Source organism: Pyxicephalus adspersus, chromosome 11 (assembly GCF_032062135.1).
Source record: "Pyxicephalus adspersus chromosome 11, UCB_Pads_2.0, whole genome shotgun sequence".
Taxonomy (NCBI): Eukaryota; Metazoa; Chordata; class Amphibia; order Anura; family Pyxicephalidae; genus Pyxicephalus; species Pyxicephalus adspersus.
Window position 1 is genome coordinate 23,919,897 of NC_092868.1, and position 64,229 is coordinate 23,984,125.

At 38.7% G+C, this 64,229-nt stretch overlaps 1 protein-coding gene across 4 annotated transcripts; it reads right to left on the reverse strand.

Annotated features, from left to right (window-relative positions):
* Positions 1 to 18,744: 18,744 nt before the first annotated feature.
* FUZ (fuzzy planar cell polarity protein) lies at positions 18,745 to 53,235 on the reverse strand. Of its 4 annotated transcripts, XM_072425464.1 has the most exons (11): positions 53,058 to 53,233; positions 51,368 to 51,489; positions 46,190 to 46,274; positions 40,510 to 40,578; positions 39,140 to 39,244; positions 38,012 to 38,209; positions 33,629 to 33,724; positions 32,061 to 32,167; positions 27,320 to 27,399; positions 21,841 to 21,939; positions 18,745 to 19,622 (listed from the first exon to the last, which is right to left on the reverse strand). In XM_072425464.1, exons 1-11 carry the CDS (start codon positions 53,142 to 53,144, stop codon positions 19,420 to 19,422), a joined length of 1,251 nt encoding a protein of 416 aa, XP_072281565.1. In that variant the 5' UTR covers positions 53,145 to 53,233; the 3' UTR covers positions 18,745 to 19,419. The 4 variants fall into 4 exon arrangements, with proteins under 4 accessions (XP_072281565.1, XP_072281566.1, XP_072281568.1 ...); XM_072425465.1 differs by lacking the exon at positions 40,510 to 40,578 and having other exon boundaries at positions 53,058 to 53,235; XM_072425467.1 differs by lacking the exon at positions 51,368 to 51,489 and having other exon boundaries at positions 53,058 to 53,199.
* Positions 53,236 to 64,229: the final 10,994 nt, after the last annotated feature.

The following is a 64,229-nucleotide window of genomic DNA, read 5'->3' on the forward strand; positions in this document are numbered from 1 at the left end:
GATTTACCATAACATTATATACTGATGATGTCTTATTGACCATCACTAACCCACTTTTCACCCTGCCACATCTTCATAGAGTACTGAATGAGTATGGCCCCCCATCTGGGTACAAAATTAATGTGTCTAAAACAGAAGCCCTCTTTGTAAATTTGCCACTTCCTCCCCAGCAGCAACATCACGCACAATATACGTACCGCTGGCGCTCAGATCATGTTAAATATTTGGGAATTTCTCTTACTGCATCTCTTGGCACTTTATATGCTGCTAATTACCCTCCACTATTTAAGGAGCTCACCTCACTCATACAAAAATGGCATACTTTGCCATTGTCATTCTTTGGCCACATAGCTCTAATTAAAATGTCTACCAACCAAAACTTTTATATTTTTTCGCAACATTACCAATACTGATCCCTCAGTTCTGGAACCTGGAAAATGTTGCTCCCTTCGAGAAAGAGGAGTACCAGATTTCCTTAAATATTATTTGGCGAAGCACTTGCGTCATCTTGCTTCCTGGTCAACCCTGCATTTTTCAAAGACGGATGAAAATCGAAAAATATATGGTTAGCTCCTATACATCCTAATTTCTTTCTTTGGAACTCACATCATGATGCCCCAGTTAGCTTCCTATTGGGTCCTATACATTTCCCAATGAGGAATATGGTCCCTGTAAAGATAAATTCAAATCATTCCTATTTCCCCCCCCCTAATCTCTGATAGTTTGTAGCATCAAATGGTTGAACTATGCAAGCTAATTACCTTTTTCAATTTAATCATATTGTGAACCCTTGCACCAGACATCTACTGTCATTTCATGAGCTACAAGGCAATTTTAAGCTTCCTCATACTTGCGTCCATGGGTACCTTCAAATACGACATTATTCACACTCTATTACTAAAAATATGCAATTTAATCGTATGACGGAATTTGAGAAGCTGTGCACAGGAGGACCCTCTCAGAAAGGGTTGATTTCTGTGATATATTTGATATTAAATACTAAACCAGCATGTTAAACCTAGTTATATGCTTAAATGGGAGCATACCCTAGGCAGAGAATTGCCATTGCAAATCTGGAGAATCATTTCGGATGGTGCCCGTAAGAATTCGATCTGTACTGTATATCAAGAAATGCATATAAAATACTTAGGCAATGGTTTCTTAACCCATGTAAACTGCATGCTATCTTCCTGAATGTTAGTAATGTATGTTGGAGATGTGCTTCAGAGGTTGGCACTATATACCATATTTTCTGGGCAAGTCCACTCATAGAGTTCTATTTGACAAAGATCAATACTCTTCTCTCTGAGACATTGGAAATCCCTGTATCACATCATGTACCGTATTTTTCGCCGTATAAGACGCTCCAGAATATAAGACGCACCCAATTTTAAAGGAGGAAAATCTAGAAAAAAAGATTCTGAAAGATTATTCCCCTTCTGATCACTCATGTGCTATTCATACCGGTATTCCCCTTCTGATCACTCATGTGCCATTCAAATTCCCTTTCTGATCACTCTGTACCTTTTCAAATTCCCTTTCTGATCACTCTGTGTCATTCAAACTCCCCTTCTGATCACTCTGTCATTCAAATTCCCCTTTCTGATCACTCTGTGCTTTTTTTCTATTGTACGGCAGTTAGAACAGGGAACAGCAGGTGGCGCTGTGCCGGCTTCTTTCGCTTTGCTTTACAGACAGGAGAAAACACGATGCTGGCAGAAAAGAGAAGAGAGACACGCTGCAGCCAGAGACACACGCAGGATCCGGGTATCGGGTGAGTATAATATTTTAATTATTTTTTTTAACACATTTGTCGTATAGGACGCACTAACTTTTCCCCCCCAGTTTTGGGGAAGAAAAAGTGCGTCTTATATGGCAAAAAATACGGTAGTTACCCGATGAATCTGTTTAATGACAATGCAACGTCACATTTCTGTGAAATCCTCAAAAGGAGACAAAAGCAGCTGTCATTGGATATGTTCCTTATTAAAGTTACACACAATGAAAAAGATTCCAGAGAGCCAACAGATTACAATGACCCTCACAATAACCCTCATCTTTTCTTGATAATTCTTTTCAAAAGTGCAGGCTAACTTGTTTTACTGTATGTATTTTACGATATACAGTACAGTACTTTGTATTAAACATTTCTCAATAAATGTTTATGGGTTGTGGAAGAAATTTATTATTATTGAGTCTCCATTATTTCTATAGGGTAATTCGCTTTCATATATAGTATGAGTGCTTTGGATTACAAGCATGTTTCCAGAACGAATTATGGCTGCAAATCAAGACACCACCCCATACTTTTTTGAGTTCAGAATAATTTTTGTACATGCTTTAATGCTGCTTGGAGTATTTTTTTTCTAACAGTTTTCATCCATCTATTTATCATTTGATTTAAATACAACAAGAAATGTTTGTGGTCATAAACTGACCGAAAGAACAAAACTTTCAAGTGTATGCCCAGCCACAGAAAATCATTTACTTGATGGAAAGTTTTTAGGTAGTATCCATAAAGTAGAAATAGGCCAAACATACAATAACCATGTCATCATGATCACTTTGGTGAAACTGACCAACCATGCGGTCCCCACATACATTTAGGATGACAACAACAAATTAGGGATAGCTGTAGATCATAGCACTAAAATCCTCAATCTAGCTTCAACCTTTATATTGTCATCTATAGATAAGTTACTTATCCAAAAGACAAATGCATTTTGTTTCTCTGTAACGAGCACATGCTCCCTAGTTGGCATCAACATATTTTTGCTGAATTTGTGACCTATGGGTATCTTAATTGATTGGTTGGGATGACATATTCGCTATCACCTCTCCACCACTGAGCTTGGCAGTTGGTATGAGGTGTTTGTGTTGATATGCTGTGTTTTTGCTAAACAAGGCATTGTAGCCAAACATGTTAAATCGTGCATTGTCATTGTGGCCAAATGTGTTGGGATGTGGTGTTTTATTTTTTGCTATTTCTCTGGGCATTGCACCTTGGGATGAATTTACTGGGATATCGTCTTGGAAAGATTGACAATTGCCTTAAATGTTGTCTACTTGTGAATAATCTCTCACTGTAAAATGATGGACTTCAAATACTTTTGAAATTGTATTTTTAGATTGATGGGCAGCAACAACTGCTTCTCCAAAATCATGCCTAATGACTTTCCTCATTTGCATTGTGTTAACACACACCTAAATGCTCCAGACTAAAACTTTTGCCTTTATAGAGGCCGTCACACCAGCTGAAGATCAGTTAATCAGACACATTTTATTAGCAGCACCTGGCTGCTACGTAACACTGATTCCTTAAATATTGACATGGTGTAATATGTCATATGTTGTTCCTCTGAGTTTATCTTTACCTAATATTAGAAACTATTAAAGATCACATAATCCTTAGAATTAATATTATCCTAATTGGCAAAACTTTAGAAATTAAAGAGGGTGTTCTTTCCTTTTTATTATTCCTTTAACAGGAACAAGCCAGCAATACAAACATTTATACAGTAGGGTAGGGCTAGACTCAAAAGGGCTAGATGACCTGGCTCTTATCTTTTATTTTAAGGTAAATCAAGTTATCACCAGAGCAAAAAGATAAAAGAAATCTAACAGGCAGCCAACAACCAGCAATATGAAAGGTTAAAAATGGAAATAAAATGGAACTTTGGGTGACAAGCTTAAAACCAAAATTCATGTAGGTCTCCCCCCAGATAGGTGCTCAGAAAGGTACTCAGAAAGGCAGAGCATTTCACTGTTAGTCAGATAGCTAGATAGATAGATAGTGAGTCAGTCAGTGTGTTACATACAGGCAGCCAAAGCCAGGGTACCCTGACGGCGTGCACACTATCACATTTGTACTGAGAGACAGTCAGACAGACCCAGTGACGAACGTCACATTTGACTACTGTGCTGCATATTACAAGCGTCACCTCTGAAGGAAAGTGCCACATACAACACATACATAGCACTTGCAATTTTTGGGTCACCCCGCCAAAAAAAAAATAAAATATATTACCTGTAAAAATTTACACTTTGTGAAGCATATTAGCTCCAAAGTATTTTGCAGGGTGTGAAGCCACACAAGCATTTCAACTATGTGCAGCCAAAGAAGAAGGGGCAGCTTTGCCAGGGGTGGCAAGCAAAGCAGTATGGGTTTGTTTTTAACTGCAGACCCAAGAACAAGAAGCCAGCCGGACCTTAGACATTTTAGGGCTGCTGGTGGTGGTGTGCGTCCATTATTAGCGCAACTTGAACAACAGGTAGTAGAGTACATGACCCATGACACATGAAATGGGTCAAGTGATTGCACCCCCTCTTCCTCCCAGTCCCAGACACAGGCCTCACAGGGTTCCCATACAATAGTCCCTGATACACTTGTTCCTCCTACTTCTTCCTCCTTGGCTAGAAAGTCTCGTGTACAAAAGTACGTAGAGGAGTCCCACCGAGGGGTTGGAGAGGCAGAGCAGCACGCATTCCTTGAAGATGTACAGTTGTTTCAGTCAGCTGACGAAGAGAGTCAGTTCACAGGCTTTCCCTCCTCTTAAGCTACGTACACACGGCAGATTTTTATCGCCCGATAATCGGCATCGGCCAATTATCAGGCGGAAATCTTCCGTGTGTACAGTCGGTGTCGTCCATCGTCCGGACGACCGACCTGCCGGATCCACGGACGATGGACGACAGCCGATCGTAATGAAAGGGAAGGGGAAAGCGCGCAGCAGGGTGCCGCTCCGTCGCTCTCCCCCCTCCCCTCTCCATAGAGCATGAACGGTGCTGTATGTACAGCATCGTTCATGCATCTTGCAGCCCCTTGTCGTTGGAAAGGATCGTGAAAGATCCTTTCCAACGACAAAAATTGCAAGTGTGTACGAGGAGCAGGAGGAAGAAGAGGAAGTTACAGAGCCCCCCTCAATGGGGGAGAGGGAGCAAGAGGGTAAAATCTGCCAACACTCTGCAGTCTTCAATTACCAGTATGGCACGATATAGTCGTCCATTGTCAGCAGCTGTCACCACAGCTGTGCCCCAACAACTGCGGACCACCACCACGGGCACCAGCTCCAGAGCACCTTTCGGCCCAGTTCGCAGTTCGCCAGTGTGGGCATTTTTTACTGTCCATAGTGATGACAACACTATGGTCATTTGCAAACTGTGTGCTCAGCACTTAAAACAAGCCAAAAACCCAAAAACAGATGCTGGAGCGCAAATGACCCCAAAACAAAGCTAATCAATGCGTTAATTGCACAGCTGGTTGCCTTTGAGCTCTTCCCTTACCGGCTGGTGGACTCCAATGTGTTCCGTTACGCAGTTCTCTGCGCCAACCCACAGTAAGTTATGCCCAACATCAGTATTTTGCACAAAAATGTGTTCCTGCTTTCCATGAACACGTGCAGAGCAATGTGTCTGTGGCCCTGCAGCACTCGGTTTCTGGCAAGGTGCACCTGACAACTGGCAGTTGGTTGAGTGGGAAGATATATTTCCTACACAGCTCACTGAGTAACTTTGGTGGCAGCAGGGGATAATGCAGCTGCAGTAAGGCCTGCATACCTAGCTCCATCCAGAGCACATCGCCATGCAATATCCTCCTCGACCTCCACTTCCACCTCTCCTTTGACTCATCTGCCTCATCCTCTTCCTCCAGGGACACTTAGTCGTGGAGACCCAGCACCTCCCATTCACCAGCATCTGTTCACTGCCAGCAACAACCTGCAGTTTGCTATTTCGGTGCACAAGTCAGATGTTGCCACGCAGTCCTGAGGTTGCGATGCCTCGGTTCCCTCAGCCACACAGGCTCAACTATTCGAAATGCCCTGCGGGAGCAGGAGTACTTTTGGCTAACTCCACATGGACTACAGCTAGGCAAGGTTGTGTGTGAAAACGGGGCCAATCTGCTGGCAGCCCTGCATTCTGGAAAACTCACACACATACCTTGCTATCTATCAAAAATGGCAGAAATTTTTCTGTATTTCTCTCCAAAAATACAGATATTTAATTCTGAATCAAAATTAAATATCTGTATTTATTGGATAGAAATACAAACAATGTTCTGCCTTTTTTTGATAGATAGCAAAAGGGATCAGAATTAAATATCTGCTTTTTTTTAGATAAATACAGACATTTTTCTGGCTGTTTTGATAGACAGCAAGAGGTATCAGAATTAAATATCTGCATTTTTCTGAGATAAATACAGAAGTTGTTCTGGCTTTTTTGATCGATAGCAAGAGGTTTTAGAATTAAATATTTGTATTTTTTGGAGAGAAATACAGATTTTTGTCTGCCTTTTTTAATGGATAGCAAAAGGTATCAGAATTAAATATCTGTATTTTTTGTAGAGAAATACAGAAATGTTTCTGGCTTTTTTGATCGATAGCAAGTGGTATTAAAGTTAAATATCTATATTTTTTGGAGAGAAATATAGAAAATTTTCTGGCTTTTTTGATAGCAAGAGGTATCAGAATTGAAAATCTGTATTTTTTGGGGATAAATAGACATCTTTCTGCCTTTTTTGATAGATAGCAAGAAGTATCAGCATTAAATATCTGCATTTTTTTGGAAAGAAATACAGAAAAGTTTCTACCTTTTTTGATAGATAGTAGGTGGTATCAGAATTAAATGTTTGTATCTTTTGGAGGGAAATACAGAAATTTTTCTGGCTTTTTTGATAGCAAAAGGTAACAGAAATAAAATAGTTTAAAGAGAAATACAGAATTATTTCTGTGTTTTTTCATAGACAGCAACAGGTATCAGAATTTCTGATACCACTTGCTATCTATCAAAAAATGCAGAAACAAATATGTATTTCTCCCAAAAAAATACAGATATTTAATTCTGATACCAATTGCTATCTATCAAAAAAGGCAGAAAATGTTTTCTATTTCAATCAAAAAAATACAGATATTTATAAATAAATACAGATATATAGCACTTGCTATCTATCATAAAAGGCTGCTGCTGCTGCTGCCGCCTGTCAGTACTCCTTTCACTAAAACAGTACACTTCTGGGTGTCATTGACAATGCAATACACCCAGCTCTAGATGCCAGTTACCAATGATGTCAACGCTCCATCTCAGGGTCCACTGCCTCCTTCTCCTGCTGTTGCTGCTACCACCTGTCAGTACTCATTCACTAAAACTGTACACTTCTGGGTGTTATTGATGATGCACTACACCCAGCTCTAGATGCCAGTTAATAATGCCATCCACACTCTGTCTCAGGGCCCACCGCCTACTCCTCTTGCTGTTACTGCTGCTGCCTGCCCAGTACCCAGCTCTGGATGGCAGTTACCAATGCTGTCCACGCTCCGTTTCAGGGCCCATTGCCCCTTCTTCCTGCTGTTGCTGCTGCCGCCAGCCCACTAACGAGCTCTAGATGGCAGTTACCAATGCGGTCCATTCCGTATTTTACAAAGTTACAGCTAGCAGATAGGAAAAGGCAGTCCCCTACACAGCAATGTCTCCAATAGCTACTACATTCATCAATAGTTGGAGCCTCTACAGCCTTAACCTCTTCATATTCACCAACCTCTCCATTAGCTACGGCCTCTACACTGTCCATGTGAGGGGAAGCCACAGCCTCTTCACATTTACCAATAGTTGGAGACCTCAATAGTTGGAGAACTCACAGTTGCAGACTAGAGTCAAGCTCAACAGGGTCTTCTTTCCCCGCATATTCCGCAAAGCCAGTTGCCTTGGCTGTGGTTTCGCTAAATAGTAGGTAGGAACAGTAGGAATCTCATAACATCCATTCATGTCTCCAATAGCTACAGCTTCCACTGTCCATATAGGTCATGGCCTCAACCTCTAATGCTGTCCTTGCTCCATCTCAGGTCCCACCGCCTCCTCCTGCTGTTCCTGCTGCCGCATGCCCAGTACCCAGCTCTAGATGCCAGTTACCAATGCTGTACATGCTCCGTCTCAGGGCCCACCACCTCCTCCTCCTGCTGTTACTGCTTCCTCCTGCCGAGTACCCAGCTCTAGATGCCAGTTAACAATGCCATCCTCACTCCATCTCAGGGCCCACTGCGTACTCCTCCTGCTGTTACTGCTGTCTGCCCAGTACCCAGCTCTAGATGACCAATGCGGTTCACGCTGCATCTCAGGGCCCACCGCCTCTTCCTCCTGCTGTTGCTTCTGTTGCCTGTCAGTACTCCATTCACTAAAATTGTAGACTTCTGGGTGACATTGATGATGCACTACACCCAGCTCTAGATGCCAGTTAACAATGCGGTCAATGCTCCGTCTCAGGGCCTACCGCCTCCTCCTCCTGCTGTCTGTCAGTACTCCATTCAGAAAAATTGTATTACAGACTTCTAGGTGGCATTGACGATGCACTACACCCAGCCTGATATTCCAGTTAACAATGCGGTCCCCAGTCATGTGAGGCCCTATATAACTTGTAACAGAGCTGTATAACTGGCTAATTTTTTGACTGAAAACTCCCCCTCAGGGCCCTCTGCCTGTACTCAGAAACCTGTGTATGGCTTGTAACGGAGCGGTAAAACCTGACGGTTAATTTTTAGGACCAGAGGAAACCCCTCGGGGCCCTCTCTCCCTCTACTCGGAGGCCTGTATAAAACCTGGCATGTTACTTTGACCGCCCCATAAAATTACCTTGCCAGCAACATAAAAAAGCCTTCCAGATTTTTTCTTGACTTGTACAGTGTTGTGCTGAGGTGTGGGAGTCTTGACATGTCATTTTAAATGTATTTGTAGGCTGTAGAAGCTCTATACAGTCCAGAACCATAACCCAATTTTTCCCCTATTGACTTTAATGGTGTTCGAATTTGACGTTCGATCACCCAAACAATATAGGTCTATTTGAGGGAATAGCTGTCGAATCAAATAGTGTGATATTCAACCAACACTAATCATTACTTCTTTCTGAGTCAGCTCCCTGACCCCTGTATAAAGATAATCCTAATTCACTTTGCAATGTAAAGGTCGAAGATTACTAGGGGAAATTGAAAATGGCAATTTAGGTAGATGAAGTGCTTAAGGCAGACCTATCATCAAAATTATTATTTTTTTCTCATACAGAGCAGGCTACATCCCCCGAGCTTGCATTGCATACCAGGCAACCAGAAGAAAGGAGACAGAGGAAGATGGCAGCTCCCGGCGCTTCCTCTGTGTAGAACGAAGGTTTCCTCCAGGACAGCGTGAGACCCAATTAAGGAAACCTCCAGAGGGATCAAAGGAACTGTAGAAGTGAAAATACGTTTATTTGAAATTAGTTCCACTTTAATTTAATGTATTTGCACCACTTTTTCTGGATGTGCTCTGTGAAAAATGTTTGGAAATAAGAGAACAGGGTACAGAATTACAAAATGATTTACCAGGAACAACAGTAAAAATGTATTTCAAGCTTTAATAATGTTGAATACATTTTTGGGCCTGAGCCAGAAAGTAGCCATGGCTGTCTCAGACACCATTCTGTTTCTGGGGGTTTTAAAGAATCTGCCGCTAAACAAATGTAATTATATTAAACAAGGAACCCTCTTTTCCTACTAGAACTACAAATATTGAATTAAAGACAACATAGTTGTTGGGCCCTCAGTTGTAACATTCTATGTCTACTGATTTGTAGAGATGCCAGTGATATTTTCCTTCTACTTATTCAATAAATTGGTAATGTGTTTCCCTGCTGATCTTCTTATCTTGTGTGTCAAGGGTAAGGCAACAAACAAATGGAAGATTGTCAAAATATTAAGATAAGACACCACTGGGTAATGACACTTCTAGGAAAGTCATTGGGTCACATCAAAAGAAATCATCATACACTAAAAAAAATTAAATAAACAAATCTTTGTTAGCCACTACCCCCTGGACAACCTAAAAGACAAACAATAGACACACTATCAACAATTTTATCTGCTGCGACCAGGTACCATTCATTTTTCAAAATTTACTACTTACTTTATTTGGTCTTTTTTAGGCAAAATGATACTCTTCAAGTCACTATTTATGATACATAATATTAAAAAAAATGTATCATATAAATAGAAAGGAGGGAATACCTTAAAATCTTTATGGTATAAATCTCTTTATCTGAATGCCGAAAAAAACATACAGAACATTCCGACACACACATTGTACAGGGAACTCCACACTCACAGTGCTTCTCTTTCTGGCACTTTGTACATCCCCTCCCTAATATTTTAAATCATCCCTCTGTGCAACATACATTTCCAAATATGGCTTTAGTTTTACAAAGTTACACAGTTGTAAGAAAATTATCCCCATTCACACTTCTGCTTTAGAATAAGTAAATTGCTGGTACATTCTAAAAAAAAATCTGTAAAAAAAAAAAAAAAGAGATAAAAGAAGGGAGAAGTTAATTAGGGAGAATTGAGGCTAACATGGTATTAAAGAGAAACCATTTTCAGTATTGCAATAACTTCTTTTTTTGGGTTTTCATATATTTATTTACTTTTAAGGTTGTTGCAACAATTCAGGGCTTATTGATCTGCAAATAAAATAAAATAACTATTTCTTAAAAAAATTATATATATATATGGTACAGGTTCAAAAATCTGGCAACCTCTGGACCTCAGGTGTGCTGGATTTTCGAAAGCTCTGGATTTTTTATTTTAATAAATTTTTATTAGAATTTTTCAGAACATACATATAACAGACAATGATAAAAAAAAACTATCATTATACATAGAAAAAGAAAATATAAAAAAGCATAAGTAAACAATTCAACAAAAACATAGAAACAAAACAGATACAGGTAACATGGGTATACTCAAAACCTGCAGTAGTGTAGATAAATTGAGAAAAGAAAAAAATAAATACTACAAAGCCAAATTAGGGACAACAAAAATGAATAAACAAAGGGAGGGGGTGGCTGCTTGTCATACATTAAAGAGCCTGCGATCTAAGTCAGGGGTGGTGTGATGGTCCAGCCAAGGTGTCCAAACCTTATAGAAATTAGGCAGAGTCGTTGACAGTAGCGGACATTTTTTCCAGCACCATTGTATCCGACAATCTGGACATTACTGCCTGAAAGTTAAGGGAAGGTTCCTTCCAAGCTGCTGCTGTCACCTGGCATGTGGCCAGAAAGATAAATGATATAAGTTTACGTTTATTCCTAGAAAAAGTAGGGTTCGGCTTATAGAGCAGAGCTGCCCAAGGATCTCTTTGGATAGACTCATGCAGAATCGATCTAATGTAATTAACGATTCTTATCCAAAGCCTTTTAACTACCGGACAATCCCACCATAAATGTCGGAAAGGGCCGGGAACACTGCAAGCTCTGAAACATTGTGGGGTGCTCCCTTTGACAAATTTGGCAATTCTTACTGGGGTTAAATACCACCTAAACAGTGTACCTTGTACGCATTTTCCTGCGCTATCACGTTTGGGGAGCAGCAGGCAATAGCCCGCCATAACTCTTGCCAGTCATCCATATCTAAAGTGGAGTCAAGGTCCGTTTCCCAATTAACCATATATTAAGGGCGGTGGGCATCCATGTGTATTAGTGAAGCATAAAGCAGGGACACCAGGCCAGCAGAACCAGAACTTCCTATACAACAGGATTCAAAACCTTTTAGCCTGAGTGGGGAATCAGCCACATTCTTAAGAACATCCTTCAGATAATGTCTAATTTGTAAATATCTAAAGTTCGCTGTAAGGCAGTTCCCAATGTTCCTGCAAATACGCAAAGGACTTGACTCCAGAAAAGGAAAACAAATCATAATCATATCGGATAGGCCTCGAAGACCACCAGCGAAGGGCATATGCTGGTTTAAAGGAGGGGCAAAATTTCGGTTAAGGGTATATGTTTGGACATCAAACCAGCGGGGCACTTGAGCCTATTCCAAATGCCCAACGCATAAGATAATGTAAAGTCAGCCACAAGGGGATGCTTCAAGGAGGGCATCCAAAAAAGATTGTGTAGTGGCCCGCAAAAATATGAGCCCAGATGGGAAGATCCTGAAGGCAATGCAGAGTCACTGAAAGAGCCAATTGGGCCGCTAGCAAATATTAGTAAAAATTTGGAACAGAAAGTCCCCCGTTCAATTTGGATCGATATAGCACTTTCTCTGGCACCCGTGGTCTACTGGGGTGCCAGATAAACTGCAGAACCCTTCTTTGTTTGGCTTTAAGTGCCTGTGAGGGAACCGGTATTGGGAACGTGCGAAACAGATAGAGTAGTTTCGGGAGATAGGTCATTTTGATCACATGTATCCTGCTCAACCACAACAGTGGGAGATGTTGCCACTTGGAAAGTAAAGTAGAAAGTTCACAAAATAATGGCGGATAGTTGGCTTAATAAATGGAAGACAATCGAGGTGTAATCTTTATAACCCAAATAGGGGATGACTCCCATTTATAGGCAAAGTGGGGTTGCAAGGCTTCGACTACTGAGGGTGGCAAAAAAACATTAAGCACCTTAGATTTTTCATCGTTCACCACTAAACTAGAGATCTCTGAAAACTGAGTAAGCAATTTATGCAGATTAGGCAAAGTTGTAATTGGCGCTGTTAAGGTCAATAATATATCGTCTGCAAAGAGCCTGATCTTATGTTCGATGTCAAATATTTTTATGCCGGCTATGTCTTTATTTGCACGAATGGCAGCTGCTAGCGGCTCAAGGGCTAATATAAATAATATGGGTAAGAAAGGGCAGCCCTGCCTGGTGCCCCGCAATGTCGCGAACAGGGTCGACGTATCATACGAGGTCCATGTATCTTACTAAAGTGGAGGGAGATGCGTACAATGCTGCTATCCAGTGTAGAAAATGAGTGCAAAAACCCTATCTCTTTAAAGCATAGAATAAATATTGCCATGATATAGAATCAATCATTATCTAACGAAAGCATCATACATTCTATTGATTTGGACTGTGCCAAATGCAATAGCTGCATGGCTCTACGGACATTGTCCCCAGCATGATGCCTAGGGACAAAGCCTACTTGGTCACCATGTATTAGGCTACCTAATAGCATGTTCAGCCTGGATGCTAAAATTTTTGCCAATATTTTTACATCTACGTTTAGGAGCGAAATTGGCCGGTAGATGTAGCCCATGATGTATGGTCGGTCGATGGCTTCGGTATCATAGCAATGGATGCTTTCAAAGACTCTGGAGGGAAAGAAACCCCGTTTCAAGTCATTAAAACGAATTTGTAAATGAGCTGTAATGTGAGCTGTGCCACGGGACGCTTCGTTTTGGATGTCTGACCCATCCTAGATGTTCCCTGGGAGTGTGCCAGGAAAGGAGTCCGATTGACACGCTGCTGTGCTTGCTAATAGCCCGAGGTTGAGCGGAGCCTGATCAGGAAGCGTCCATCCATCACATCAGGCTGCGTGCATGCGCCCTCCCTCAAACAATACGGATTTTTTGAAGGTTATATATGCTGTATATAATAAAATGAAATAACACTAAATGAAATGATACTAAGTGAAAAACAAATTAAATTTAAATGTTCACCAATTAAATAAAATAGTTTTACAGAATTTTAGTTCAACTAAACAAATTAGTGCCTCACAATTTTAATCATTACTGTACGCTCGAAAAGAAGCGAAATAGCAGATAGGCTGTCAGGATGATCATCTTCATGACTGACAGTAGCAGCATCCTCAGCAGCAGGAACAGCTTCAATTTGTGGAGGAAAAGCACGACCTAACAGCTGATTCTGGAGTACAGCACTATCAAAACATAAACAAACAGCGCCTCCAGAAAACAGTGTAAATTTGAAAATGCACTCCAAAATCCATGCCAGAAAACTGAAGGATCCAAATTATTGAAGGCCAGATTTTTTGAATGTCAACTGTATATATATATATATATATATATATATATATATATTATATTTATATATATTCTGTGAACACAGAGTTTGATTTACTAATGAAGCTCAGTGTATGGTGATGGATATTCTCAGACTGCCAGGAATATACAAACTCTGTATACATGAGTTACATGCTCCTGTCCTGGTCAATCAAAATATTAAAAGTTTAGGAACCCAGAGGGACCAGATATAGATTGCATGCAGGACAGGGCAAGGACGAGTGTGTGTAATTAAAATATTGTGATCATGCAGGTAATTTTAATTTATTTCTCTATCCAATTGTTAAATCAGAAAGCATGTATTTACCCTTCATAACTTAATCAGGTAAAATTTTGCATCTTTACATCCACAAAAAAAAAATTATAAAAAAATACAAACAAAAAAAAAAGACTATTTTTGAATACCAGAAAAAGGTTTGTGACTTTCTTAATAGAATATGGGGACAGCAGGTTTGTGTGTCCCCTCCTAGAAAAGGGTCTCTAGAATTGGTTTTGCCAAAAAAGCAAGGGGACAAAAATCATATAGACTTTTGGGAAAAAATAGACCCCTGTATGCCCCCAAAGGTTGCAAAGGCCATGGCTGGATCTCATCCCCACAATGAAACCCCTGTGTTGTGGGGGTCTGAAGCTACCCCAAGTAAACCACTTACTTGAAATCTGTACCTCAGAAAATAGTTGAACGAACTGAAATATTTGTAGCTTATGTAGGTTGTGTATTGAAAAACCCACTAAAGCTGCAAACAAAAGTCGGAACAGATTCATTATTTTAATAAATGCAATTAGGATAGATGTTTGTCTCAACATATTAGGCAGCATGGTGTCAGTTACTGTATAAAATCCTCACTGAGAGTTTATCACAAACAATTAACAATCATTAACATATTCATTAACTTCTGAAGCAAGCTGTGCTTTAATATGCAAAAGGCTGCAAAAAGAGCTCAGTCCTTAAGATCACCCACAACCTCAGCTGTGTTTCGCAAAAGATTTATTCTGCAAAGTCATGCAAACTGCCCTTTCCCCCCACCAAACCTCTGTTCTGCACACAGCAAGCAGGGAAGCCCCACTCATATCTAGGAGTCATCCATATTTGGGATGTCCTTAACCCGGGGACTACCTGTGTGTATATATATATATATATATATATATATTTATATATATATGTGGACAGTTGCAGGGAGAAAGTGTCTGGGAAAGTGGTAGATGGTGGGTACATAGGTTCCAGATTTCTCCCTGAACTACTGTTTTAAAAACCCACTTTGCACTGCACCTGTCCCAGAGCCCTACCTATCCAACATGCTACAAGCCCCATTCACGGATGTATCACCTGTTTCTGGCTGAGGTGGCTGCAGATGGAGAATTTGACTGTACTCTAAATTGTGGAGTTGGTGGTGGTAAACCACAACTTGAGGTCCCTGCCAACAGCTCCTTAAAAAGTGGGTAAGCCACAGGGCCCTTAAAACTGCTTATCAACTTGTGGACCTTGTTGAAAGGTTCCAGGCTGCAGAGGATTTGGTTGCCAAGAAAGACTACACTCTAAACTGACTGGCAGAGGCTGCAATTTCCCTGGTTATGAGTGGTCAGTTTGAAAAAAAAAGTCTCTGGGAGAGAGGTTGGGTGCAAGGCCTGGAGACTGGTGATCCTGGCCAGAAAAGTCTGCTCCTGTTAGAAGGATGAATTAGGAAAATTAAAATATGTATTTCATTGCCATGAAATGGGCCATGTGGCCACATAGTGCCCACGTATTGACGATCCTATGCAATGTTTCTTATCGGGAAAGGCGTTCATCACTGTTTGCTACCCTTGCATGTTCAGCTGAAAAACTGTCTATGAATAGTAAAAGTTTTACTGTTTTGTTTCAGCCTAACAAAATTTCTATTGTGTGTCCATGGTGACTTTTGAGAAAGCCCAACAGGCATTGTTGAATTTAACAATGTGCTGGTAAAATAAGAAACTAGCATACTAAAAGAAATAATGAGCTCATAGTATAGGTATAAGGGGAAGAGGGGGAAAAAAAGGTTTTAGGCTCAGGTTTTTGTGCAAAAATAAATCAAGTGTGTATTTTTCAAGTTACAATTAGTACATACATCAAATGTATATCTTTATGTGTATTTTGTATGACATTGGAAGAAGTCTAGATTAAAGTATCCAAACCCTGTGACAATAACAGGCATTAGGATAGTGAACTTAAAATAAATATGTACCTTTGATGTATGTACTAATTGTAACTTGAAAAATACACACTTGATTTTTTGCAAAAAAAACCTCCTGAGCCTGAAACCTTTTTCTTTCCCCCTCTTCCCCTTATTCCTATACTATGAGCTCTAAATAATTAACAAGGAGGTTGGCTCAACACAACCTTGATGAAACAAAGACAAGAACCAACACCAAAAACGAATAGAAGAAATAATGGATAAAAATTGTGAAAACAGTCTTCTACTGGTTATTCTCCCTTTAAGTTACTGTATGGGAGGCACCCTAGAGACCTGTTAGACTTTGCCAAGTAAACATGGGAGACTGAGAAAACCACCTATAAAAGCGTGATTGAGCAGATCTTTCAGATGAAAGATCAAACAGTAAAGGAACACTTGATTATCTAGCTGTGAATAAGATATAGATAGGGTTTTGAAAAAGAGATCAACCGAAGGAAAAATAGGTGGTTCCTCAGCCTGCAAGAATTACATTTTTCTGTTCAGCATCCTCTAGACCAGGGGTCTGCAACCTGCGGCTCTTCAGCCTCCTTGTTGTGGCTCCCTTCGGCTGGCGCCGGTGTTCTAATGAAAAAAATCTACCAGTGAAATAAATCTACCACGGAGCGTGTACAATGACATCCCCCTCCTTTGAACCCCAATTCCTCTGGAATGGGGAGATGTACAAAACCAAAAATGTAGGTGCAAGTGGGGGACACCTGTGACTAACACCCAAATATTAAAACTTTTAAAAGTTTATGCACTGTGTTATGTTTTGCGCCTCCAGACTATTTTTCTTTAGTGGAAGAGGAGGCCAAATGGCTCTTTTGATAATAAAGGTTGCTGACCCCTGCTCTAGACTCCTAGATGGCCAATGTAGATGCCATTTACCATGTTCACTCCCTGTGGGCGATCTATCTTCAAACCATGAGGTTGAAACAAGGGGGGGGCGGGGGGGTGTATGTGGCAGATGGTGTGTACATATGTCCCAGATTATTCTGATATGATTTTGTTTCAAACCCATACTATTATCATGAAAGACAATGTACTGCTTTTAGACGTATAAATTCAGTGTATTACATTCAATACTGTTATTTTGTAATGAATGCAATACAAAATAATTTGAAATTCCCATCGCGTCACTAGCGGCGGCTGTACTCAGCGACATCACTGGAAACCCCCGGGAAACGTCAGCGAACTAGCCAGGGGACAGATCGAGGAAGAGGACACAGCCAGAGGTTGGCAGGAGCGTGCCAATGGGACCGGGTAAGTTTGTTTTTGCTTTCAGCTTGTTTTTTTACACCGAGTCACACTCAGGGTTACCACTGGGGAGATTAATCCAAGGATGCTTGCTTGCATGAACTGACTGCTTCTTGTCCTTCCACATTTCTATGGGCTTAAGGTCAAGACTTTGACTTAGGTCTTCTAAAACATTAGGGTGGAACTAAAATACAATTTACTGTGTCTTGCTGCCTGCCAGCAAGGTTTTTTTATAAACGTATCTGCAGCCGTAGGGTGCCAGGGTCAGTTAACTTCCCTTCCAGGCATGGCCATTAAGATGGCAGAAGATGCTGAAGTATCAGACAATGCTGTCAGTGGAAGAGCAATATTGTGGGCTGTCAGAGTGGTAAAGAGGGCATTTATAGCAAGTCAGAAAGTGTATATCCATAAAAAATATATATATGTATACCACCTTACATATTTGATTTAAAGTAGTCAATTTCTAAACAATGAAATCTATTTAAAAATAGCCTGCCCTTAATTTATGATAACATTTTATATAAAAATTGTCAAAACATTTATAGGTTTGAAAATAAATGACCATTTTGTAGTTGGGGTACATTATACATCCATTACAGTCTTCAGATTCAAACAGGAAAACCACAGAAAAATGACTTCAAAAAATTACTTAAAAGCACTTGAGATCAGCTTGAAACCCATTTAGGATTTGTAACTTCAGATACAGTTATAAATTTAAACACTGTGCTTTATTAGAGCTTCATGATTGCACTAGAAACATAAACATTGGTGTACATTAACTCTTATTCTTCCATAATTGCATTACCCAGAGATCTACGTGGGATCATAAAGCAGCAAAGAAACCTAAATTATCTTATTTTCATTTGGGAAAAAAATTAGCTGCCATTGTTCGTTCAAGCTGCATGACAAGTGAGTTTGCAAAATTAAAAGGAGATCTTTATGTGGGTACCGTTGTGGCCAGCAGATTACCATTTCCAATGAAATCCAACTGTGCTGTTGTAGAAGTTGCACCTGGCCACTTCTAGGGAGTGCTTCTTGGGAGGAATTGGAGAGCTGCACTGTGTGAAGATAAAGAAACAGCCTGGTTCTGACGGAGATATATACTTTTGAGTGGGCTGAATATCATCTTACCAATTATTTACAAGGAGGGGGTGAGAGAGGGATCAAAGTATAAATGCAGCAGAAAAGGATTAGCTTTCCTAGCATACCTGATGGGGCTGTGCTGTGGGGAAGAAAAATCAAAATATCAGGACTCAATGGTCATAATTACAAATCCTTTTGAAGGTAAAACAGCTTACGTGTATTTAACCGGTGTACTTTGTTGTTTGCCTGAAGTTCAGCTTTATTTTAGCTTTTAATGCTTGCATAATCTTATTCTGTGAATACGGAATTGATTGTTTTAAAAGCAGGGACCATAACATGCTTTAAAAAAAATCTGTGCCTTTCTTTCATCTAGTTTTTACTTTATGCATGAGCACTGAAAAATGGGTAACAGTTGAGTTTATATATAAATTTATTTAGAGACAGAGAGAGCGAGAAAGTGAGAGAGGTATATATACATATAGCTCATATGCTGCAATCTTTTCTTGATTTTTGTTCCAGGTTAACACCATTATTGCCAAGTCTTATCACAGTGAATATCAGTTCTCTGTTTCTTTTCATAAAATTCTAGATTAATTGACAAATGTCAGCTAAATAAAACAAGTGCTTCTTCTAAACAGCCAAATTCTTCATGTGTATAGTTGGTGTGGCTTGTTTCTAAACCTAAGACAAATATTTTAGCAGAAAATATGCTTGTACACAGAGTTGCCACCTGCCAGCTGAAAGTTAAAATCAAACTTAGATGAAGTAACTGTTCCATAAACTGATGCAGAAGAGGCATATACAAAACACGCTACACACAAACGTGCACATAATAAATGTGCTGACGTGAACCTAATAGACATACAGTTTTATTATGTCTTTACCTGCTATTGTAAAAACTGAAGTTTTCGTCATACAATGTTAAATAAATATGAACCAGACCTGTAGATATTTAAAGATAAAAAACAGGTGTCTTTCCAAAGTCTGATTCCAAGAAGGAAACAGAAGCATCTATTCAAATGTCTGTACAAATAGAATTATGGTGTTGCAGTCACAAGGCTTCACATTTAGAGGATGAATCTGTATGTCAAAAATTAAATTCTTTGGTAAACACTTGCATTGTTTTATTAGCAATGGCCCGCATGCTAAAGGTAGGCACATTTGTTTTAAAGAGAAGGAAGAGAAAGTGCAGGTCAGTCTTTGTGGCATAGCACTTGTGAGAGCTGGAGACAACATAGCATTGGTGAGCTTGATGGGTAAATCCCTCTGGAAACGCCTCCTCATACTGAACTGTAAATCAAAAGAGAAGAATAATTATAAAAATGCTATACCCAGAACTGAAATTTTCATATAATTTATTAGATAAATTTATACAGTACGTAATCCCCAACATATTTACATGGTAAAACTATAAATATCACAGCAGAATAACCACATGGAAAGAAAGCTTTAAAGGATTTTTAAAGGTACATGCATGAATTTCTTTAAAGATTCTCTAAATCCAGTCTCCATTTTACTACTACGACTTTTTACTAAGCTACATTTTAAGTGTTGTTGCAAAAAGACTGAATACTTATTTAAATGTAATGTTTCCATTTTTTCTTTTTAGTTACAAAATTGACTAAAATTAAGTTTTCACTGTGTCATCATGGGGTACGGGGTGTAGATTAATAAGAAAAAGAAATTATTAATTTAAACAACTGTAGCATCAGGCTGCAACATAACACAAATACACACATTATAATTGTCACAAAATGTTATTGTCTTTCCTTGATTTTTGATTACGTGGAAGTGTCTAGTTACCTAAAAACTGACTAATTACTACATAAAGGAACATGCCACTGTTTGTAAGAGAGAAAAATGCAGGTTAGACGCCACCTCTCTAGTATTTGCCCCACTCTTGACACTATAGACTAAAAGGGTCAGACAGGAGATAATAAGCAATACATTAACAAATGCAAACAGCAGACCAGAAAATAGTCACTATTAAGGGCAAGGATGCTGGTCTGTATTTTTTGCCAGTCTCCCAACCCGGATACTGATGGGGGCAGGAATAGACCATTTGGGGCAGGGGGTTTTATTAGTCAAAGCTAAAGAAAGAATATCCTCCAAACAAAGCATTTACCTGCCACATTCAGCACAGTGTCACTGGAGGCTGTGCATACAGCTTGCATCTACAAGTCCATCTACATACGAGGGGGTGCTGAGAAGTTCCTAACTTCGCCCAGAAAGAAGAGAGCCAGAGTTATGAAATAACACATTTATTCAACATATTCCCCTGAGACTGATGCACTTGGCACAGCGTAGTTGCAGCTTTTCTAGACCGTTCAAATAAAAGTCCTTTGGTTGGGCCGCAAACCAGCTCTCTGAAGGGGCCGAGTCAGGTGAGTAGGGGGGATGGTGGACCAATTGGAAACCCAGGGTGTTCAATTTGGCAGCCACAACGTTGGACGTGTGCGCAGGTGCATTGTCCTGCAAATAAAGGATCCCTTTGGTCATCTTTCCATGGCATTTTGTCTTGATTGCCTCCTTAAGCTGGTCCAGGAGGTTAGCATAATACTGTCCAGTGATACAAGAGCTCTGAGGTAGGTGGTCCACCAACAGAATACCATCCTTGCCCTAGAAAACTGACGCCATGGCCGATTTTCTGGATTTGGAACAACTTTTGCTGCGGGGACCCGCTGTGGCGTCATTCCTTTGACTGTTCCTTGGTTTCAGGATCATAGATGTGGAGCCAGGTATCATCCTCAGTCACTAACCTAGCCAAAAAGTCCTGTGCAACTTCAAAATGGGCCAAAACGTCTTTGGATGCTTCAACTTGTTCCTTCTTCTGATCACTGTTTAAACATTTCGGCACCCACTTCGCTGAAAGCTTGCGCATGTCTAAGATAGTGGTGATACCAAACCCAACAAGCTCCCGTGAGATGTCAAGTATCTGGGCTATCTTTTTTGCCAATATTCACCAGTTCTCAATAATCAGCTCATGGACAGCATTGCAGGTTGCCGGGTCAGTTGAGGTTGGGGGGGTGCCCACTGCGGGGCTCATCTTCAACGGTGAAATGCCCAGTCTTGAAACGAGATATCCAGGTTTTGACAGTGCTGTAGGAAGGTCACTTCTCCTCCAGTGTTTAGGAAGGACACTTTTCCCCCCCAGTGTTTGTGACATCTCAGTGTGAATGTGTGCTTACTTTCCCTGGAAAAACAAAAACTTCATGACGGCCCGTAACTCCAACGACGTGAAACTTACTTGTGCCTCTGCCATCACAACTTCTCACTAAAAGAAAACACAGTTTTAAGAATCGCAAAGACCTGATATTTGCAGTTTCATACTAAGATATTAGGCTGTCATATGCCCCCACACTCATTTTTCAATTTCATCTGAAAGGGGGCGAAGCCACGAACTTCTCAACAACCCCTTGTATGTTTATTGTATTAAACCTGTGGAACAGTACACAAAAAATACATTTAGTTAGTACTAAAATTAATTGTTTTTGTAGGGAGAACTTACTTTTCCCATCATGGTGCTCTGGACTGAAATAGCGTAACATGGTAAGAGTATAAAATGAACGGAGAGATGCCCGCCGATGCTCCAATATGCATTTTATATCTAAAACAAAACAAACAAAAAAAAAAAAAAAAACAAAGAGAAGGGAATAACTAAATTTAAAAAAATACTGTTTAACTAAAATAATTTCTCACTGCTTAGTTTTGTGAGAGAAGCTTGATGAGCAAATTGATGTTTCCAATCTAAGCACCTAGAATTTATGTAAAGGATTTACCTATAGTCAAATCTAAATATTTAAGATAAAATTGTTTTCAAACACTCTACATCAGGGGTGTCAAACTCTGGTTTGGAGGCCAAATCTGGCCCCCAATGTCCTTTTTTTTGTCCCCCAAAGAAATCCTAAATATAAACTGCAGCTGGCCTGCCCCTGTATTGAAATAGCGCTGCTACTACAATTCCCGACATCACTCGCGTCTATAGACCAGCAGGCCCTCTATGCGTGGCACCGCATTAGATGAAAATAATGCCGGGAATTTTAGTAGCTGCGCTATTTCAATGAAGAGGGAGTTTCAGCGGCGGGCCACTCATTGGCCACATCTGACATTTCCAGCACTCCCCTCAGCTGTACTTTTTCTTGCTACTCCAAGTAATGGACTTGAATGGTTGGAGTTTCATAGAATAATATTGGTATTATTATTGTTAGCCTGTGCAAAAAGGTTACCATTGAAATTTAACCCGGAAGGCTACAAACAGAGTAAGAGGCATAAGGGTTTATATCTAATGAGAAGGAAAAATGTCCTCAATTTTTTCAATAAATTTCAAGGATGGCCTGCGACTTTGTCCAAGTTTTTAATTTTGGCCCTCTGTGTATTTGGGTTTGACACCCCTGATCTACATCATCCCACAACCAGTAGAATTCAAACTTTCTTCAGTTCCAGTAATGGTTTCAATAGTTATTATGAGGCAATACTAGGTCTTATTATTCAGTGTTAGTACAAAGATCTGCTCCATGGCTTCTCACATTCTCCAACCAGATTTGAAACCTCCAAATTCTATATACTATTGCCCAGAGCAAGTTTTAATCTAAATAGAGGCAGTAGATCAAGAACGGTTTCTGGAAGTGACAACTGATACATGATACATGAACAGTCCTATTCATTTATGCAACAAACAAAACTATAACGCACAATGGTTAGAAGCATACAGTATCAGATGATAGCTCACTCCACCCTGTCCTCACCTGAAAAGAACGGAAAAGAACATTTTATGGTTAAGGTATTTGCATTAATACTTTCTATAAGGCAATGGTAATATTGTGCTCATTCAGTGCGGTTTAATTGTCCATTAAGTGGAAGTAGAAGTAGAAGTGTCAGATTCATTATCCTAACCTCAGGCAGTCTTTGAGATCTGCACTGTTGTGAAAAAATACATTGCTGCAAATGTCACTACTATTACAACAAAGGCTGTTTACAGGCCATTACATTGGTGCAAGATGCACTTGTACTAAGGCACATGCTGGATGATTCTCGACTACCTAACATGTGTACAGTGGCCATTCAACATCGTACATGGATCCGTCCTGGCGGATCCATGAACGACAGAAGATGAACAACTGCAATTGAAGTGAAGGGAGGAGAGTGCAGTGTGGTGCCTCTTCTTTCCATGGAACAGAATGGTTCTGTATTTACAGCACTTGTTCATTCATCTTTCAGTCGTTTGTCAAAAGAATCATGTTCTGTTAAAAAAAAAAAAACATAAGGTGATGGGCTTTGATAGAGAGAACCAGGTAGAAACTCCTTTTATATAAAGTAAAAATATTTTTTTTTTAAAGGGTGAAGCCCTTACCCTTTCTGAATGGGAGTGCAGAGCCACCCGGGATACTTACATCACACATCCCTCTTGGCTGCTCCTTCTGCTGATGCCCGAGGGGAATTTTCATACATTGATCGAATAAATTTGCCAATCTCACACATGCACATTAAGATGGGCACTCTTTTTATCCCTTTGTAGAAGGCTACGTCACCCGATCTCATGCATGCGCACTGCGAGTTTGGGTGACACACCAAGAAAAAGGAATAAGGAGGCCAAAGATGGGGGCGCCGGGATGATAGAGAATCCAGCAAGACGCGGGACCTGATTGAGGGATTTGCAGAATTAAAGGCGAGTGTGATTTTTTAATTCTCAGTTTTGTACCACTTTATAGTATTTAGAACAGACCACAAGTACCAGCATGCATTAGGTTAATGATCTTTGGTAGTGTTCAATTGATTTAAAAAAGTTTATACACATAAGGATAGAAATCCAGTGTGATACCAAGCTGTGAACCAGCAGTCACTTTCTATAGAGAGAAATCATGAAGTACTTGCACAGATAAGCAGAATCTTAGACCAGCACCTTCTCCTGGTTTTGCCAGGTCAAGAGGAACATCTTGCCTTGCTTTCTCTATCTGTTCACTTTGCTGGATCCCCAAACACTTCTTTCAAAAGGTACATGTTGGTAACTTCCAATTTAAATGGGAGAGAATACTGAGAGTAAATTGGCAAGTGTTGTTCTATCCAAAGCCAAGGGAAAGCCTGGGGGCTGTTTTATCCAAAGTCAAGGGAGGGCCATCAGTTTCCCATCTGGTCTGAGTAGTAAATTGAGCCCGTCATTCGGCGAAACAATGGGTCAGATTGGAGCAGTTGGGAAGCATGAAATCGCTGCAGACAGGTCCCAGGCTGACTCCTAACCAGATCTCCATCCTCCTGAGCCACCCCACCATAGGCCCTTCGTGGAAGATGTGCTGAAAGGTTATCCCCCACCTAAACACTTCACTATCCCCATCCCTACTGATATTGGTCAACTCTTCCTTTACACCAGGGAGGGTGTATCTTCCTACATCTTAGTTGTATGGAAGGTGAAGACTTCAGTTTTAAGACATCTGCTGAACGCAGCTAGGGCCTGTATTCCACTATATTGGAAGGCCAATACTTGTGTCTCTCCATTGCCCAATGGCTCCGTAATGTAAATGAAACTATGTTGATGGAGGATTTCATTTGTAGCATGCATGACAACATCAGAGAAATTTGAGGCCACTTGGATGTATTGGAAACAATTCATGGATATCTCTCAATATAAAAGATTCCTGAACAGTTAGATCTGCACTTTTCTTGCATGTCAGCTTGAGCATATGTACAGGTATTCCTGTCTGGGTTAAGGTTATTACCAAATGTATAACGTTATACATTGCGCTTTGCCTTCTGCCTTTGCCTGTAATCCTCATTCCATACTTACTGTGCCTTGGGTGATGTATAGCAATAGCATTGACCTGGTCTATATGGCTGTTTGTTGTTTTTCTACATATCTATATATATAAATTGGATTTATGTTTGTGTGTATGTATGTTCCACCATCACTTGAAAACGCATGGAGACATTTCAACCAAACTTGCTAGACATATGACTTATGTGAGTGCACCGCTGATCTTTGTACAGCACTGTGGTATATTTGCATGTATGTATGTATGTACCGTATTTTTCGCCCTATAAGACGCTCCAGAATATAAGACGCACCCAATTTTAAAGGAGGAAAATCTAGAAAAAAATATTCTGAAAGATTATTCCCCTTCTGATCACTCATGTGCCATTCATACCGGTATTCCCCTTCTGATCACTCATGTGCCATTCAAATTCCCTTAGTGATGACTCTCTGCCTTTCAAATTCCCTTTCTGATCACTCTGTGTCATTCAAATTTCCCTTCTGATCACTCTGTGCTTTTTTTCCCCACTGTACGGCAGTTAGGACACGGAACAGCAGGTGGCGCTGTTCCGGCTTCTTTCTCTCTGCTTTACAGACAGGAGAAGACACGTGCTGCTGCCAGAGAGAAGAGGAGACAGACGCTGCTTCAGCCAAAGACACACGCAGGATCGGGTATCGGGTGAGTATATTATTTTAGTTATTTTATCACACCTTTGTCGTATAGGACGCACTAACTTTCCCCCCCCAGTTTTGGGGAAGAAAAAGTGCGTCTTATACTGCAAAAAATACGGTATGTATTGCTTAGTGACAGTGTGCTTTTTTCTTATATTTTTACATTTTTTTTGGACTCTTTTACAAATTTATGGGCTGTAATAATGCCTTTGAGAAAACGTAAGGCAATTGGCCGAGTGCAACCAAAGGCAAAATATTGAAACAACACCGTAGACAAGAAAACATCTTGTCTACATCTAGAGCTTCAGGAACTGTACAACAGCACGAGGCACGACTACAGGAAATGAGAGAAAGAGCTACTACATCTAGAGCTTCAGAGATAGTACAACAGCATGAGGTCCGACTACAGGAAATGAGAGAAAGAGCTTCGATATCTAGAGCTTCAGAAACATTTCAACAGCGAGAGGCCCAACTACAAGATAGAAGAGATAGAGCTACTACATCTAGAGCTTCAGAGACAGTACAACAGCATGAGACCGAAGTACAGGATAACAGAGATAGAGCTACTACATCTAGAGCTTCAGAGACAGTACAACAGCATGACACCAGAGTACAGGAAATGAGAGAAAGAGCTACTACATCTAGAGCCTCAGCGACAGTACAACAGTGTAAGACCTGACTACAGGAAATGAAAGAGCTACTACATTTAGAGCTTCAGAGACAGTACAACAGCATGAGACCCAAGCACACAAAATAGGCGAAAGAGCCAGACGATCATGGACTGTACAACATTTTAGCCTTAGCATTAGAAGGATTCCACTATGATCCACATAAAGACTACTCGCAGCATGCAAGTGTTAGCATCGGAAAAATAGAAATGGTTTGTAGTTACTGTCAAGCCAAGAAGTTTAAATCTGAGTCTCCTGGTATTTGCAGCAAAAAAGGGAAAGTCAGACTCTGTCAACTGGAAACACCACCACAAGAACTTTGGAATTACACATCAGCAAATACCTCAAATAGTCAAAGCATTTCCTTAAAAACATCAGAAAATACAACTCATGTTTCCAAATGACATAATTCGGCACCACATCAGTTTTTTAACAGCCTTGATTTCCATCCACATTCACGGTGCAAGGGCAAATTTACTATAAAGCGGGATTGGTACTTCCGCTGCCAGATCAACTACCAAAACTTCTACAACTATATTTTATTGAAAGGGAACCAATAGAAACTGACCAGAGGTGCACCTTCATCTCAGGATCAAAGTTTCAGATTGTCTTAAAGTTACAAAAGATGTCTCATGAGCACAATGTTCTTTTTAAACATTTAAAACAGCATTGGAACATATGCCATTATTTAGGTTAATTTAATTGTATTTTAATTGTACATTGTACTTTAAAACCTGTAAAAAAAAAAACAAAAAAAAAACATTTCTTTGATTTAACACTATAGCTTTATTTGATTCCCTTTCCTGTATAATATGGGATTGCAATAAATAAATACATGGGCAACGCCGAGTAATCAGCTAGTTATATAAATAAAGAATGTTAAATAATAAAAAAATACTGCTCACCTGATCTTTGTGTGTCTTCAAAAGGATGAACTTGCACAGTGTATAAACTTTTATTTAGATCTCGATTGATCAGCAAGAAACTACAATAAAATAGAATTATACAGACAAACATTAGACATTAATGCAAAAAATGTATATTAAATGCTTTCAGAGAAAAGTAAGGTTAGGTACACACGTACAATTGTTCTCGCCCGATAATCGGGTCAGGGCGGATATCAGACAAGAATCTGGCATGTGTACAGCGCTCATGGTCCATCGTCCGAACGATCATCCTGGTGGATCTATGGAAGATGATCGACGAACGATCGTAATCGAAGTGAAAGGGGAGAGAGCACAGCAGGGTGCCACTCCGTCGTTCCCCCTCCCCCCGTCCATAGAGCAGAATGGTGAGGTATGTACAGTGCTCATTCATGCATCGTGCAGTCGTTGACGACAATTATTGCACGTGTGTACATAGCTTTAAACAAGAATAGAGTTGTTATCAGACAAAGGCATCAGTGTTTTAAATCATCACCAATACATCACAATGACTACATTGACCAGATAACCTTGTGCTGATTTGCCTCTGAACCCTACCGCAACACTATTGTCTACGAGCAATTGCTTTTCATGTACTTAAATTAGAAATAAACAATATAGCTTGCCTAATATTTAATTTTCTAAGTATATGAACAGTTTTGTATGATTGCACATGTTTATGCATAAAACGACAACCCCTACTTCATGTTTATCTATTGCAACGGGCTATAAAAATGAAAAAGAGCAGAGCAATCACTTCCCTAACAAGGGTCAGTAGAAGCGGTCTATTCTGATGTGAGATCTTAGACACCAGTCATATCTCAAATGATGATGAAAAAATAAATGAATCCAAAACTTTCTTAGCTCCTACACAATTTGAGCGAGTATGTGCCCCCTCTGATTTCTGAAATCTATCTAATCCTGAATACACAGCCAGTCAAATGTGCATATATGAGCAAATGCAAGTCTGTTTTGGGTAGAGAGTTGCCTTTTGAACTTTGGCAGGTTGTCCTGACTAGAGCCAAGAGTTCAGTATGTACTTTATATAAAGAGAACACATGTAAAGTTCTCATGCACTGATACCTTACTCCGAGCAAGATATATTGCAGTGATGGAGATGCGAATGTCAGGTTGGAATATTCTTTCACATTTTTTGGACATGCCCAAGGATTAGGCAGTATTGTCAATGTTAGGCAAGGATTAGGCAGATGTCAATGTTTTTCTCTCCACCATAGCTGACATGTCACTGAGGTTAGATCCAGTGCCACATTTGCTCAATGTCCCCATATGGAGACTTCCCAAGCAAAAGAGGCCCTCTTTTGTGATGTCCCATGAGAAGCAAAATGACCAGGTCTTAAACAAAAATTGTATTAATGGAAGTCCCAGTTTATCTTATCTAGAGACAGTGCAGCTGTAGAAGCCTACAGATAAGAGCCCAATAGGGTTGAGGCACAGCTTTTTACACAAGACTGAACTGCCTATTTCCAGAGAAAAAGTAAAAAACTAAAAAAAAAAATGTAAAAATAAAAACACAACCTTCACGTTAGCTTCAAAAATACATTGGACATTTCACATGTTAGTCTTGATTAGACCTTAATAACTAAAATATGTTGAAATATACAGTACTATCCCTTTAAAGTTAGACTGAAGTCAGATAATAAAATTATAAACATAATGCAGCTATGTATAAAATATATTGCCTATAAAATTGAAGGCTTTGAATTTGAAATTGCAGTTGTTCCTAGAAAGTAAAGGGCAACAGGGGCTGCTACTTTTAGTAACCTGTAATTTTAAATTTGTTATCATAAGCAGAAAAACTTTTTACAATTGTAGTACGATAACTGACAGCAAACATCCATTAACATATTTCATAATAACATGTTCAAACCATTACATCTAAAACTCTATAGATATTTGCTCCACACATTCTTAGGAAAGGCCCAATAAAAGAGTTGTTACATCTCTTTAGAAGATCTTGACCTGTCAGAGAATGTTTGACAAAATAAAGTCAAGGCCAAAATTGACCTAAAACAGAGTGCTATCATAAAACAAGTTTGTTATTAACTCATCCTTCTAGGACACTAGCAAAAACTAAGTTATGCTGGTAGCAGAAGGTGATATCAAGGCTTGGTCTTTTTATTCCATTTGGCTCACAAATATCAAATCCATAACTAGACTGCAACATAAAAGAAGGTTAAGGACGGGACAGTTTTGGTAGGGGTTTTGTTTTGTTTGTTAGACTTGATGGACAATCTTACTTTAACAATATAAACATAAATCAAGACAGATGAACAGCAAACTAATGTTCAATCAGTATAACATTAGTTAATATTTGCAAAATATTTCCTAACAAAGGACAACATAATTTACACTGGTGCGAGCCATTTATTGTCTGACACACAAAACAGGAAAAAATTACACTTTAAAAGTGGTTTACCAAGCGGTGGAATGTTTTAAATAAACATGAGCAAACCATTCAGGGATTTACAAGATTGTTTTATAATCCTGTCTATGGCAGTGCTCTGGTATTACCACATGCTTTATATAGATAAATTCAGTATCATCTGGTTTACCATTCCATCTCCAAAAATAAATAAATAAATAAAAAGTGTTGAGATGTGTAAAAAGTAATCAAAAACAGAATGCAATGATTTGTTGAAAACTAGAAATTATACTGTTTTTGGAAAAATGAAAAATAAAAAAGGCAGGCAATGTTTCAGAATGTTTCCGTTTATGTTTATTCTCTAAAATTTTAATTTTTTTTTCAAACATTTGATGTGCAGAATGCTTTCTCATCTTCTGAGAAACCCAAACTCCCTGTGAAGGTTTTTTTCCATACAAAAATCATGGCTTTGACATGTTGCCAGTAAGTCTTGCGTCATTACCAAATGCATCTACTTTAAACTTTCACTTGTACTTTTCCTTTTTACTCTTTACTCTACTCTACTCTAGCTTTTTCACCCCCATCCTCCACCATCTTGACTACATATATGCTGACAGGGGAGGGTCAGAAAGCTGCAGGTAAGATCAATAACTTTGATGCCCAAAGGAGAGCCCTAGTGTAGGATTGCTGTAAAAGCCTTGCTCATTTTTACAGTTTTATTACTTAAAATAACGAGCACAAAAAGATTGACATTGAAAGAAATGGTCCACTTTTTTGTCTTTTTCAATTCATGTGGTTGGCAGCGGTAACAACAAGGGAGGATACTAGGTAGCTGGGTCACAATACAGTAGTGTTAGACAGGTGGGGCATAATACAAAGGTTATAGGAAAAATTGGACATACTAAGGGGGCGGGCATCTAAAATGGAACAAAGTATAGGTGGTGGCAGTAGAAACCTGACACAATGATAAAGGTGACTGGATACCTATAACACCAACTACTGGAAATGTTGAATTTGCTGTGTGTTTCCCTACCCACCTACAGCTTATCAGGCCAAAAAAATTTCTTGGGGAGAACACTGCCTTATGTGAATGAATAAACATATGTGCATGTAAGTAGTACCATTGTAGGTCTAGATTGTTGCTTTTTAAACTATAACTGTATGTGAACCGCACACCCTCAATCAAACCGAACCGTAACACCTAACATATGAGCCAGTATACCTATAACAAGAGGGCTTGAGTTTTAAGCCTGCATGATGTACAGTTCAAAGAGGTAGGGAGAATGTTTAGCAATATTAAATGTAACATAATATTATTATCCAATAAGTAAAACTTGAAAACATGATAGCTGTACATTAAAATATTCACTAACTTTCCTGAAAGCAGATGTAAAGTTAACTTTAGGAAAAAAAAACTTTTTTTTTTTTTTTTAGAGTTTTTGTCTTTGTATCTCCAGCTTGTCAGCATTTTTGGTTTAACTGTACACTAAGCTGTGATTGCACAGGTTAGTGTATAGTCTTAGTATGTGTCTGTGCAAAGTAAATTCTGTGGTCATGTGTTACATAATCCTGACTCTGACCCAAGGAGAGTGCAGACTTTATTGCTAATAAAGTTAGGTGTGTCATAATGTGCAAATTTCCTGTGTAGAGTTACACATTATGACAAAAAGCTTGTGGAAGTCTGCGTGGATAACAAATTGATGACCGCTGTCACCCAAAATAAAAAGTGAGGGAGATTTAAAAATCTTAACCAGAAAAGAATAGAGACACTTAGCTTTTAACCTAATCTACTATTTAACTATGTAACTATGTAGTTTCACTTTGAAGAGGTTTCCTATTATCTCTGTTGTGTCCGTAATCCAATAAAGAGGATTACTTTAAAATTCCTTTAAAATCAATCTCCACAACTGGTGCTGATTAATACACCAACATCAGCAGTATGTGCCTTGTATACCCAATATCAGCACAATGGGCACTGTCAGTCCCTGGTGCAGGATGTATAATGTCAGTTTTAGATGTAAATCTGATACAGAACAGTGTAGTTCTATATTGTCCTAATCTAGCTCCAAGGCTTAAGTTTTCATGCTAACTAGAGCATAGCCCCATAAAATAGTAAATAATGAATTAAGGATTGCAAGTTTTATGTGGCATGTATGTACTGCTGCACTGGCAAATGTGTTTTTGATTTAAGTGTCATTTGCTATTGATTAGTTTCAGCTTTATTTTGAATTGACAAAGTATTTATAAAAATACCCTGTACCCACTTTATAACCAGCATGCAACTGCCACAACAGATCTCTGGTTTCTGCACATGTTCTTTATACGTTTAAATGTTCTTACCCAAGAATGCCTTGGTGCAAGTTAAGAGAGATTGGAAATGATCTTAGCTGCAATCTTAAACAGGATTTGACTGGGTCCAGGACAGGCTTCCAAAATCTTTCTACCAGCTACAAAAAAAACAAAACAACTTATAATATTTATATGTGATCAAGATTATTAGCTAAATCATATAAAGAGGTAATACAGCAGTTGCCAACCATAAAATTAGCAGAATAACTATGAGCATTTAGTAGCATGTAGAAGATGCAGGATCTAGCAGCTTTCATGTTTTGACTGGAGCTTTAATTCTATAATTCTAGATTTTATTCTGTAACATCACCTAGTATTATGACATATTTATTCAGCAAGGTCATTTTATATGCCCTGTCCTATCGATTATTTGGCCAACAAAGGAGTAAAAAAACAATGAGACAAGAGTCCCTCTACAGCTTTTAAGAACAGCTCAGCAATGTCTCACTAATACTATTGTTAATAACAGCAAATTTATTATTAATAAACATTATATTATAAACAGGTCAGCCAAAACCATAAAGACATACCTAATATTGTGTAAATCTACCCTTTGCAACTAAAAAAACTTTCACCTGTTGAGGCATGGACTAGACAATACCTTTATAGATGTCCCGTGGTATCTGGTAGACTTGACTTGCAGATACTGCCATACCTCCTAACTCTGTCATTCATGGGATCTAAACTAAAAAATGATTGTTAAACTAGGCTATCTTTGTTCATTGTTCCATGGTTCAGTTTCAAAGTTCATGTACATGTTATAGATACTTTTAGCTATGGATGGGGTCAGCATTGGATTTCTCACTTGTCTGTAACTACACTTAAACCTGTGATACATGTGTGTTCTGACACCTTTCCCAGGATTGTCAAGTTTTTCAGCAATTTGTGATACAGTAGCTCTTCTGTCAGACTGGATCTGACTGACTAGCTTACTCCTCCCTATCCTGGGAATAAAGTAACCAAGTGTACTCATTCCAGGGAATTCACCAGTTTCCCCTTGTACCACTTTTGGTAGGCACAAACCACCGATTACTAGGAACATAATATAAAACCTGCTTTTGTTTAGCCATCACAATTTGGCTCATGCCAAATATGCTCAGATCCTTACTCATTTGTTGAGTTTCCATTGTCAACTTTAAAACCTGCCTGGTAACTTAATGCGTTATTCATTTCTCCCCCACACTGATGCTATTGTGGCAAGATTATAAATATTATTCACTTTACCTGTCAGTGCTTTTGAAAGGCTGATGGGTGTAAAACCTTGTAGTAGGCAATACTTCAGATTATTCACTCAAATGCTGAGAAATCTTGGCAAAAATTTAAAAATCATTTTTCATTATTTGTGTTGTACAACACAAATTCAAATAAAGAATGAACAATGGCTGCATTGGCACAAAAAAAGAGCATAATGCAGCATAAGAATGTCACAATCACATGCCAGATTTATATTAACTGAAATGTTTATACACTGACCTGTGTGCTTTAAACTGGTAACATGAAAAATTATATAAACTGAACTAATGTGAACAAAATTTATTGCATACAATTTGTTTACTGACCTCTAACTCCACTTTTTGCAAAGATGGGCTGGGGCCGCAAAGTATACAGACATCTACACCAGGAACTAACTGGAAGGTAAGCAACCTGTGTGGAACCTAAAAAATATGAGAGGAACTCATTTTGTGTCTTTAAAAAAAGTAAACATCTAGTATCTATTTATGGGTTCTGACAGATGCACATGCATGTACCAGAGTACCAGCAAACATAACATATACATTTTTCACAACACATACATGGATATGATTAATATGAAGTGACCAGTCCAAATGAAATAAATTCAGAGACTGCATTTTAATGAGTTTAGGCCCTTTGATATATGAAAAGATCACATATGTTTACAAATGTAAAAATTTGCCTTTTCATATTCCTGCTGTGACACTTAACTAATTGTCAGTTGAATGTATGTCAATTACAGGGAAAATCAATGTGTACTGGCATTTGAAAAAACACAGTGTACACATTCCTTAAGATGTACATGCTACAAGTTTACAGTCACCCAATAATTATACTTGAAATAACAATCTGGATCTATAATAGCACTAATTACAGACACACATATATAGACACACATATATTTACACAGAGCAGTGTTCTCCCTATATTTTTTTTTATTTATTTATTTATATTTTTTTTTAGCTGGGTGGGACAAAGTTGTAGATAGGTGGTCAAAAAGTAAGCGGGGCAACAAACAAAAAATTTAGTCTTTCAAACTCTGAGCAGGCTTCACATGTGGGAAGCCACACACCAGAAACGCCATAGAAAGATATGGTGGATAAGATGGATAATACTTCATGATGATGAATTACCCTAGAATAAAATCTATACAGCATATGATGCCCGAGAAGAATCCCATAGGAGGTGATGTAAAAGGCTTCAAACAGAGACCCTTATCTTTCATATAACATTTTGCAGTACAAACTAGATGCTTCTGCTCCCATTTTTCTTGAGAAAGCAGCTTCTATTGCTGTGAAAAGCGTAAAATGTATTGAGCTTCTGGAGATCAAAAGCTTACTATAGGTTTGAGAAACAATACCAAAACATATTTAATATATCTAACCAGAAACCTGGGGAGCATTGAATGATGTTTTACATGTTAACCAAAGATTTGTGACAACAAAAACAGTGTTATTTGAATGTGGTTTTTGTTTTTATCTTTTAATATTTGTAAATAAAACTTTATTATATTCTATAATTTGAGTATGAAGGTGTGTGTTAGGGGTCATTAAAATCCCTAATTCTCTTCTCTAATTTATGCCCAATAATCCTGCGTCGGGTTGACACAAAATTTGATCATCCAAAATATAAGCATTATGTCTTAATAAAGTAATTGCTACTTACCTAACTCATAGTGCAGATAAAAATCAAGAGTTTAAAACCTTTACACTTATGCTTATGTACGAGAGTTCAAACAAGTGACAAATCCAGTTACTACATGTAACTAGACACATACTATGTGATGTAACTCATATGCTCGCCATCAGTCAGGTGCTAACTGTTAGGCTATAGGCATGTGTATCAGCAGTGACAATGGCACATCCCTTGCAACATATCTTCGTTCTACTGTAATGCTAGCAGGCCCTGCCCATATGATTAGCAACTCTGCTTTGAATTTAGGAACAGTGTAGCATCATTGTCACATCATAACATGAAATGGCATTTGATGATGTTTTCTAGCAGGATCTATAGATATTTGTGAGACTTTGAAGGGTGTCCAAGAGAGAAAGGTAAACATGTTTTTTGTTTTTTTTTTGTTAGAGGCCATAGTTCTACTTTAGAGTTAAAATCATAGCTTCATTCAGTTACCTTGGAATGTAGGTTAACACACCCATAGGTAGCATACAAAGGCTTTTTCTTAGGCCATTGTAACAGAGCACATTATCATCATGGCAATGTGTCAGATGTGGGCATGGTAACCCCAAGCCAAACTCATACCATAATGCATGTGCTTCCACTCACAACATTAGTGTTCATTTTAGATAAACTGCATTGTTATTTTTGAAAAACTTAATTTTCCCGAATTAACCACCTGAGCGTTACACTGATGTCTAGATTTCTGTACCAAAAGTGATCCACTGTTTTTCATGAAATTTTTTTTTTAAATTGTAGACCTGTAACTTACAGAAATATGTCCGAACAGGGGTTCTAGTAGATAATATGAATATAAAAAATGTATTTACTTTTATTTTTTTTTATTTTTTTGTATTGGATTGGATACCGGAGTTTGTATTCAATCCAATACAAAATGAGCGTTTGAATTTACCAGTTATGTACTATGTATTAATTTTATATTATTTTGTATTGGATTGGATACGCAAGTTTGTATCCAATCAAATACAAAATATAAATTTGAATTTCCAAGTTATTTACTTTTTTTTTTATTTTTTGTATTGGATTGGATACGCAAGTTTGTATCCAATCAAATACAAAAGATAAATTTGAATTTCCAAGTTATTTACTTTTATTTTATTTTTTTTTATTTTTTGTATTGGATTGGATACGCAAGTTTGTATCCAATCAAATACAAAAGATAAATTTGAATTTCCAAGTTATTTACTTTTATTTTATTTTTTTTTATTTTTTGTATTGGATTGGATACAGGAGTTTGTATTCAATCCAATACAAAATGACAGTTTGAATTTACCAATTACACACTTTGTATTTATTTGAATTATTTTGTATTGGATTGAATACAGGAGTTTGTATTGAATCCAATACAAAATGAATGAATGAGTTTCTATTTGAATTTCCCGCACACGCGTCGACGTCATCACGCACGCAGAAGCCTTCCGTTTTTTTTTCTCCGCCGGACGGCTTCTCGCTTCAGAGATCATCCGGCGCTGGGCGAAAACGGATGTGCACAGCGGGACCATGGAGGTAAGGCTGTGACAAAATTACGGGGTTAACCATCCTAGCCATTTTTTTTTGCCCGACCTTCGTACGGGCATAACGGCTAGGTGGTTAACTAATACAGGCTATTAAACAACAAATGCACTTTATGCAAAACAACAATGCACTTTAAGAAAATACATATGCGAATAATTTATTATACCTAGACATCTCTGTTTGGAATAGAGGAATGTTACCTATAACCTAAAAAAAGCAATTTACCCCTTTTGGTTATTACTGCATTAGAACATACTGACCTAAGAAAAGAAAAATCAATGGATAATATATATTAATCTATAACCTATATAAAATTTACAGCAGGGGAAATATATTTAGTGAGAAAAATATTGACATGTTCAATACCTATTCCAACTGTGAATCAATAATGGATATACCAAATAGGCACTAACTATAGTACTGACAACACACTGTAATGTACCAGTTATGCAAAGGCAGATAATATTTCAACAAAAGGATGAGTTTTTTGGAAGCATAATGCTACCATCTAGTGGCATGTTGACAACATAACTGTTGAAGCACATGTGTTATACATGGCAAAAATAAAGAGACCCCAAGCCTGAGTGGCAGTGTTATGATCTGGGGCAAGTTCAATTGGTCAGATCTAGATTCATGAATGTTATGAGCCAAAAAAATTAGGTCAGCTGACAACCTGAATATACTATATAACTAGGCTTTTCCCATTAATGGATTTTTTTTCTGCCCTGATGACACAGGCATCTTTCAAGATGACAAAAGGATTCACTGGGCTCAGATTGTGGCTGAAAGAGCAAAAGACATTATTTTTACATATCCATTGAGCACCACAATGTCCACAGCTTGAACACACTGAGAATCTTTAGGATTTGCTGGAGAAGACTTTTTGCAGCAGTCTGACTCTCCCATCATCAACAGAGGATGAACAAAAAAAAAAACAAACAAAAACTTTTGCTAGATAGGAGTGATTTGAGACATATATATACAAAGAAATGATTGTACTGTCTCTTTATATTTTAAACTATATAGTGGTGTTAATACAGCAGAACTTGTTGGCAATGTATGGTCTTATGAAGCGCAAGATTCCATGAAACGTGTCACTAATTTATAAACAAGCCAAGTTGAAATTTGGATGACATGCACCTAATATGCCGATGTTGTATTTTGACTTATTGCATAAGTCCTGTTTTTTATGACTTTGTGTTATGTAAAAATAAAAATCAATTTATTTTAAATGTCCCTAAATTATTATTCTTTGTATGTGTACAAAGGTGCTCAGAACATGTAAATGTAATAAAAGAAGAGCATACCTTCATTTCAAGAGAAAAATGTAGATATACTTTGGCAGAAAACAGAGCGCTCCATTATATGATAGGGAACACAGCATCTGCCAATAATATACAATGAAGAAGAACTATTGCATGGTCTGTGTGTCTATTAAAAATTCTCATATACAATTAAAGTTTTTGCCAATAGCCTGTACAATAATTGTTTCAGCTTACCGTAGGACTCCCTTGTGGTAGATATACTGGATAATCCCGTGATGAATGTGGAGACAAAGAAGAAACCAGCCAGCAAAGTAGCATTGCATCTAGAGATGCCAACCTCCACCACTTCTCTGTGGCCACTACCACTTTGCCTCCAATCAAAAGACAGCCAAACTCACTTTCTGCTGCCTGCGTGAAACCATCAAGGCACTCCTGTGGGTAAAATAAGAAATGTCACAAACTACATGACAATTCGAAAGTATTAATTTGAAATTAGTTGATTATATGATCATAAGCAAGAGAAATCAGTACAATTTTAAACAGTTAATTTATCTTGAAACCACAAAAAGACCTTTATAAATAGTTTTCAACACAAAATTTGGTTTAAACTGTGATTGTAAGCAAAATCAGAAACCTTAACGTGGTGATAAGAGTAAATTCTAACTGTGCCTTTAATCTTCAAGTAAACACCAACTATATGTGTACAAAGATCACAAGATTTTTCTCTATTTGACAGAGTATTGGATTCAAATTTTGAATGCGTGTAGAGTGCAGATATAGCCATTTTTTTTTAATATAAAGTAGAATAGGGTAAAATACACGCAGTGCATGCCCATTTGAACAAAATATCTGCTTGGCTAATCAATTCGTTTTTCTTTGGAAATGTGGTTAATCACTATTTTCAGTGACAAAGATTTGATCTATTCAGGATTTAGAAATGGACCAATAGACTTAAGTCATAACGTAAGTGCAAATTTTTTACTGAATAATTTGAAGGTATAAGTTTTGTATTAAAGTTTCTATACTTAAATACTGAAGAAGCATACATGGCGAAATGTGTCATGAAACTTTTGAGGAATGGGGAAAAAAAAACTTCATTGCCTCTATTAATTTATCATGAAACCAATTATAGTGATTGCCATTGTATTTGTTTTTAAAAAACAATGGTAAGTTTTGTACGGTTTTGAAAAAAATATATTTTTTGTATCAACCGGTACCATCAAAGTCCTTTTAAACGTACTTTTCAGATATATGTAATCTTATTTGAGTAAGTTGATAACAGGACAAATAGGGAAAGTGGAGAGTTGCATTTTTTACCTTAAATAGTATGATCATTTTTGCTCTGACAAATTGCAAACTGACCTGGAGAATAACTGAATCATTGGAGATGACACAGTCTACGCATTGTGTTAAGTCCCCTATCTTCTCAGATTCAGTTAGGAAGCTGTCAATCAACTTGTAACAAGCCTGAAACAAAGACATTAAAGTTATAATAAATTTAAATGAAAACATGTAAAACAATATATATATATATATATACACAGTACTTAGATAATATGTGTTAAGTAAATATATTAGGGAAAGCTGACACACCGTTTCCAATGCACATCAGTCCAGGGCCTGTAAAGTAAATAGTGAAATAACCCTTGCAACATTTTCTGGATAACATCGGTGTGTTTTTTTATACTTTTATATTTCCAGTATATTAAACAGAACTTTAAAACATAAACTAAATCATTCTCATCCCTGTATTTTTTACCCCCTGCATATTCTTAGTAGCAAACACACACTGTGGTTACACTGTGATTTTAGAAATAATTTTGCCATGCAATAACAAAAAAATATAAAGTGGGGCCATTGGTTGCCATAGCTAATTTCTCCATTTTTGTAGTGCAATATGTTTTTCTCCAGGTATTTATATTATGATTGTGGAAAAACACTAAAGACAAATTCCACACAGTATGAGTACGTACAGTATCTGCATAAAGTTTACAAATAGATGTTAGAATTGCAATACCAACAACACACTTAGTACCACACGCTTTATGCTAAATGTGTAAAGCATTTCTGAACTCAAATAATGAATACATCTTTCATTAATTATAACATTGGAAAAGAAAAGAAATAAAAAGGTATATACGTTAAAAAAAAAAAAAACAGATTTTTTTTTTTGCCACAGATCTTCTGAGCTAAAAACTTCCTGTGCTATTATCAGTTACATAGTTCTTAGCCGAGCTCCTCCACTTATTTAATCTGGAGCTGGTCTTCTCATCCAGAACCCCCCTTATTTCATTGGTGACAAATGGAGAGGTGTGTCTTTTTCCCCCAAAAATATACTTTGAAAGTGTATTCTCTCAAGCCTTGGAAAGTTTTAATGAATTAGGCCCACTGTGAAGGGAGAGGGGTCTTGGCAGATATTGTTATAAAGGAAACTGATGTCACAAAGTGTAATATAATCTTTTTCTTCCTAAATAAATGGGACAAACAAAAAAGATGCTGTAACATGATCTAGAAGTGGAGAGAAAGGTTTGGTGTTGAATATCTGGACATCTATTTTAAAGTAAATCTAAATCCCAAGTAGACAAAATTGAATTTGCTATTGCCCTTGTTTCACAAGAATGCTACGTGGTAAGGCTACTTTAATAATTGCCTATCCCTGTTGCAATAAAATCAACCCCAGTATTTCAGAGTTCAAAACCACAGAGGTATTTCCTTTTCCCTGGCTTACTTACCCGCAGGTCTTTCTTTAGCCGTTCTACGTTTTTTATATTCATGAGATCATCCAACCCAATTACAAGAACCTAATATTGAATACATATACATATGAATACATAAATTACACATCTGTTCTATATGCAAAATTATTTTGTACAAACAAGTACTAGTTTTTCTCAATAAAAACCTCACGAATATCAAAGATTTAATGTGGACTTTTAAATTCTGTCTAATAGCACAAGACATTCATGGTATGCAAGCCAAAGTAGATACTTGTGGATTCCTACATCCCCTAGATCTAACACTCTTGCTATAGTAGAAATAAAACAATGTTTCACTTCATTAACCTTGGTAAATGTCAGAAAAATATGCCCCCTATGTGTAGTATGTTACAAATGCCCTCTAATAAAATATATACTAGTTTCTGCCTTTTCCTCGAATTTCACAATGTGTAATTTAATATTATTGATTTATTTTGTACAATATTCTCATTTTACAAATAAACATTTGTTACAATGTTCATGTTTTCAAATGATAATGAACTTTTTAATAAGAAAGCACATAATGCTTTGTAACAAAGTATAAAGTGAAATTCTAATTTAAAGTGTTGCCCCTCTAAGTGATATTTAGGATAAAAACCCAATTAAAGCTTTTTTTATTAGCAGACCAATTTCATATTATTCAATGGAAGTGGTTTTCATATGTAATGGTTATACCAAAAAAAAACCACAAACCTCCAACATGTGTCAATGGAGGTAAAATATGCAACAGTAAATTCTCATTTCAACAAAACTGCACACAGGGCATTAGCACAAAACTGTTTTCGGGATCAAAACTTATATACAAGGGGGGGGGGGGGGGGGGTATAAAATGTTGTATATACACATGACCCGAATATAAACCAACACACCTCACTCATGCACAAAATAAACCTGTCACTGCTTACATTCAAAATCATAATTCACAGAAGTGCCAATAAAACGAATCGGAATAAATACACCCCCTTGTGTGCTATTTTTTAAACATTTATTTACAGGGAAAAAATTAAAAAAAAATTAACAGGGAAAAAATTAAAATCACTCCATCACATGTTTGACATCTTTGTTTTGTCAAGCCAGTCACACATGCAGTTCCTAGCATGCCACTAGGTGTCACCCCAGTATAAACTGAATATTTTTCAAGTTTAACTTAAAACAGTCTTGTATCCTGCTTGAGTATTCACAGCACACATATTAAAGCAGAACTTTCATACAGGAAAAAAAAAAAAATGCTTTACAGGTGGAAAGTCATTGATGAAACTGTGTTTCTAGTCCTTCGCCACATTGCACTGAGCAGGCACGAGCTGGTTGCTGCGCATTTTTGTAAATGTAAAAAAAAAGTGATGATCTCACTGCCCATGCAGTTTACCTTGCATTTTTTTCTATGTTTTTAAGAAAGCCCCTTTTCTGTTTGTGCATGTGAGCATCTCGCAGCCTTCTGGAATACGTGACGTATATATTCCAGTAGTCTCTGGGTTCAGTCTTTAACACTGTGGATGTAAAGACGGAAGGGGAGTGGTTCTCCCTTCAAAATTAAAAAAAAGTGTAAAACAACACTTATTTTCTTTAAATAAAAAGCGTTAGCCACCCTTTAAAATAATGTAAAAAATGTGGGGGAAGCAGCACAGGAAAACTAAGGAGTTATGCTGCACTGCCTACATGCCAACAAAGAGCATGCTGACAGTAAGAAAGTGACAGACAGTTGTGATCATCAGTTTGTTGCTTACCCTTTTTACTGTGGGTATGGTGTTAGTAAGCACAAAGTATGTGTTTTTCGGGCATCAGAGAAAATTCAGGTATTCCGCCCTGTCCAACAAGGCAGTGCTGTCTGGCAGGGTTGTGTTTAAAGTGCAAGAGTTCACAAATTTGGCAGCGGGCTGCTATGAGGGGTACTGGACTACTTACTGTCACATCCTTTACTTTCTTTTGGGCTGCCGTTGGTAGACACTACACACTGTAGCATTTCTCGTGAGGCAGTCGTTTGATTTGGTGGTCAGCAAGGAAAAACTAATTTTTTTAAATTCTTTGTATTTTACAAAAAATGTATGTATTATTTGTTATGAAAACATTATCTAAATTATCACTAAATAAAGAGGCCAAAATTGTGAAATAGCTGTGGTGGAGATGAGGTAAAAAGATATGAGCGCTGGAAAGGATAAAGAAAAGATCAGAAAGTAGAGAAAGCGGTGGGTGGGCCAGAACAGGGGATTTCCCTAGTCAATCCATTCTTGCACATGCGCACGCTGACTAAATCGGGAGTATGTGCCCTAGGCTGCAGGGGCCGCTAACTCCTCAACTTTTTAAGCAGGGAGCTTTACCTCTGACAGCATCTAGCTGCAGCTACCCATAAATTAAACCCTTGGAAGACACTCACCAACAACACCCAGTCACATCTACTTAGGAGACAGTCCCCTAAGGTCCTGCTTACTTTACCACTCCCACAAAAACATTGCAAAAATGCACACCCCATTGCACCTGTACCAGACCATAAGATGCACCTGACCAGAAGACGCACCCAGGATTTAGAGGAGGAAATCAATATATAAAAAAAAAATATTCTGAACCAAATTGTATAAAGAAATGTTTATTAAAATACAGCAGAATAATATTTAACGAGAGAGAGAGATTGCACATTGCAGACACATTGGACATATATTGCACTACAAGACTATAGTGACAGGAAAGCTACAACTCACCTGTCATAGAAGAATAACATGCTGCACAAAAAACCCAGCACTGCTTACCTCAGACTCCCCTCTTCCTGCCCTCTCTGCCTCCCTCCCCACTCCCCACTGTTACATGGACCTTCTCACACCAAAGCACATCCCCAGCATCCCTATAGACAGGGCTGCTAAGAAACAGCAGGGAGGGGTAAGGCAGAGCTTTCTTCACAGGCCTGATGTTTTTAGTGCAAGGTCCCTTGAAGAGGGTGGAACGGCACTGTATCCTTTCCCCTCCCCGTCCCTGATCAATCCCGGCATCATTGTTTATGAGGCTGAAAAACAGAGGTGCCATGCTGCAGGGGGGATGCCAGGCTATATGGAACTGCAGCCGCCTGCCTGGCCCACCTTGGAATAACAGGCGGGTTGTATTTGGACCATAAGACGCAACCTCCTTTTCCCCCCCACAAAGGCAAAATGTGTCGGGCTAGAGACGTTATACTTCTTTCTTATAGATGTAAGGATTTCGCTGTATAGGTATGGTCTTGCATCCTATGAATTTGCAATAGGAACTATCCTGTCTCAGATGTTATGATTGTTCCTATAGTATATACATTTATTTTGTGAATGTATGTCTAATTTTTGCTATTCAAATTTCCAATGCAAGTTTGTTTGCCAACAAATACCCCAAGTCAATTGGGGTTGACATTATCAAGTTTATATATAGGGTGGAAGTGGATTATTTCATTGTTTCCAGCCAGACAAGGCAGAATGAATGCACAGCAGGAGGTGAGAGCAAAGTTAGGCTTTGGAGAAAGGAAATCTGCCTCAACAACCTCATTTGTGTGGAAGGAAGAAAAATGTTCACTTTCCTGGAGTCCAGCGGACCTGTGAATCAATTTAAAACCATGAAAAGTCTCAAGGGTCACCAAGTCATGCTCGCTTGAAGCTTCCTGCAGGGCAGAGCTCTGATATTTGGGTATGCTAACAGAAAACATAAGAATTGAGACCTAATAAAATTTACAGATGCAATGTGGAAGCACCAAGTTCATCAAGCTCATTATCTAATTAATGCAATTCAAAACAGCTCAAAAATGTAAAATGCCATGAATTTACCTACCAACACCAACAGACTTTTTAAAAGACCTTTCAGAAGCAAAAACAATACCTGCTTATCTGTAAGGGGGTTTCTCCTTTTCTGCAGGCACAAAAACAGTTATGCCAAGACTGAAAAACCCTTAGCTCTGGAGTGACAAATTGTGGGGCCAAGGCCATAAACTGAAAGTGAAATCCCCAAGCTGCAAATCACAAAACGTGCTGATACAAAAGGAAGATGGAGATGGGTATCTCCAATTTCCACAGAGCCCTGAATGTCGAAAAAAAGTGCATGATTCCATGTGGATTTTCTAAACAAGAAATTGAGAACATGTAATAGGGGAAGGCAGTGAAAAGGAATCTGCGAAATGTTCATGAGGTGGAACAGCAGCCAGGATTTCCTGAGTAATGATGATCTGTAAAGACTGAAACTGAATAGAACTGTTGCAATCATAATAAAATGTTTTAATCTGAAAATATAGGCAGTTCCCACACATCGAGGTAGGGACAGACCTTCACAGGTACATTGAAATTACAGTTTTAAAATTAAAATTCTCTAACGTGTGAAGTTGATTTTTTAGTGTAATAGGCACATACTTATGTATGTCCTAACCATGTTCATGTATTTGTTTTTATTTTTACCAATCTCAGAAAAGGAATGATAAGCTCCCTCTATATTAGTTGTGACAGGTTTTCTTGTGTATTCTCCTGTATTGTGATACAACTTTTCAGTAACCATCCAAAAACTGCCAGGGGTTACTGAAAAGTGCTGGGTGGTGCACCCGTCTAAAAGGGGCTAGGAAGAACACTGATCATGGTAATCATCATGTTAAATCTCTGCTAGTGCCAGCTGGGGTTCAACAGCTTTGACCAGCTAGTAATCAGTCAGAGCACTTCCAGGTTCTGTTTCAGCAGGAGAAGTTGGGGATGTTACCTTGTCTGCTCCACTCATTCTGCCACGCTGAACAACTCTGAATCTTCCAGCTGTCCCAGGCTCACAGAGGGAATTGAGGAGTGTGGGAACTGGCAGTAAGAGAGCTAACATCAGTGATTTGTGAAAGTGGTCATTGGGGGCCACCTCAATCTTTTCCACAGTTTTATCTGACCAATGTCCCAATAGCTTAAATTTGTTTAAATTAAATTATAAATTAACCTAAAGCCTCCTGGGCTAAGTTATTTACTCAGAAAGCTCTAGGCTTCCCATTCAGTCTTTATCTCTGTGGCAGTAAAACAGAAGAAGTGGGAATGTTAGATAACATTTTTGTAAAGGAGATGTCCATGGACTTTTCAGGGACGGTTTTAGCTATAAATCAAATGGACCAGAAGTCAAGAATAAAATAGAAGGAAACAAGTATTACCTAAGCCCTTAGATAAGGCTGTGTGATGGTATCAGAATGAATTCCCAAAGCCTAAAGTGTACAGCTCAATCAGATAGGTGGTCCAATCAGAAGGGCTGGAGAGAGGTACCAGTGCAGGTATTTTTGCTCTGATAAGCACTAAAGCTTTTTCCTGTCAAGAGGTCTACTAAGAAAACAATCCCAAAGAAACAAAAAATGCTGTCAAGGGTTTCCCCAGCTAAAGTAAAATGATTTAGCCTAGCTAGTTAGGCCTGCTGCGGCAGATATGTGCTGGCAATTTACTACCAATGCTCCAGGTCATTTCTGTAAGCAACAATCACCCTTCCTGTAAAGCTCAGTCCACATGACCCAGGGAGTACATTATAAAGTGGAGAGGCTAAGAACTAGCCTGCAACCTTGGAGACAGAGCATCACCACCTAGTATCAGCCTTTCGCACCTTTAGAGAAATAGATCCTGTCACATCAGTGAATCACCAACGTTTGATGTTATTGTTTCTCACAATTTAGGCTAAAAGAAATATATCTAGGCAGTATAGTTTCACTTACCATGGTGCTAAATACATTCTCCAAAAGTCTGTTTAATGAGTGGTCACTGGCATTACTATCACATGACATCACTATTAGGTTGATGCTGCAAAAGAAAGAATATGATTTGATAAATGTATAAAAGGTATAAAAAGGTATAACAAGAAATTATTACAGTAGAAAGATCAGGTGACATGCCAAATATGTGGCTCTATAACATAAAGAATCAACCATAGAATCATAAGCACCATGCCCTTGCAAACAGTTATTAGCACTGCTAAATTAGAAAAAAGCACTAGCAATACTCAGTATGTGTATGGCTAGTCTTTGCCCATTTGCCCACTTAGGCATGGTGCAGTAAATGCAGTGTGAAGTAGACCTGTCAACCTTTTTGGAACAAAAAATGCTGCTAAATATAGGTGATCCAAGCTTTCTGCTCGTTTCTTGTTTAATATTGCTGTTAGTTTAATAACAAAACACAAACTTTCACAAATTTAAATCTAGGTACCACGTACAGTCTGAACACCAACCAATTCCCTATGCAATGAGAATAATCTTTTTAGTCAGTCAGCCTATATGCCCTTGAGTATATTGGCCTTGCTTTCCTATATACAGTCATTTTATTCAGTTTAATGAGATCTTTTTTCTTAGACAGGTGTTACCAGAACATTCAAAGAAAAAAGAAAAAATAAATCTCTGTGACTTAATATTCTAGTGGTTTAAGTTGACTTCAGCACCTCTCAAGCCCTATGTCATCAATATGTTTCAGTATTATGTAGAAAAATCTCATAGGATTGGCACTGAAAGATAGAAAATAAAGTAGCAAGTCTTTTACAGATTACTTTGCAGTGGCTTTATAGCATCAATCATATGCTACTGAAACACACTGAAGGCTCTCTAACACTCCTCAAAGTTTTGGTTAAGCAGCAGAACTGCCACCTTCAAAGCTAAAGTCAAGGAAAATTTCTCTATTTCAGTTGTCATTTGGAAATCAGAATGTCATTTGCCAAGATTTTTTGGGTGAAATCAGTAATACTCATACAGCCAGTGGCTGTAGTCCCATCTCCAGCTCAGTCTACAGATTTGTGTTTGAAGTGCAGTAGGGCCCATAGGGAAATAGGTGGGTCTTTAAAATTGACTAGAGCAGGGTTATGCAGTAGCTGATGTTTATGAGTTGAATGGTGAATATTTAGCAGTGGTTACATAAACATACATCTCTGTTAAAATCCATCACATCCTCCTGAGTAAGAGCTCTCCACTCAGCATGGAGCATAGGGTTTGCCAATTGAACAGTAATAAATCTGATTCAGCAGGGGGCGTGTTGGACCTCTGGAGAAAGACTACTGCTTTCCAACAAAGAGCAAGGATTCTTTGACACATTGATAGGCTTGTCAGGCCTGCCTGTGTGCAGGATCCGCATTCTTGTACTTTTATTAAAAATAAAAATATTTTTTATTGCAACCAAAGGAAATACAATAAACAGAATATTATAAACAGTTGTCAGGAGATAAGGTTACAAAATTCAGCTTAACACCAATGAGAAATATATAACATAAAGTGATTATAGACAGGTAACATTTTTGAACTATACCATTTGCTCATAGGAAAATACAATTGCCCTTTCTAGGGTTGCGGTAATATTTTCAAATTTTTATATACATAAAACAAAATAAAGAAGGAAAAAAATTGTACATATAAAGTATAATATATACCGTATTTTTCGCCGTATAAGACGCTCCGGAATATAAGACGCACCCAATTTTAAAGGAGGAAAATCTAGAAAAAAAAAGATTCTGAAAGAATATTCCCCTTCTGATCACTCATGTGCCATTCATACCAGTATTCCCCTTCTGATCACTCATGTGCCATTCAAATTCCCTTTCTGATCACTCTGTGTCAATCAAATTCCCGTTCTGATCACTCTGTGTCAATCAAATTCCCCTTCTGATCACTCTGTGTCAATCAAATTCCCGTTCTGATCACTCTGTGTCAATCAAATTCCCCTTCTGATCACTCTGTGTCAATCAAATTCCCCTTCTGATCACTCTGTGCTTTTTTTCCACTGTACGGCAGTTAGGACAGGGAACAGCAGGGGGCGCTGTGCCGGCTTCTTTCACTGCAGCCAGGAGGAGACACGCGCTGCCAGAGAGGAGAAGAGACACGCTCCATGCAGCCAGCGAGGAGAAGAGACACACGCAGGATCGGGTATCGGGTGAGTATCTTAGTTTAATTATTTTATAACACATTTGTCGTATAGGACGCACCAACGTTTCCCCCCCTGTTTTGGGGAAGAAAAAGTGCGTCTTATATGGCAAAAAATACGGTACATCCTCCAAACCAATAAAGAAATTATTGTAACGTTAAAGATTAAAAAACGAAAAGGAAAAAGTTAGGGTTGTTAAAACAGGGAAAGGAGTAGGGGTGGGGGTAAAATATCTGAAGGGTGCTCCTGGGTTGTGATATTAAAAACTATGGTTACGAGGTCCAGAATAATTAGGTCCAGATTAAGTAGTAAATTGCCAAGCAATACTCCTCTGAATATTTTGTACACAGTACATTTCTGTGTACATGTACAAAATGAAGCTACCAGATCTTCCATTTCCATAATATGATTCACACGATATAACCAATGTTCTACAGTAGGAGGAGTGGTCTGTGTATACATGCTTTGGCACCATTAGTAAATGATGCAGAAAACATTTTTTTTTATCTCTTTCTACACATGGTGGTTTCATGAAGGAGGACTAGGTGCAGGGTTATCTGTAATACTTATATCAGTTAGTTTTTTACATAATTTCTGCCACTTTCGACCAGAACAAGGAAAGTTCTGGACAGCTCAAAAATATACAGTGTAAGGTATCCAATTCTTTTTGACAACACCAGCAGGTTTGTGGATAAATTCTACACAGTAGTACAGGGGTCCTGTACCAATGTATAAGAATTTTGTAGTTAGTTTCCTGATATCTAATTGCTTATGGAAGCTCTGTGGCCAAAACGAAAAAGAAGTTCACCTTGTTCTTGTGAAAATTCTGCCTGAAGCTCTCTTCCATTTTGCAAGACATAGTGAGGTGGATGAGTGCAGCTTCAAAATTAAGTTGTATGCACCTGACATCGTTCCCCATATTGGATCTGAAGAACGACAAATTACATCTAGTGAAGACAATGAACATTGACAATGCAAGGGAGGGGATAAAGAACTCAGGAAAGTGACAGGCTGACCACTTCCTGATGTGTCAATTGTTTGAAAAAAGGGTCTGAAAGACCTGGTGGAAAATAAGGGTGAATAACTTTTGGGGACATAGGAGAGGGGTAAGCCTGTAGTTTAAAGGTAGTGTAATAATTTCTGGTCACTTTGAAGGGTAGTGCCTATAAGCGGGTACTGTCACATTTTGGGGGAGCCCAAAATTCAGTGTGTCCAGATTTTGTCAGCCAATGATATTGGAGTCATCTAAAGCCACCTATTGTTTTAAATGTTTATGTTTACACCAATCCATCAGTCTAGCCAGATGCCATGCAATATGATAGTCAGGAAATGCAATCCCTCCCTTTTGACTTGAGTAATGAAATGAGAGTCATATTTCTGCAGTGTAGATTTGATGGAGTATATCCAAATAGGATTGCTCCAGAGAAGCCAAGTGGGTAACTTGTTGAGATGTAGCAGATACCAATTTAGTGACTTTTGTATCAGTGGAGGCGAGTCGCTGTTGGAGGTGTTCAAGGTTCCTCCGGAAAGTTCTATAAATGATGCTAAGGTATCTATGTCACCCTTGATGGGGAGAGCACCTAGAAAAGCACAGGTCTGGTATGAGCTGGTTGTCCTGTCAAGGAGAAAAAACATCCCCTTGAAAAAGCTGTGGTGTGACCACAGGAGAAGATCCAAGGTGCAGGAGGGATCAGTCACTGTGTGAGCTGCCTGTCTCTGTATTGCTGCATGTTGGGTAGAGGAGGCTGCAGCACGAGAGGACACCATCTTTCAGGTCAAAACCTGAAAGAATAGGGTGAGGTCAGATCTTCTGACTGGGTTGGGTTTAGGAAGACTGTGGCATGCAGAAAAATAACTCTAGGGATCTGCACACATGTTTGTGTGCACCTCAAGTTTATTTAGCTGATTTAAAACTAAAAGTTTATTGAGGCTACAAGTTTAAACAGGCATTTAGAAAGCTTATAAAATGCAGAAGTAGCTCAACTGTGTAATTGAAAATTTCAAGTTTGTCTGTAGTTTTTAGAAATTAGGATTGCAATTCCAGGACCTACAAATACTTCCATCCACATTTATGTGAAAGAAGGACTCATGTCAACTAGATAATAAAGTAATCTGACAAGGAATTTGTATTTTTGTGCAGCTAACTTTGTGAATTACACATCTGAACATTGCTTAGAATTTAGCTAGAAATATCCCCTGGTATTCACCTAAATAGCTACAGTACAAAGCAAACAAATACTCATATGTATTAGAATATTTGCGCAAATACATGCTTTAAAGAGGAACTAAACTCAAAAGTCACCCAAAAACAAAAAAAAAAATACACCTACCTTACTGCGCATGTGTGTTATTGGCAATTTTTTTCCTTTTTGACAAAAGGGCTGCTTCTGTGTATTCCTGAATGGACTGATGAATTATTCTTCGTCCAGCGCAGCACCAAAGCCCTGTGTTTAGTGTGCAACGACACCAACAGCACTTTCAAGCGGTCAAATCTCAAGGGGCATTTCGATGCCAAGCACACGCACGCGTACAGAGACTACACTGTGAATGAGCGGAAGACTGAGGCTGCTTGCTTGCAGTCATGGTTGGAAAAAAACTTTTTCCTTGGAAACCTTGTTTCTTCTGGCCTAGTGTGCCTTCTCGACCTCCTAAAATGGCCTAGTAGTCCAAAAAGTTTTCCAACCCCTGGCCTAGGCTATGGAGAACTAAGGGACGGTGCTGCACCCTTTTTATTTGCACTTAAAAAAAACAAACAGAAATTTTATCTTACATAAAAGGGTCTACCCTTTTATGTAAGTGAAAAATTGTGAGTTTAAGTGCGCTTTAAGGCTGTGCATGTGCAAACAGTAAAGAACACAAACCAATCACTCCTTTTCAAGGCCTGTATATACATAGCCTTAAGAATTCTTTTCCAAGAACAGAAGAATAACTAGAAAGATGAAAACAATGGAACACAAGACACACTACAAGTAATGTTTCTATGACCTGCAACTCACCTCTCATGGAAGGTTCTCCACAGCACTCTGCTGTTTTCTGTACGTGTAGAAGTTAGCAAGACATCTTGGTTATTTGCAAACATGTGGACTCCATTCAGTGATCCAATTACAGAAAAAGTCAGCTGGAAAGCAAATAAATATGCAAAGCAGGATCAGATGTAAACTTCCTACACCACTAGATCAGCTGACTTATACACTCCCCTTCTTCATTATTCAACACACAAGCCTTAGTATCAAACCGATGATGAAACACATTATTATTACACATAGCATGCTAGAGTTTGGGCAAAAACAATAAATATTAAAAAATGTGCATTTTCTTCATTAGTACAAGTGAAACTGACAACTAGTGGGTCTCTTAGGGCCAACTCACTAAATGTCCAACTGCCATTTAAATGGGGACCTTCTCAACTTTCAGTGATATTGTTTGAATATTTGCTACTAACACAAAAATCTAAAACCATAACCTGTCACACTGCTTTGTGACAAGTTTTATTCTAGGTGTACAAACCCTGTATCCTATTCCATTACAAAACATACAAAAAATGTGCAGAGAGGTCAGCAGCTTTTTTCCATACATCAGAAATGGGTTACTGACCTGATCAGCCTATGCAGACATCCCACCCCCATCAAACAGCAATAATGTGCATCCTTGCTAACAAAACAGGGTCAGGTTCTTCTTTTCAAGACTTTGGTGATCTAAAAGAGAATTTGGGTAGGTAGCAGAGACCATATTTCTTCCCCAGACACCTTGACTGTAATAAAATACCCACCGAGAGATGATAGTGGGAGGGTAACAGTATTAAAGCTACTCTCTGAGCAGCAAAAGGCTCAAAGGATTAAGGTTCCTAGGGCAAGGTGGGATTTAAGGACCTCCTGTAAATGTCCCATAGAATGTTAGGATTTAGGTATCCCCCTGTGAAGTCTCTTGGTACATGCTGGAATTTAGAAATCCCCTGTGAAGTCACCCAGTGCATGCTGGGATTTAGGGATCCCCTGTGACGTCTCCCAGTACATGCTGGGATTTAGGGATCCCCCGTGAATTCTCCCAGTACATGCTGGGATTTAGGGATCCCCCACAAAGTCACCCAGTACATGCTGAGATTTAGGGATCCCCCGTGAAGTCTCCCAGTACATGCTGGGATTTAGGGATCCCCCACGAAGTCACCCAGTACATGCTGGGATTTAGGGATCCCCTGTGAAGACACCCAGTACATGCTGGGATTTAGGGATCCCCCGTGAATTCTCCTAGTACATGCTGGAATGTAAAGATTCCCTATAATGTGTACCCGCAGAGTATGCTGGGATTTCAGGCACCTTTGAGGATGACCCCAGGGCATGATGAAATTTGAGGATCTCTTGCGGATGATCCCCTTGGATTGCCTAGGACATGCTGGGATTTAGGTGATCTGTGAAGAATATTACAGGGCATACTAGGATTTGTACCTCCTTTAAGAAGATCCCAGGCATGATGGCATTTGGTGATCTGGTAGGGAATATTACAAGACATGTTGGGAATTTATGCTACTCTGTGGGGGCTCCTAAAGCATATTGGGATATAAGACTTCCCACAAAGCTGCAAAAGATCCCCTGCTGAGAATATTAAAACGTGCTGACATTTGAGGCCAGCAATGAATTCTGGTATTTGTAAACCCTGAATAGCTGTAACTGTGCATGATGTGCAAATTACCTGCCTGCTGCTTCTTTTGCTGCGGCAGTACAGTGGTACCCCGCTGCTGGCCGTCAGGCACAGGAGGAACACAGACGACCCCTCCATTCCTCTCACATCTTCTCTTCTCCTCACCTATCCAACATACAATATTCAGCTGCCATTTTGCACTCAGTGCACGCCGGGAAAAGACGCCAGCGCTGCAAGAAACCGTAGCTTGGCAACAAAAGGGGGCGTGAAAATGGCGTCGTCAGACAGTGGCTGGAGGAACCTGCATCAAGTGTCCACACGAGGGCGCCAAGAAACTGGTCCCTCCCCCTGAAGATATTGAAATGGTAGGTGCCTGTATCGCAGTGCTGTATAAATAGCAGCCTAGGTTTGTGCTAGTGTATTGCAGTATGAGGACTGCAGACATGGCAGAGGGAGGGGGGGTGGTATTTGAAAAAAGAAACACTGATAGACGCGAAAATCTACATGTTTTGAATATTGATGGCAATTCTTGGTAATGCTAGCTAGGTACAATTAGAGATTTGTATGACTGTACCCTGAATACAAATACTGAGTTACTGCATTGCTTTAAAATCCAGTATATATATAAACAATTACAAAACTGCAACCTTATATGTGGTGGATTTAGACATTCAGCACATGGTTCCATCACATTGTTGAGTTTGCACACATGTATTATGCACTATGTGCACTTGAATAGGGGGGAAACATGCAAAACAGAGAAAAACTTAACCAGCTTGTTTTATGCACTACAATGTAGTGTGGTGTGCTGCAGCATGGATGTGTTAGGGTCAGGGCTGTGGAGTTATTAATATTAAAGAGGATTTATATAGCGCCAACATATTACACAGCACTGTACATTCATTTTTTCACCACCTTTAACTCCCAAGTACACAATAATTGCTTCTGATTCCGCTCCAGGGCAGTTAGGGTGCCATTCACTTCCAAGACACAGCACGTACCTGGCTTGTAGGAAAAATGACCTACATTTTCTGTCAAAGCATATCTAAACCCAAAGAAATGACCAGGAGGTAAAGGTTTCTGTCAGGAAGAACACACAGAGTCTCTACTTATGGTGGTCTTTTGTTTACACTGAACAGCACCTGCACCATGCAGTGTAGAGACTGGCTCTATATGTGGTACCTTTACAAATGGTCCTAGACACCAGGGGGCTATTGTGTAAAGGAGTTACCTCATCAGTGGCTGTCCAATGGTTAAAGTTTACCTAAACTCAGAATTTTCACTTTAAATAAAAAGGTAGAAAACCCTTTTATTTAAGGTAAAATTTTTGTTTGGGTTTTCTTTAAGTGCAACAACCTTTTTAAAAAAAAAAAGATGGTGCAGCACCCCCCCCCCCCCCTTTTAGTTTTTGATCGCCTAGGCGATCAAGAATGAATGGGAGCACAGAGCCCCCCAGGATACCTATGTCACACATCTCGGGAGGCTCTTGGATGCTCCTTGGTCAGGAGCCTTTTCATCAATAGAGAAAAAAAGTTTTTTCCCAATCTACGTAACCCGATCTCAGGCCTGCACAGTATGAGATCAGGCGACATAGGAGGAAGAACGCAGAAGATAGGAGAAAATGTCAGCGCCTGGCGCTCCCCCTGCGCATGGCCGAAGACGGATATGGGGACAACTCAGGACCCGATGAAAGAAACCTCCCAACCAACCCCCCCCCCCCTCCCCCTTCACCCAACAAACTCAGCAACAAGGTCTGTCACCAGGTCTGCATACAACTTCCATCTCCAAGTACTGCAGAGGATCAAGTGGCAGCAAACTGAGATATGTATAAAATGTCTTGCACATGATTTTTTTTTTTTTTTTTAATTGTTAATAGGTGGGAAGGATTGGAGTATTTCTGATTTTGCCTAGATATAAGATTAACAGGGAACTTCTACCTTCCCTTTTATTCCACTTAACTTAAAAGGTGCAGTTTTCTTTATACCAAACATACTTAGATGCCCATGAAATCACTACTTTATTGTTTATCCCATGCTGCCATCTCTATTCTGGGAGCCAACTTTTACTCTGATGTTTACAGCTGCCTCCTTAGGAGCTGTTGTAAACTGTTCACAGCAGCCATTCTAAACTAGAGTTCCGTGGAACCCTAAGGTCTTGACCTGTGGATGACGGGGCTCCTATTTGGTGGTAAATGCATAGTTCTTGAGCCAATACCACTTTTCAATGCTAGCAGCATAGCATCAAGGATAATCCTATCTTTCTTAGGATGGCATTCAGACCAGAATATGACAACTGAGATAATTTCATCTGTCTTTATAGTCGCACTCAGTCTACCACTTTAAAGGGAATTTTTTTCTGCTCACCACAAAATTAAGTGGCATTTACACTGACACCCAATAAATTTGTTTTAGCAGGGGTTCTCCAAAACCTGAAAATAATTTAAAGGGTTCATCTTGCTTAATAAAGTTGAAAAATGCTGGTTTACACAATGTTTTGAAGCTTCCTTGGATGTGTGACATGGGAAAAGGTGAAAGGGCTAAATTTAGTAGAAGGTTCACTGTGAATTTCAAACAATTTTAAAAACATTTAGCATAACAACATTTATGGCACGTTAGGAAGACCCTTTCTAGAACTTTTGGAACACCTTCCACACAATTTTTTTTAGAGGAACGTAAAAACAAAAGCCTACTGAATTTTTCAGGAGCATCTAAAACACATTTTGAGTGCTCTGTACAATTTAGGTATTTTGCAAAGTTCCAAATTGCTTCCAATGTCTACCAATTGTTGCTAACATGACTAAAAACAATACACACTGTGGCAAATTGACACAAATGCATTCCGAATGTTCTGTTTGTACTAGAGTTTTTAGGTTTTATTACAGGAAAAACATTGAGAAGGTGTTTTGAAAATCTCAATATGGTGAAGGGAGCAGTAAAAAGCTCTGAAGATGGCAGGGTCTCTCCATCATCCCTTGGCATTGAAAAGCAGAGCCTGTTGCCTTTTTCTGTCATTCACATTTGTAAACAAGCATATTGTTTAGAAGGATTTGGTAAAATTGACAAAAAAATTGACAGTTGAGTATCATAACAATGCTGTTTGGCCTGTTTATGATGTGTATAAGTAGCACATTAGAAATAGCTAAAGACACAAATTATAAAGGTAACATTTTGTGTAACTTCTATCAGAATGGCTTATTTCACTTTAAATCCTCACCATACCGAAGCCAGTCCCAAACCAAACTATATCTAAAGCAAAACCTAGCCTTTATCGAAATTATGCCTAGATTCAGGTAAAATTGTTAAAGTTTGAAATTAAAGTTCAATCAAAACAACTGCTTCTATTACACATACACTGTGAGTTTCATTTTAGGCAGCTTACATATCATACAATCATCTGTCATCCTATTTATTTTATAATATGACTAAAAGGCAGATTAGTAAGAATAACTTGTACCGTAAGATCACTGCATTTGCTTTTATGCTGAAATTGTATCCGTTCACAATTAATTGGCTGTCTGATCAAGTGAATAGAGAGAACAAAGACTGAACTAAACTATTCATTTCTAGAACAGGCTGAAAAAGTAATGTTATCAGAAAATGAAAAAGAATGACCCACAAGTCAGAGCACATACTCAGCTCTGTGTAATTGCCATTAATTGTTTTTTTTTTTTTTTTTGATAGAACATTCTGAGTATTATATTTGGGTTGCTTGTGGCATTCAGTGTTCTAGTGTTATACTTAATACTGAGTCTTTTACCAGCATGATTGTGTACTGTTTTTGGAGTTTAAGGGGAACCCATCATGACATTTTACCCTAATAAGAGCAGGAGGTTAGTAGCTGTTTGCAAGTATATTTCTTAATATACTTATTTCCATGCATTCAGAGAGCCTATTCTTGGCAAATGCTGTATCCAAGACTCAAATTTCTTTTTTGCCTCACACCTATTGTCCAACAATTAATTGCAGCAGAAGTGTTAAACATACAATAGCGACATGACAGAATAACAGGTCATTCTCTTTGCCAATATGGAGGAGTGGAACTTTCCATCAGCTCCACCTGCAAACATTTGATTGAATTTCTTACTGTGGGGTCAGTGTGTGCTGAGCTTTCCCTCACAAGAAAGGTTCAAAAGAAGTCTTCATTCCCCCTATTTGAACAATGTCCCTCTTTTATATGCATCAAAAGTCAGAGAGTGTAAATTTCCTGAATAATTTGACTGTCCTAATTAGATAATAATATAGTATTTTAAGTTTCTATGGATTTGCCATAGAAAATACCAGGAACTGTACTTAAAAAAAATAATTCTAGCTGTCACAACTGTCCTCTGCTAGAGTCAAATTAGCAGAATAAAGGTAAAGCTCAAGTATGGTGCTACCATAAGCTTGAAGTAAAACCTGCATGTTTAAGGTTTAAGGTCCATTAATGCAAATTAATGGCGCATTATAACAGGATAAGTTACCAACAGTCATTTGTCAGTGTGTTTTGAAGTAATTTAGGAGAGCAGACACTATGTTCAAGGAATGTTAGTAGCTATACAGCGCTATACTGCACTGCATTAATGTGGATTGTAGTGTGATGAACTGCATATTCTTTTGTTCTTGTGATCGCAGTTCATAGACCCAACAGTCCCTTTTAGGACCACTTTTTTGTATTTGTCAGCCACAACTGTAAAAAAAAAAAACATCAGGAAGGCTTAAAGTGAGAGGTAGGGAAGAGATTCTTCATAGGTAGGTAGTAAGAGCCAAGCAGGTTTTGTAGGACATATCAATTATCAGGCTACACAATCTATTAATTGGGCATGTTTTTTATTTTAAAGTGTTAGACAAACCTTTTCACTTCTTTCTGAGCACAAAACAGCTTCTAATCTTGGTCTGCTTACCTAAAAAGTGCCATATTTCATGGTGGTGATAGGATCTTTTTTGATGATCAACTTGCCAAACTCAGATTCCTAAATAGAGGTGCACCAGCAGCAGCTGCCTCAAGACTTTTAATTTTAAATTTAGTGGACAGGCCTAGCTGCAGGTAGTAATCAGGTGGCATCTTAACCATTACATCAGTAACTACATATGGCCTATAGCTGATACGGATATTTTCAGGGTTGAGGATATCATGGACTATTATTTGTCTTGACCGGACCATCGGCTAGATGCTGAAGTTTTTAGTACTGTCCGGCAGCCAGCATGTGATCTAAAGGTTTTGTTACGGTAAGCAAAATCTACTGTCACCTGTGTTCCAGTCTTGGATTCCCAATTACTATGAAAGCCCAGCTTTTGATTCTACAGATTAAACCTTTAATTGTCACTTCCCCCCCCAATTGATACCTGCTACTATCAGCAGCAACTTCTGGCCCATTCTGTGAAATACAATGTTGCTGCCGCTGGACCTCAGCTGGTTGAATTTGACAAGGCAAAGTAACTCTATGTTGATCATGGCAACGTATACCTTGGAAAACCACAGGCAGGGAGGATTTCAAAGATCTTTGCTTGTCAAACTTTGTGTACTTCGCTCGGGCCTTGGCCAGGTTGATGCAGAAATCTAGTCAGCAAAAGGGAACAAGTTAGGATGGTAGTCATAGTGGAGAAGGACCAGTGGATGAGTGTTTGGACTTATGCTATGCAAATTCTGCCAGTGGTAGTAAAAAGGATCAACTGTGCTGCAAGGAGGTTGAAAAGAAACATATGTAATGCTCTGAGATTTGGTTTGTTCTCCTCATCTAACCAGTGGTTTGTGAGTGCTATGCTGAAGAAGTAGCAAGCCTGATCTGTTGATCATTATACAAATTGATTCAAATTTTAGAAACTAAGAATTCTGATCTATTGCCGTTGCCATGGGAAAATCAACTGGCATGAATTTGCCATGATGGAAAACCCACTGTGTCTTCTTAGAAAACCTGTCTGCAAGCACCAAAAAGTGTTAAGGCCCTACCCCCATAGATGGTCCACAATATCCATTGAAATATGTGCCTGTGGACTTTCAGGAGTGGACAAATCTTGCTGGTTTGTCCCTGCTTCTGACATAAATGTCACAGGTTTCCACAAATGTCCTTCAATCTTCTGCTAAGCCTGGGCACCTAAAAATGTGAAGCATACGTACGTTAAAAGCCAACATGAGTGAGTGGTCATGGGTAAACTTGAGCACCTCAAATAAATCAACAAATAATGACCAACCACCCAATTAGCACCTGGCCACATCCCTAATTCCATCCCTAAAGTAATAGAGACGCCACACACAGGTATGCTAAAGTGCAGCAGTAAGCTTTTAAGATGAATGGAGACTGGATGAGAAGAATAGCTGACTACAAAGGCAATGTATGGTGGGATTAAAAGCAAAAAATTGATTAAAAATTTGGATAATGGTGCTTACTAAGCTACTACTATCAAGGAACGGAAAAAAAGAGAGGATATATAATGGATTTGACTCTTAGTCCATATCATTGCGGTCCTTGCCTGCACTCACCCACCTAGGTGGGGCTTTTTGTGCCACAGGAATCAGATAATTCTGTCTCTCCTGAAGAAGCGGATTGAGTCCGTGAAATGCGTCAAAAATCACCAGGGTATGCCCCTTGGATTGGGTAACCCAGGCAGGAATATGTGATTATGTTTGTTGCACTTTTTTAATGAGTTCTAAGTGTTATGTTCTTAATGCTTTTTAATAAAAATATGTTTTTTTGATACACATGTGGAAATTGAATATGACTGGCCTATAGCTCATTGAGCAAACCCCTCAAAACCCCATTGTTAAACTTGAGCACCTGCCAACAGGTTTTCTGGGATAAAATTCTTGTCTTTGTGGCAATGAAAGACTTCCTTAAAAAACTAGCCTTTGTGGTGATGTTTGCAGGTGAAGCTCCTTTGAGGTTCACCAACAACTCAGGCTTCAGTGGAAGAAAATTATTTTTTATTCAAAACCAGTTTGGAGTGCTCAGTAGTGAAACCGAGTAGAGATGAGACAGGGCATCTGATCTTCCATTTTTAGGTCCAGGGTAATAGGTAATATTAAAAAGTTGAACTAAAAAAATAAGAAATATAATTGTGTCTATTGAGGCACTGCGCAAAGGTGTTATAGATTCTTGTTGTCAGTGAAGGTCAAACTTGAGTGGGTAGCTCCTGCACGTAAATAAAACCTTTCCACCAAGTTAGCCTTATTGGTAATGGGTAATATTAAAAAGTTGAACTAAAAAAAAAAAGAAATATAATTGTGTCTATTGAGGCACTGCGCAAAGGTGTTATAGATTCTTGTTGTCAGTGAAGGTCAAACTGGAGTGGGTAGCTCCTGCACGTAATTAAAACCTTTCCACCAAGTTAGCCTTATTGAAAAATAATTCCTTGTTCAACACATTTTAGTAAACCTCAGCTGGCTTTCACCACTGCTTCTAGATTTTTGGGACAGAACTGTCCCTACAGCAGAAAAGGAAGCATTCACCAGTAAGATAAATGCTGGGTCAGGTTAAACCTGGGTGAGTGGTTAAGTCAACTGGGAATTGAGGCACTCAAAGGCTGTTTGAGCAGCTTCCGAGCATCAAAAGTGAGCTGGCTTTTTGGTCAAATAAGTAGTCGTTTTAAAAAGTATAGTATTTATTAACATTAAGACAGATGGATAAAACAATGCATTAACAAAGAATTAGATGTAACAAAAGATACTTAGCTGCGGAAGTAAGTTGCATTCGGCCAAGGAGTCCCCCCAGTAATAATTGCTTGGCAGGTGATCAAAAATGTGTTGCATGCAGTGAGTTTTGGTTAAGACTCCAGATTAGGAGTGGAACTGCTTTTAAAATTACACAGGAACTGAGACAATAGGCAGTGCTAGACCAGTACTGACCGATGATCATTCCTTAATCAGAATTTGATCTTATAAGGATACCAGGTAAAGAATGAGTTGCATTCCTTTAGAATGACCTCATGAAAGATATACATATGCTAGTATATATTGGTAAAACATTATTGTTGGTGAGACATTATTGATTTTAAATCAAACTGTACTAACCCAACAATATACTATCCACTAAAATGCTCTGCCCCGAAACTGCACAGTGCCAGTTACAAAAACACTTTCTCTAATTTTTCCCGAGAAGACAAAAACATGCAGTTAATTGGCTTCCCTCCAAAAACTGACCTTGGACTGTAATAAAGACATATGACTATAGTAGGGACATTAGATTGTGAGCCCCTTTGAGGGACAGCTAGTGACTATGGATTTTGTAAAGCGCTGCGTAATATGTTGGCGCTATATAAATACTGCGTAATAATAATAATAAGACTGAATTGCCATCCAGACAGACATTAACAAATTTCACTTTACTGAAAACATTGTTAATGAAATGTTAGAAGGTTGCTGGGGCATTACACTATCTGACGAGCAATACTCAAAATGCCAAAAGCTAGATTAAAATAAGTTTTTTACTCACAAATGCAAAATGAATTCTAGGCTTGTCTGTGAGCATACTTTTACTTGTGGTACACCAAAGGATAATACAATAAAACAAAATGGTGGAGTAAGTAGGAAGAGAAGAAAAACAATAGAGAGACACCAGCATAACAACAGAACACAGTAACAATAATTCTATGCAGTGCCATCTTGTGGCCATTATAGGCTCATACAGTTAAAGCATAAATGTTGCATCTATTCCAACAATTTTCACAGTTCAATGTCTCTGGAAAAGTTCAGAAATGTCAGGAAAAGGGTACAGAATCTTAACTGTGACCTTTTTTGATTCCCTATAGTTGATGCAAGGACAAAAAGGTCCCATCATTCTTCTCCACAAAGACATTCTTAGCCTAGTGGGAGACGTGGAAGCAATTACAAATGAAATTAGTGCCCCAAAAATCAGAATAATAGGTGATCTTGGGTTTTATTGGGAGGTGGGATATCAGCTCCCTCTTATCAAAAACATCCAAAAAGTCAGAATATTTAGATCGCAGGTACTACAGTATACAGATCAGTGAAAGCAAACGTTGCTGAACAGTGAAAAGGAACACAATTCTGAGTGTGGTATACAAAAGTCAGGGTCATGCCCTGTTACGCCAGTCTATTGCAAGTTCATGAATTTTGAACCAGGACATTTCAAAGATGACAGGATAATAAAGTGACAGAAGAACATCAATCCACAGATATTCAAAGTATTTAATGTCCACTGTAAATCTTTAAATTTGAGGTGTCCTTATTAATGTGGATTTCTGAGGCAAAGGACCCATCTAACCATTTATGAGCAGAGGACATCACTTCAGTATGGTAGGGAATTGTGTGTGTGCTGCCTCCAGCAGTTAAAGTTCCCAAGCAATGTTTAGTCCATTGTTCTACTGCCATCTTATGGTCTATGTCTTTATTGCACTTATTGTTCTGTATGTGTCATCGCTTCTTTATGATGTCACTTCCTTCTTCTTCATTGTATGATCCTCCATGATTGTTACTAGTCACATGTGCTGAGGCTAGTAAGGAATATTCATTTTGACCAGAAAATACCTGTACATCTGTGAATACATGTTCATCTGTAAATGCAACAAAGACTCATAGATTCAGGGTGTTTGGTGAGTTCAAGCTATCTGAGGAAGATTGTCAGCAGTGGTTGTCATTGTTTCGTTCAAGCCAGGCATATAGGGTCTGAGGAGTGGATCAACTACTATTTCAACAACTGGAGTCAGAATAGTGTGTTTAATAACAAAGGCCCAGTTTATGAAACAACCATGTAGAGCAAAATGTCCAGCCATTACAATCTGCATGGCTTTCCACTGATCTGGAGTATCATTCTTTGAGAGGATACTAATAGCAAGGCCAGAGGGCTCATGACTCCTTTGAGTGGATCAGAGAGAATGAGGTGCAAGTAGTTTGTCTGTTCCCAATACCCACGGATAATCTGAATGACGAGGAAGCACATGGCTGGCTTTAATCTCTGCCGGGCAGTTCAGCATCTTCTGAAAGTTCTAATGAAGTTTTCAGACAGCCTCCACAAAGCATGTAAGCTGCTGAACAAGTGCCCCAAAGGTGATTCCTCACTAGGGTCTGTCATCGCTGGGTGATACTGTCAGGATGTTAATCTAGCCCCAATGTGTAGAAAGTCAACTAAAATGTTACCCTATCGAATCATGCTGTGCTTATAAAGGTGCAAAGATTAGGCTCTTGTCAGAGACGGCTCTAGGATGGTGCCACACAGGCAAGTGATCTGGTTTTCATCACTTTTAAATCCTTTCAATTTGATAAGATTTCAGGATGGTCATCAGCAGAGAATCAAAGCACTGGAGCTAGCACAGAAGGAAGTGAGTTTTGTTTAAATAATGTGATGACATGTGCATGTCAGTATCCCCACACATCTATGCACTCAGGGCTGTGACAAACATGTGCTTGCAATGCAGTGACTCTTTAGGCAATATTAGTGTTACTAATTCTAGTAAGTGAGTTATTGAGTTATCATAGTGAGTTATATTAGTAACTAGAAACGGTCAGTGCGATGCAGAAAATGTAAATTATCCAGACTTGAAACTGAGTCAATCAAGCTCTGCAACTTGCAGCACAGTGGCTGAGTGGCTGGCACTCTGACCTTTGCAGTACAATGGTCTCAGGTTTGAAACACTGCCAGGATGCTATCTGCATGGAGTTTGTATGTTTTCCCCATGTTTGAGTGGGTTTCCTCTGGGCATACTTGTTTCCTCCTACATCCCAAAAACATACAGGTAGGTTAATTGACTTTCTTTGAAATCTGCTGATCTCTGCAGGTGACCCATTAAACCCACAGTCTACGGGTAAACTCTCATTAACCCTAAACAATGCAAGTGTTAATTTAGATGTACCTCATCTACACATTATACATAACTGCTTATCCATAGGAAGGCACCTTCCTGTCCTACCCACCTTGATATCATCAAGTGACCAGGTATACCTATATTCACATCCAAAAGCTGCTGATCTCTGCAAGTGACCCAATAAACCCACATCCTAAAGGTAAACTTTCATGAACCCTAAACAATGCAAGTGATAATTTTAGATGTAGCTCATCCACAAAATATATATAATTATTTATCTATAGGAAGGCATTGTCCTATCCTATCTATCTTGACATCATCAAGTGACCTGGTATACCTACATTCTCAAGGTATACCCACTTTATTTATTTATAACAATCTCCTACCTATCTATCTACTTATGTATATACTACATTTACAACCCATATCCTCTACTGTCTTTAGGAAGATACGGTCATATCTTACTTACCCTGATCTCTGCAATTTACCT

Coding starts and splice junctions, on each gene's coding strand:
- FUZ (XM_072425464.1), bottom strand. CDS start 53,144: ATGGAGGGGTCGTCTGTGTTCCTCCTGTGCCTGACGGCCAGCAGCGGG. Junction 51,490..53,057: donor GCAAAAGAAGCAGCAGGCAG/GTAATTTGCACA, acceptor TTTGCTTTCCAG/CTGACTTTTTCTGTAATTGG. Junction 46,275..51,367: donor TGGAGAACCTTCCATGAGAG/GTGAGTTGCAGG, acceptor TTTCTTTTGCAG/CATCAACCTAATAGTGATGT.